At 34.3% G+C, this 72,089-nt stretch overlaps 1 protein-coding gene across 2 annotated transcripts; it reads left to right on the forward strand.

Annotated features, from left to right (window-relative positions):
• Positions 1-8,572: 8,572 nt before the first annotated feature.
• Positions 8,573-45,715, forward strand: LOC115449954 (troponin C). Of its 2 annotated transcripts, none has more exons than XM_030177856.2 (6): positions 8,573-8,677; positions 8,863-8,899; positions 23,264-23,407; positions 33,520-33,636; positions 44,518-44,649; positions 45,620-45,715. In XM_030177856.2, exons 1-6 carry the CDS (start codon positions 8,675-8,677, stop codon positions 45,646-45,648), a joined length of 462 nt encoding a protein of 153 aa, XP_030033716.1. In that variant the 5' UTR covers positions 8,573-8,674; the 3' UTR covers positions 45,649-45,715. The 2 variants fall into 2 exon arrangements, with proteins under 2 accessions (XP_030033716.1, XP_030033715.1); XM_030177855.2 differs by having other exon boundaries at positions 8,575-8,783.
• The last annotated feature ends 26,374 nt before the right edge of the window (positions 45,716-72,089 follow it).

Below are 72,089 nucleotides of genomic sequence, written 5' to 3' on the forward strand. Positions count from 1 at the left end.
GCATATAACTGTTATATAACATTTTTGATAATTTCCAAAACAGCATTATCATTTTTTACAAGTACTCTAGCATTGCAAAGGGACATCCAACCCGAGAACTTGGACAATCGCTTTTTTACCATTGAATTCGATCAATATTTTTATAACCACCATAACGAGCCAAGCTTTATGCACGATTGGTGAAGTCACGACTCTCCAGACAATAGTAACAAAACTTTTAATTACAAAGTACTACATTACTCTGCACCTTGACTACATGTTAAGTATAATAATTAAAAGTACTCCTCACTAATAACACTGTACTTTTAAAAGGTCGTATGCAAACGAACTTCAAACAGTTCAACCCCAAAGGTCAACTGAGACGATCTAAATGTGCTAAAACTTTGTAAACTCGGTCTATCCTGGTTCAACAGAGGATCTGTGGACGACTCCTTGCATAAATTAAGCGGATTTCACGAGATCCTCTCCCTTATCAGTTTTACAGTAATTTGAATACAATATTGATTGAGATAGCCGATGTAAATGGTGAAGCTTATGTCGCTAATATAAGTGTTTTATTTGAAACTTACTAACTAGTTTCCAACTAGGTTCAAATCCCAAGGGCACACACCTCTGACTTTTCTAAAATCATGTGTGTATTCTTTGTGAATTATCGTTCGGTTTAACGGTGAAGGAAAACATCGTGAGGGAAACCTGCACATCTGAGAAGTTGTCTATAGGAATTTCGAGGGTGTGTGAAGTCTACCAATCCGCACTAGGCCAGCGTGGTGGACTAAGGCCTAATCCCTCTCAGTAGTAGAGGAGGCCCGTGCCCAGCAGTGGGACAGTAAATAATACAGGGCTGATATTATTATATTATTATATAACTAGTTTCCTTATGCACTATGAAAGGAAATGCAACAATTGGAATTGCCTATAAACGTAATAATTAGGAAAAAGTAACAGTAACTTTGACTGTAACAGATAATGAACGAAGGCCGTGAATTATGACTTATGAATATTCAAATGTTAACTATGACTTTTTATGTTATAAATGGTGGCTAGAACTTTATACTTTCATTTTCAATGTGCATCGAATAAGTGGTGAGAACGCAACATCGCGTGTAGCACGAGAAGGTAAAATATATAAAAAAACAAATGAGAAATCACAAATTAAGTCAGTCTTAACACCTGGTCACCAGGGTGATGTTTTAATAGCAGATGCTCGGCAGCAGTAAAAACTAAACCATTTTCTGCAACACGCTTGAAAGTTGTTACACGAAACCCATACTTCGGAGCAGGATGAACGCAAATGGTACAAGAACTAAAAACTACCATGAACTAATAAATTGACATTTGAAAAAAAAAATGGAATAAAAAGAGCAAGGAATAATTAATATACAATCTACATCTAGCAATAATACTAAAGATAGTATACTTTTTGATAACTAAACATCTTGATAAAGTTTGTTACATTTGCACAAAAAATCTTGATATGCTAGATTTAAAATCGATCTCTCAACTAATAGCTTCAATATCTTCATTTAAATCGTCATTAATATTCCCGAGCCGAGAGCAATGTGGGATATTTGTCATCTCACAGTAATCGCTGCGGCGGATGTTACTCGTGAATCAAAACGATTGATCAGTTTCATTGCAGTTTACTAGATAGATGATGAGTTATAGACGAAATCAAATTCGTTATAATCAACATTTACGGATATAACTGATAAGTGCTGTCTTTGAGCTTTTTTCAGATGCAGTAAAGACAGTTTTCAGAGCTATGATAAAAAAATGCATACTATATTTTAATTGGAAAGGATGGAAGGATGTTTATTAAAATTACATTTTTATTAGGTACTACAAAATTTTGGAACCAATTGCTAACAGCATTGCTAATAGCAGCATTGCCGACACGACCTGGTGATCTTTGAAAAAAAAGCCCACCTAATAAGCCTAAGGTGCAGCTTCTCAATGCTCCCTGGTATTGCAGATGTTTATTGGCGGTGATCACTTACCTCTTGAACCGTATGCTCGTTCACCCCCTATCATAAATTATAATGACGCACTATAATGAACATGTTTATAGCTTCAATATCTAAGGCGGGCATGTCTAATAAAATCCATATTATGCATGACGTTTGTATCCTCTAAGGCGCAGTTAGAGGCAAAGAACGCCATGCAACCATCAATGAAATTATTTCCATCCCAAAGCTTGATCGGAACAAATGCCCTATCAACAATAAAACTCCACTGGTGGTAGGTTTCTCATATGTGAGAGTCCGTCTGGGTAGGTACCAACGCAACGTCTATTTCTGCCACCAAGCAGCAGTGTGTAGTCACTGGTGTATTTCGGTTTAAAGGAAATTGTAGCGGGTGTAACTACTGAACATAATAAAATTTAACATCTTATGTCTCAGGATGGCGAGCGCCGTGAAATACCAAACAATAATTTGTAATTCAAAATGTTGGATGGTGTTTTTACTGTTTATGGACGATCGTCTGACTTACCATCAGGCAATGAATTCAAAGCAATTGTAATGCGTTCAAAGTAATAAACTAAAAGACAATGTTATTTTGGTTGTACAAAAATTAAATGGTATAAAGAAATGCTCTAATGAAGAATATCCTGTCAGCCCAAAGAAGATACCCCTGGACAAAATCCGGGTAAAACTAATGAATCCTGTCATAGCCTGGACAGTATCCGGGAAAAAGCTAATATAAAAGGTCATAATTCATCTAGTTTAGTTGTACACGATCCAGTCTCGTTGATGTATGGCCCTACCGCGAGGTCTCACTTTGATTATACTTTATAGCATTATATAAGGATATATTTCTTGAACATGATGTTGTACACGGAAATTTATTATATGGTCTCATAATTCATATTGAGTTTTAAGGAAATAAGTTATTGTTATAGACATCGAAATTAGGTACACTGAGGTATTAAAATGTCTGCATAACTTGAATTAGAACTTAGCAGACTAACTGAAGTTTGGCTAGCTTTAGATACAACATATTTGTTCTTATCCTAAAGCCTACTTCTTCATTTAGAATTCACTTCAAATAATTTAAGCTTTTTTTTTTCTTTCTATTCCATCTACCATCGGCTTTCTTAGCCATAATTATATGTGATCTCGATGGGGTATTGTATTTAGGTAATTCTCCATTAAGAGTCACCTTCAAGTATTATCATAGACCCACAGGTCAAATATGAGCCATCTTTTTAGTCTAGTTACATTTTCATGTGTATTCAGAAGCTTTTTAGCTAGTTCATTTGTATGTTCAATAAGTCTCCTTATAGTGTTTACTGACCTTGTTAAAGAATTTAGGTAACATAAAAAAATGTTGAATTCGTTTTTTTATTTCCTTAGTAGGCAGACGAGGAAGCGGTCCGCCTGATATTAAGCAGCATCCGCTGCTCATGAATAAAACAGTGCCAGAAGCATAGCCAAGCAGTTGTCTACGGATAAGTATCCATGGGTGTAATTTTTTTTTTTGGAAATTGTCATTAATGTTATTATTTTGCCTTCTAAATCTCTTTAATGTATTATTTTATCACTACATGTGACACTTCAAAATGGTTATTTATTAGCGTCTTCTCTCCAGATATTGTTATCACTCATTTATTATTAGCGTCTCCTTCCAATGTTTTATATCGTAAATGATTTGATGATAATTCATAATCATAATACATATTCACTTTCCGAGTTGGAAGAGTTACAAAAATCAGTAGGCGCATAATTTACGTTTATATCTGTAACGAAATGTGCTATTATCTGTCTAACTTTTTATATTATCAGAGGCGTCTTGTTAAAATATTTTGTGTTTCGTTTCTAATTTTATAATAGCTTATTCTAATGTTTTGTGTGATTATTTTTTTGTTGCTTAAAATTATGACGAGCTTGCCGTTCGCCTGATGGTAAGCGATACGGCCGCCCATAAACAGTAAAAAGAAAAACACCATTCAACACCTTGAATTATCAAGTATTGTTTGGTATCCCACTGCGCTCGCCATCTTAACATGAGATGTTAAGTCTTATTATGTCCAGGAGTTACATAGCTATAATATCCTTCAAACCGGAACACATCATTGACTACACACTGCTGCTTGGCGGCAGACATAGACATTGCGGTGGTGCCTACCCAGGCGGATTCTCACATATGAGAGACCTACCACCAGTGAATAAAAATATAGGATAATGATCATGTCTATTATGTGTTTTGTGATTTTTAATTTTCATATTTCTTTTTTCGTGCAGTTTCTATACCAATGTTTAATTATCTGTTTTTTTCCTGTAACGTTTTTGTTAAGTATGCTGAATGTATTTTCCTCTTTAATTAGTTCTTCTTGCGGTGTTTTAATTATTATTGGTTATATTTATTTTGTTTTAAGCTTATATTTTGTTATAAAGTGCTGTTATCAATGGAAACTGTGACCTCAAACAAGGTATATTTATATGATTTGTCAATTTTTTCATAATTCGTTAGTGTAAGTTACTTCCAACTATTACTGGCTGTCCATAATAATAAACAATTATTGATTAATAATTGCCCACGTTCTGTTACTTTTTGATAGCGAGTAAACGATCTGTCGTAAAACTATGAGTCGACAATTTTCTGTATTTGCTTAGAACATAAAATGTGACACGCATGCGCCACTTGAAGAAATATTTACGAGATTTCCGCATGAGTGGCACCGCCTTCGCCGTAGATATTAGTCATATTATCTAAACTCATATTATAAATTATTACGTTACTTAACACTATGCCTAGAACTCATCTTCATATTATAATTTCGAAAATATATACACGGTGGTAGCATAATCAGTCTCTTTCTTAGTTTAGTGGACTGGGAGGTCTTTTGTTCGGTACGAGCAATTCTTGAAATTTTTGCATGTGCTCGGAATCTGATCTTACAGAGACTTTTAGTATCAACTAGGTAGCTCGTTAGCAAGACTAAGTCAAAACACACACACCTTTGCCCTATGGGTCAGATACAGGCATACTGTCCTCACCTTCCGCCGCGTGTACTCCGTCCTATAGTGCGATAGGGGGCGTGCCTATCGCTATATTGAGCACAAATTTTAAAGCAGGAAATATAATATCATTTGGTCCAGCCCTGGTTCCGAACCCGTGATCTTAAAGCAATAGTCGTCCGCACGCAATACAAACTATGTCATTAAAGCAGTCTAAACCAAATCAATTCTGTAATATGATCCGTCGAGCTTACATTAGAATAGGACAAAGGTGGAAGAAAAAACTGCCGAAATTTAAAGTGCCTACGCTCTGATCGCAAAAAAATCTCAAAAATGGGGTAATCATCTCTCGTCGGTCGACTTCTATTGGACCCCACCCCACTCACCATCAGGTGCACGGTGCCACTTTTACGTGCCTGTATATAAAAAAAATACACACTGAGTAGACATAATCACTACATGGTATGAAACAAAGTCACTTTCTCTGTCCCTATGTCCTTGTATGCTTAAATCTTTAAAACTACGCAACGGATTTTATGCGGTTTTTTTTTTAATAGACAGAGTGATTCAAGAGAAAGGTTTATATGTATGATAACATCCATTAAATAGTGGAGAAATACTGTTACTTTGTTATGTTATACCCGTGCGAAGCCAGAGCGGGCCGCTATGTTTTTATATACAACGTTCAGTTTTTCTGTAGTGTATTTAGTATCAGCATTGCACCCGTGTGAAGCCGGGGCGGGTCGCTAGTTTAAAATATAAAGCAAAAGAAACCTCTAACACAAATTATAAACTATTAAGTAAGATAAATGGAGGACGAGCAAAAATTTAGAACGAATATTTTTTATCTAACTGCCTCTTGAAGAAACGGCTCAGACGAGGCAAAAAATAATGTATAACACAAATGTATTGAGTGAATCATAATGCCAACTGTAATGTGTAAATCTTGTAGTAAATATATTATAGCTGCGGGATATTATTTAATATAATTTCTTATATTATGTCTACGGATACCGTAGATACAGCTGAGCAGTTTGAAAATCTACAAATCTCTTACAATCCACTAAAAGTAATTTGTGAGAGGCTGACATCATAAGTCGTCGAGTAGTTTTACGAATTATTAATTACATAATATTGTTTATTTCACTTAATATTTGCGACGATTTGCGACGAAATCCTGCTTTAGAGCCGCCACTATTTAGTTTTAAAGTTAACGTCGTAAGTAAAAGAAATTACTTCCATAACTTACCACGTAATCGTAGAGATTTTTATTTTACTGGATAGGTTATACTTATAAGCTTTTTAGGCTATTACTAACTATCCATTGGCTTCCTTGCTTCCTTTAATAATAAAATTTAAATTTTAGATCCCATCTTAAATTCAGAAAACAGTGTAAAACTACCTTAGCGATGTTAACCGAAGAGAAAGCTATAAAATATATTTGTAGAGTAATAAAATAAAAACCAAATGAAATATTATTTACAATCATAATTTATAATTGTAATAAAACGCAACACGATGATGCAGTGAATACGAAACTTATCCAGATTAATATAAATACACATAAATTGTGTTGATAAATTTATATCATAATGTAGCTATCTATTATATTTAGATCATTTATTAAAGCATATTTTAGAGACAAATCGCTTGCTCACTATATCAAGGTTGTATGTTATATTTTTTGCACAAATTATATTATACTAGTTGACCTGACAGACGTTGTCTTAACTATGAATTTGCAGCGCGCATTCTGTCAATCGCTGACAGTTATTTCAAACAATTGACAGTTATATAAAATTAATATTTTCGTTAAGTTTTCTTAATTTTTTTAATTTTCCGCGCAATTTTTTTGATTTTTTTCTTTCATAAGAACCTTCTCCTGACCATAATAAACACAACAAAAATAAAATGTGACATCGGTCCAGCCACTCACGCGTGTTGGCGTGACCAAAGGAAATAGGGATTCATTTTTATATATATAGATAGATAACTGTTTTTTTAGTTAAAAAATCCAATAATTCCAGATGATAAAAAATAATCATGATTTATTGTGTTTTCTAAGTTTTACCAACATTAAAATTTTATTGAAATTTAAATCTATTTTTTCGGGATGGGACGCGAATGGGACCATCCATGTCCCCCCTGTGACCACGAAGGCTGCAGTCTTCGAAACGTCGGGAGAAAATTATAATATAACCCTGATTAAATCAAAAAAATAATTTCAATTCAATGTCTAACAGTCTCGTAAACATAAGAAATGAAATGAAAATTTTAAATCTCATTTTCCAATATTAATAAGAATTATCATAGAATCTTGTAATAGTGAGCCGGGTAAATATTTTTATTGTTTCTAATTGAAACTTCTTTATAAGAATACTAATAAGGGAAACTATGTCATTAATAGCAAGCATTGCTAGGAATGTATTTACAAGTTTAGCCAAAAAAGGATTAGAAAGGTGATATTTTTAGGGTACCATGCCTCAAAAGGGACCCCTATTAGATCACTTTCTTGTCCGTCTGTCCGTTTATTCGCCTGACTATCTGTCGAGATTTTTATTGTCAGTATCATGTAGAGTTAACAAATTGAAATTTATGGTAAATACTTGGCCCATAGTGCCTATAAACGGAAGCGTTCCTTGACTTCAAGGCGAACCGCTACTCCTTCGGTCCGAGTGTTGAATATGTGTACATTCCACGACTTCGCGGTCCCTCAGAAAACTCACAAATAGCAATTACTGTGTTTTTTTTATATGTGCACGGCATATTGACCCCACTGCACCTGATGGTAAGTGGAGTGGGGTCCAATAGAATGACAGCCAATAAGAGGTACCCCTCGGCAGTCGGCATAATTATGCCGGCCTGTTGGGGCCGGATATACACAGCTGATCCCGGAACGCGACACACTTACGTGGGCCACTATGACGCTTTTAACACCTTGTGTGTGGTGGTCGCTATCCAGGCGGATATAAAATATATCCTACCACCAGTAAACATGGTGGTGAGTTTACTGATCATGTAGATTACTGAAAATCATTTATATTTAGTTCTATATACCGTAAAATAAGTACGCACAAGCCGTACGAAATGGTCCAAATTTCGCCTTTTGTTGCCTGTCCTATAATGCCGACCGACAAAACCACAATGAAAGGATTACTTGTAATCTTATAAAAGGATTTGTTTGGGCACAATGCGCTTATGCCGTCCTTTTTAATTATATTTTTATGTTTGCCCAACTACCGTGAACTGGGATTTGTAAACTGCTAGGGGAATAACAAATACTGTTTTTGTTGATATTTAATTCGCAGAATCTAATTACTATGGATAACTTTTACTGTTGTGTAATCTAAAGAATTAGAGGAAATTAGAGCAGTATTAATGTTTTAGAAGAAGAAAAAATTTACCTTCTTTTTTTTAAACTTGTTTAATTGAATATCGTTACGTGAAGTGATATTGATTTTTTTAACTAAGAAACGTCTTTGCTTTTTAAATTTATTTATTAAAACATGTTTTCAGTATCTATAAATTCAAGTCCGCCTTAGCAAATTCACATCTTACGGAATTATAATGACTGTAATATTGGATCAGCTCGATAGCCACATTCCAACGGCTAAGCCGCCGTGAATTTTTCATAGGTGTTCAGTGTCGTCCGTGGGCACAGCGCGTGCGCTTCTTCCCGCCCTTTTTAATTGTCAATTCCACATTTGAATTTGAAAATGGTGTGTTCCATTTAACTTTTAGTAGCCAGTATTGTAGTTGTTTTAATAAACCTCTAGCCAGTATTTTTGTAGTTACGTGATTAATAAAATAACAATGTCTGTTAAGGTAGGTGGATGTTGTTTAATTTTAATGTATCTATAATAATATTTTACGTAATTATATAAATGTGGATTTGTTGTTGCAGAACCGAAAAGACCAGCAAGATGACGAACAGATCGTAAGTAAGTAAAAAAAAACATTTTTATATCTTATTTAAGTAATGTTTAATGACGTCAATATTAAATCTCAATAAATTCCATAAAAATATTATTCCCAGCGGATAGTACTTACAAAAAGATTGTACTAGGGTAGTTAAACGAATTAATTTAACAGTAGGTATGATTTTGATTAAAACTTTATGCAATAGTCACTTTAAAAAAGTGAAATTAATACTATAAAAAGTTTCAAGAATTTAAAAAATAAATCTACCAAACATTCATAAAATACGCATTCAATAAGTAATAAAACCGTGTAAAACCAATTTATCTCAAAAACTTTGTAATCCGCAAAAACGTTGAAATATGCATCAAAGCTGGAAATTTAAATTGAAAACTGGCATTTGCGCACTGCACGGACCACAAGGCTGTGCAATTAACATATTATTTATACGCTAGGAAAACGTTGGAAATTATACGACAGGCAAGTTGCGCCAGGAGTCCTCTGCATGCATAATTGCGTGAATAAGTATTTAAAACTTTCAAGTGACTTTTTTGTATTGAAATAGGTGCTTGCTCTTTCAACTTATTTTATTTGATTTTTTATTATTTTTCGAATAAGAAATTATGGATTATAATTATTAAGGTTTCTTGGTATTGTGAAAAGTAGGGTAAATCGGTAAAGTACAAGATTTGATTCGCAACTTTTACTATTAAAATTAGTATGGGTTTTTTACGGACGATACGTTGTTTGACACAAGACTTTATAAGCAAAGGACCATTGCAACACATTTCACTTTAAAAGACAGAAGCTTAGAAACCTACATGAATTATTACTAATTACCGCATATAGGATAAAAAATTTGAATGACGAGACGAAATTGCCGTTCGCCTGATGGCAAGTGATACGACCGCCCATGAACAGCGGAAACACCATCCAACTCCTTGAATTACAAAGGATTGTTTGGTATTCCACGGCGCTCGCCATCCTGAGACATGAGATGTTAAGTCTCATTATGTCCAGTAGTCACACTGTTTAATAAGTTTGTAATTTTTACAGTTGAATTAGTTCATCTATAAAACCTAAATAAACTGTTCGAAAACTACTAACGAACTAGTAATAAAGATGTAGCCCGAGTCAATATTGAGCTGCGGGTAACATAAAAATTATAATGCTCGTAAACCCGACCGTGCGTTAATAAGTGAAAGCAATTTAATTCAGACGTATTATTAGTATCGGCATTAAAATGTACTAGAATAGAACAGATAATTATAAATAGACTTCGTTTTTTTATTACTTGCCTCAGTCTAATATTGTTATTAAATTGTACTAGAACGGAAATTATGAATTGGCGTCTTTTTTTACATCCCTCAATTTGATAAGCCCGCATAAGTCCGGCGTGTCTATATTTCGCTAAATTCTTTGGTCTATAGCGTATTTGGACAGTTTTATTTACCTATACTATATTTGCCAGGCTTACTTTAATATATATGAGGTGTTACGTTACAGATGTACTATACTTACCTAGTATAACTTTACCTCGGAGCGAGCTACGTATCAAATAGCGGAAATTCGTAATTCGCCCCCCATTATCCAATTTGCGAATTAATGTCTAGTATAATGTAAGCCATACACGATACGGTCTACCGGAGAGGTCATCTGTGGAGGTATGCCTGCGCAGGTATCAATTGAAAGAATTGATTTTTGATTCTGCGCCGGTCGCCTGCACAGGCTCAAAAATCTGCACAGGTCTATTCTCACACACATTGCGGTCTATCGGCGCAGGCATACCTGCACCGGTGGACCTTTCCGATGGACCCTAGCATGTATGACAGCCATTAGATTGTCCGGATTTTGACACACATGTTGACTTTGTAAATCAATAAATATATAAATATAAATACTTTACTTTGTCACACGGAAAAAATCATCCAAATATCACAGTAATATAAAATCACAGAATTAAGGATATAAAAACATATTTTATCTCCTTCATCTTCACACTAAACCAATTAATTCAAATATCACAGTAATATAAATTCACAGAAATAAGGATATAAAAACATATTTTATCTCCTTCATCTTCACACTAAACCAATTAATTCAAATATCACAGTAATATAAATTCACAGAAATAAGGATATAAAAACATATTTTATCTCCTTCATCTTCACACTAAACCAATTAATTCAAATATCACAGTAATATAAATTCACAGAAATAAGGATATAAAAACATATTTTATCTCCTTAAATTTCACACTAAACCAATCAATTCAAATACCAAACAATTCCAATTCCTATCTTCAAATCGATAGCAAAAAAGGATTATTTATTTATTTATTTATTAGCACTGCCACATTGTACATATAATAACAGTTACACATAGTTACACTAGTTTTAAACAATAATTATAGTCACTGATATGTACAACAAGTACGGCGTACATAACATTCGCCACAGTACTCGGCGAGTAGCATATTTTTATGGGGCCTCAAAACGGTACACATAATATTAATAATAATGAACAATTTTTCTAACTACAGATAAAATATAAAAAAAAAACAAAGTTAGTTTAATCAAAATAAAGTTTGTTTGACATGCTTACGGACTTATTTCTATTGGCTTGTATTTCAAATTGATCTGAAGTTTCGGATGGAAATCATATAATTTAAACGAAGTGTTGATTATAATTATCAAACCTGGGCTGGTAAACTACGTAAATTCATAGCAAATATACCAAAAATACCTGTCAAAATGTTAATCGGAAGATATATCACAGCGGAAGGAGTAACCGCTCGTTAACTTATGTGTAAAATATCTGCCGTACTGACCTAGAAAAGGCAACCACAAAACCACTTGCACGAAAAGCCAGGCTACTCTGTATCCAAAAATTTTATTCTACCCACAATATTGGAAATGTGGTGTGAATATAAAATAGAAAACGAAGTCAGTCCGAAAAGAGCATGAATGCGTGCCCAAAATAGTAAAGGAGTTTTAAAGGGTTACAGAATTGAATGCTACGGATTAGAGTTGGGGTACATGGGCTGTGTATTTGTGGATAAGGAGGTCTTGAGTTCCAATCCCAGGTCGGATAAAATCGTTTAAATTTACCTAAAACGACATTCATAATTTGGGAATGGATCTCCAAGATATGTGTAAGATTATGTAAGCGTCCAATTAGATAAGCAAATTTGAAACACAAACACACTTACTAGTGGTAGGTCTCTTATATGCCAGCATCCGTCTGGGTAGGTACAACCGCAATGTCTATTTATGCCGCCAAGCCGCAGTGCTTGGTCACTGTTGTGTTCCGGTTTGAAGAACATGGTAGCCAGTGTAACTACTGGACATAATAAGACTTAACACCTCATGTCTCAGGATGGCGAGCGTAATGGTATACCAAATAATACTTTGTAATTCAAGGTGTTGGATGGTGTTTTTATTGTTTATGGGCAGTCGCATCGCTTACCGTCAGGCGAACGGCAAGCGCGTCTCGTCATTCAAAGCAATAACAAAACATTTCCTTTATCAAACAAATTCACAAAGATCTCTGCAAGCGGGACATTACACGATTACTCTGACGTCATTTCCATCAATGACCTTGGCATGATTACGATTAGATTAATCGTGTAATGTATGACTATGAATCGGATCTTAAAATATTGGAATTAAAACCTTGATACAAGGCCAAAAGGTCTTAAAACAGTTATCACTTTAAAATATTTCTTGCAAATTAATTCCATACGCTCGCACATAAATCAATCTATCGCATTGCTCGAGTGTTTTGTGACGTCACTTGCACTATCATGACGTCACAGGTTAACCTTTAATTAGTTTTAAAACGCATTAGCGAATGCATTAACGGCAGAGATAACATTAATAGTTCACGATAACTGTTCATACTGGATAGTGTCCAATTTTTTGCCTTGTAATATATCCATTACACTGATACTAGTTATTTTTGGGGAATTTATTTCCGAAACAATATTTCTTGACTAAAACTTCACGTAGATTTTGTTTCAATTAGATTATTAAGTAGTACATTTACATTGGGTAAAAGCACTGATAGATATGTACTACGTACTAGATTTGGCGTTCCGAACATTCACTGTGTTCAACTGAATTGAACCGTCATCCATTCAAACTGATTTTAGTATGGTATCAATATTGATGCTTGTAGTTGTGTACGGATTGGCACTCATAATATAAAAACGCGAGTCTAACTGCAAACTCTGATGTGAATAAAAAATATTAGTCAAATAAGTACCTAAAATTATTTGTTTATCAAGTGAATAAATATAGTGACGTTTTGGTTGCCATTTTAGTTCAGATGTTGAACAATATGGACGTTCCTGTCTATAGAATATACGTCAATGGGTAAAAGGATAAATTTAACTTCCGTTACTCAGTAATGGGTATCGTTAGGGAGTAAATTAGGAGTATCGATCTGACGAAATGTATCAAATCTCCTTAAGGTCTGGGGATTCGAATATTAAGCTTACCTGATAATAAATTTATCGGATATTTTATCCGCATAAAATATTAATGGGGAAAAGATGCCAGGATGTCTATTTTGGATCCCAAGGCTGTTTTTGGTCCGTAGGAACTGCTTCATCTACATGTAGTATATGAATAGCATAGTGTCCTATCAACCCACACTGTTAAAAAAGGTATTATAGCCTTGGGTAATTTTTTTATCTTTTCTAGAAACTTCAATAATCTTTATTGATTAACAAAGGTTTACAATATTTGCAAAATTTTCGTATTTCTGTTTTTACACTTAGGATGTCGGGAGAGGGGCAAGGTTGCGCTATATTTTTATACGTGCCCCCCCAACCGATACTACAATATTGTTACTTATTAAAACTAAACGAAGTCATAAAAAAATTTAAGAATAATACTAGACTAAGATAATACTAGACCTGTTTTATATACTGCCCATTGATGAGCATGGGCCTCTTCTACTACTAAGAGGGTTTAGGTCTTAATCCACCACACTAGCTTACAGATTGGCAGACTTGACATATTATTATAGAGAATTCTCAGGTATGTTTCCTCACGATAATTTTCATCACTCTTCAACCTAACTATAATTGATTAACAATACACGCGTCATAATTATGTCGACTGGCGAGAGGTAACTATCTCTTGTCTGTCAAAATTATCTTGATCCCACTCCGCTTACCATACGGTGTAATGCACTTTGCCATGTCTGTATAAACATAATTTTCTTGAATAAAAAAACCGCGATAGTCTGGTTGGTCGTCGGTTGGGGGTGCCGAGACGAATGTCCGCAGGTTTAAAACTCAAGGACACGCACCTCTGACTTTTCTAAAAAATCACGTGTGTATTCTTTGTGAATTTATCGTTCGCTTTAACGGTGAAGGAAAACATCGTGAAGAAACCTGCATACCTGAGAAATTCTCTATTGGAATTTCGAAGGTGTGTGAAAGCTACCAATTCGCACTTGCCCAGCGTGGTGGACTAAGGCCTTATCCCTCTCAGTAGTAGAGGAGACCCGTGCCCAACAGTGCGACAGTATATAACACAGGGCTGATATTATTATTATTATACTTCAATAAGACAGAGTTGAATGCATCACCCTAAATAATTTTAATACAGCACATTTTATTAATTATATTAATATCAAGAAATGCCAGATACTTCTCACAACATGCTGACAAATATTTCTAATCAGACTCAGAATAATCAAGCACTTAGATCACAAAACATATCTCCGCTAAGTCACAAAGGCACTCAAGATACAATTCATAAAAGAACGTATAAAGTTCATCCACTTCAACGTAAGAGTGTAGAAAGTCTACATTATCGCGAAAATCATCAAAGATGCATCTTTTAAGATGATGCTAAAGACGTTCTTAAGTGATTGTCTTTTAAGACTGGAGAAGAACAAAAGAATTCAAGTGCTTCATCAGACAATACCAACTTGTTTTAGACTTTTTTGATACACATTGAATAGATAATGAAACTATGTTAGGGTAAGCTTGTGTTGAGAGGTTCAGAAGTTGTGTGAGCATCATCTTGCTTCGTTTTGAAGGACATTGCTGCCAATGTAGTAGGTATTTGTTGAGTCATATACTCTTAATGCGGCGATAGCCTAGTTGGATGTGGAACGGACTGCCAAGACGAATGTCAGCAGGTTGAAATCCCAAGGGCACACACCTCTGACTTTTCTAAAAAATCATGTATGCTTTGTGAATTTATCGTTCGCTTTAACGGTAAACGAAAACATCGTGAGGAAACCTGCACATCTGAGAAGTTCTCTATAGGAATTTCGAAGGTGTGTGAAGTCTACCAACCCGCACTAGGCCAGCGTGGTAGACTAAAGCCTAATCCCTCTCAGTAGTAGAGGAGGCCCGTGCTCAGCAGTGGGCAAGTATATAATACAGAGCTGATATAATTGTTATTATATTATTGAAACAATTTTATCAAAACACCGTTCCAATAACCATCTTTACAAATAATAGCTCAAAAACTTACAGGAGACTTTCTTCTAGCATACCCATGATTTATAACCATATTTTTTCAAGTTCCAAACTCGTAAGTAGGTTAATGTATACAGATAAAGAAATAAAATGGGGTCAAACCATGGATTGTGTCGCGGCCCGTTTTCTCACAATAGCCGTACCTTCGCGCGGATATAATCCGATTAGAATCACACGAATCCCGTAATCTAAGGATCAGTTGTTTTCGGATATTTATTGTTTTGTTTAGACAATATAAATTGTTTAGGATAATTTGCTACGTTTTGTTTTGAAAGCTTAGAATGGGAATGGATTATGAATTCTAGTTTATGAATCTTTCTTCTGTGGACAGTAGTGGCGAAGCGTCCATACAAGCCGATTCCTACCGGGTTACCTTTTGTAAATTAATTAAAAATAATAAAAGAAAACCTAATAATATAACTAGAATAAAAATAGTATATTTAAACAAGTATTCTTATACTGATTCAATTAAATCAATACTTCAAGGAATATTGTTATCGGTAGTTCATATAAATTGGAAGTGAACTTGAAATATTTCCTCGGGTTACCTTTTGAAAATTATCACCCTTCGCCACTGGTGGACAGTTATTACTAAGGTAGCTAGTGAAATAGTTTTTACCTTCCAACCCGAGCTAGGTTTTCAGTTTTCAATAAGTATATGAAATCGTGATTTTCTTTTTTCTTTTAAGGATTTTATTTTATTAATACGAAGGCATCTGAGCAACATGCTACTCAGTATTTCGTAAATTTTGGATGGTATTTCTAAATTGATGACGGTATCGCTGAACAGGCAAGCGGCTTCATCGTTCCATCATATTTTTGCGTTCGGTGGAGTAGTTTATAACGTGTGCGGTACGACGACCGGTCTGAGGTCCGGGGTTCAAACTCCGGGTCAGGCAAAGTGATAGTGAAATTAAAAAAAAGTCTGGAATTTGTGGCCGATATATCAATAGACTCGCTCTTATCACATTATAAAAGGTTACACTAGTAGCATCTGTCTAGCGCTTAAATAATGAATGGTTCGCAGTGTGTTTAAAATAAAATTAAACACAACATCGTTTTTTTCTGGTGGGAGGATATATTTTATGTCCGCCCAGATTACGACCACCATACACAAGGTGTCAAACTCGCCATAGTGGTCCACGTAATTGTCGCGTTCCAAGATCTGCCTGAGTATATCCAGTTCCAACAGGCCGGCATAATTTTGCCGACTGCTAAGGGGTAATCATCTCTCCTCATTCGACATTCTATTGCCCACTTCACATACGAGGTTCATTAGGGTCACTTTGCCGTGCACGTATACAAAAAGTTCGTTAAGCCTTGTAATATAATTTTAAAGAGAAAAGCAAGCCCGTCTAGGGCTAATTGCTGCGTAATCTGGCCGGGACGTGGCTAATTGTTAACGCTAATAGCGCAGACGTGCAATGTTTATAACTTTCATTTTAAATGGGACTGTACGGACATAGCTTTACTGTTTATTTTCCCATGATGGAACTACATAGACTACAGAGCTCACGCCTCATTTACAAGGGGTGGGTAGTAGTATCGTAGTTTATTTTCCCATGATGGGACTACAGAGACTACAGAGCTCAAACCTTATTTACAAGGGGTGGGTAGTAGTATCGTAGTTTATTTTCCCATGATGGGACTACAGAGACTAGAGCTCAAACCTTATTTACAAGGGGTGGGTAGTAGTATCGTAATTTAATTTCCCATGATGGGACTACAGAGACTAGAGTCAAACCTTATTTACAAGGGTGGGTAGTAGTATCGTAGTTTATTTTCCCATGATGGGACTACAGAGACTAGAGCTCAAACCTTATTTACAAGGGGTGGGTAGTAGTATCGTAGATTAATTTCCCATGATGGGACTACAGAGACTAGAGCTCAAACCTTATTTACAAGGGCTGGGTAGTAGTATCGTAGATCAATTTCCCATGATGGGACTACAGAGATTAGAGCTCAAACCTTATTTACAAGGGCTGTGTAATAGTATCGTAGTTTATTTTCCCATGATGGGATTACAGAGACTACAGAGCTCAAACCTTATTTACAAGGGGTAGAAGTATATTAGTTTATTTTCCCATAATAGGACTACAAAGATAATGTGCAGAACTCAGGCCTTATGAAATTAGTAGTATAGAAAGTATAGGCCCATGTCCCCCATCTCTTCATTACTAGGGAGAGAAAGCCAACGGAATCACCAGGTACCTAACTAATATTATGAAAATGAGTTTGTTTGTAACGCCTTCACGTTTTTACTACTCACCGATGAACATGGAATTTTGTATAAACGTTAGTATTATACCTTTATTTATACTAGTACCTTTCATCCAGAAGAAGTACTGTTCCCGAGGAATAGAAATTGATTTTGTCAATCAATCAAACGGCGAGCCTTGTACTTTAAAAACCAATGATGTGGTTTGGTAGTGTTAGAAGTACTAGAAATCTGGCGGTAGATTATAATTAATGTTATCATTGCGAAGCTGGGGCAGATCGCTAGTTTCGAATTATATAAAATGATATAATAATAATAATAAAGCTTTATTTAATTCCATACAACATACGATAAATTCTGATTATTAAATAGAATAAATAACATTATTTTTTAATTTTTAGCATTGATGATAAGATTATAATATCAACTGATTCTCATTTTATTATTTTGTCACGACTTGTATGGACCCCCTTCGAATAAAAGCCTCCTCCAAGGACTTCCATCGCTCTTTGTGACTAGCCAAGGATATCCAGTTCTCTCCTGCTACCTTTACCAGTTCGTCTGTCCATCACCACATGGGCGACCTTTCATTCTACGGCCTCGAGGTTCCATTTCGAACTATATAAAATAAACACAAATTGCGTACATATATACCAAAACACTAATGGGTTGCTCCATTAACCCATAAAATCGAGATAAGGGACCTAATGCGACTCAATCATGGACCCTTTACTTCCTGTTCCGATCCCATTACGGAATCAATTAAGCGCTTGTTGCCGCTGATGCTTAATTAATTGACAAGTTATAAAAATGTGAAGAGTCCAAGAATTATAAAATATGGCGTACTTTAAACCAACAATAAAATTATAGTATTATTTGAACAGCGCACTCTTAATAAAATAATCATCTATTTCTAAATTGTTAATTTGTGGCAGTCGTCGGAAAACTAATTTTTGTATGCTACCTTTTTTTTGAAGTTATAAAATTGAGCTAGCATGAAAAAAAGGGAAAAAACTAAAAGGTCGCAAACAGAAATTGGTTGTTTGACGATTCCCACAAATTGGCAATTTTGGAATGGGTCATTATTTTATTAAGAGTGCGAAGTATGCAGTCAGTAGTAACTATATACTCTTCTAAAGAGTATGTTTTGATGATGCAAACCAGATGCAGAAGGTAGTACCGCCGGACACGGTTTGCATTGCGAAGAGATTCGTCACTTTGAATCCCTACCTACCGGTGATTTGAGTCTTGAGCCTTGCTATTAGAAGATTATTAATATTTCTTATTTTTATATGCATTGATATTGAGAGACTGTCTCGATTGTTTAGTTGTATTACGATACGATTGCACTGTTGAGGTCTCGGGTGCGATGTCCAGGTTGGGAAAAGTGATATTAGGTTTTTCTACCCAATATCAGCCCGGAGTTTAGAATTTGTGCTCTTTATGGTGATCGGCCCGCGCGCTATCACATCATGGGCCAGAATACACATGAGTGAAAGTTGGTACACTAATTGCGCCACAGGGTACCCCTTTGGGATAAAAGGAATGGATGTGGGTGTGTAAAATTATTACCAAAATTTAGGAATTGTGATAGTAAGTATCTAATAAATACAATAAAATATAAATTAATAATAATAATAATAATATCAGCCCTGTATTATATACTTGCCCACTGCTGAGCACGGGCCTCCTCTACTACTGAGAAGGATTAGGCCTTAGTCCACCACGCTGGCCTAGTGCGGATTGGTAGACTTCACTCACCTTCGAAATTCCTATAGAGTACTTCTCAGATGTGCAGGTTTCCTCACGATGTTTTCCTTCACCGTTAAAGCGAACGATAAATTCACAAAGAATACACACATGATTTTTTTAGAAAAGTCAGAGGTGTGTGCCCTTTGGATTTTAACCTGCGGACATTCGTCTTCGCAGTCCGTACCACACCCAACTAGGCTATCGCCGCTTTTTTTTACAACTTTTTTAAATATAAATTACTCTATCATAATACAACCCAACATTGAAAAGAGATCTACTCTTATATACAACATAATGGTTTGAATACTTCTTCACGATTCGATAAATTCATATAAATTGGGACAAAATGGAAGGGTTAAAGGTTTTACCGCGTTGTAAACGAATTGAATGTGCGACCGAGCGCTGGGTATCGATTTTGAGTACCCAAGCCGATATAACCGCACACTCTGTGCAATGCTAGCCACAAAGCTTGCCAGTTTTATTTTATATTGTTTTTTATATTAAATGTAAACAATTTATGAACAAAATAAATGAATTAGACAAAAGATTAGCTGGTAAGTGGAAACAGCTCGTCATCGACTCCGACAAGACGTTTCAAGTCGGACACGACCTTCAGTGATGAAGAATATAATCAAGAAGAAGAGTTCACAAGACGACGAAAGTTCGTTAAGAACAAATCATATTTCAATTCCCATCAATTCATCGGAGCATAGTTTAAAGTGCACATAAAACAAACTACGCTATGAAAACTGCAATGAGCGTTTTTCTTTATGGACCAAATTCCAAGGTGCATTACAGATATATTTTATTTACCAATTAGATGGGTAAAGGGTATGGAGCTGCTCCAATTATAATCATTTTACCTGTGTTTTGCGATTATGAATTATAAATGAATGCATAGATGTTACGTACATTATATTATCTTCATCTTTTATAGAAACATTGGTTTGTAGTCGATTTATGTTTTTTTATGCGGGCACGCCAATATGTCCCTACTGCACCTGATGGTAAATGAAGTGGGGTCTAATAGTAATATGTCGACTGACGAGAGATGATTACCCCTCAACAGTTACCACAATTATGCCGGCCTCTTGGAACCGGATGTACACAGGCTGATTCCGGAACGCAACACATTTACGTAGGCCACTATGGCGGGTTTTAACACCTTGTGTACGGTGGTCGCTATCCGGGCTGATATAAAATATGTCCTATGACCAGCAATATAATCTATATATATAAAAATGAATCCCTATTTCCCTTGGTCACGCCATCACGCGAGAACAGCTGGGCCGATTTCCCTATTTTTTTTTTGTTGTGTTTGTTATTGTCAGGAGAAGGTTCTTATGCAAGAAAAAATTCAAAAAATTGCGCGGAAAATTTGAAAATTTAAGAAAACTTAACAACAATATTAATTTTACATAACTGTCAGCGATCGACAGAATGCGCGCGTGCATACTATAGTTAAGACAGGACAACGTCAGGTCAGCTAGTATGTATTATAAAAATGTATTCAAATTATCGTTAATATAAAGATATTATATTAATGATAATTTAGACATATTTTTGGTTTGATTTCGAATATATTCGACACATAGTTCTCTTTCCAATGGCCGCAACTATATCTTGACAATCCAGTCCAAATTGTTTCGGCTTAACAATACGAAGCCGAACGAGAAACTTCGTCCGAACGAGAGCCGCAACTGACAGCGGATATGGAGAGGAATTTAAAAGCCATTCGAATGAGTTCGGATATATCCGCAGTTTCCATTGTTCATGTCGGATATAAACGGTCCAGTTAACGTTTTGTAAATGTACTGAAAATTTTGAATATATTATTGAGACTGCAAACTATTGCGTCAGTAATATTGCTGTACCAAAATTATATTATTAATCAGTCAAGTCTAGAGATTTCTGCATCAGGTAGTGGTGGGATATATTTTATATCCGCCCGAATAGCGACCACCTTACAAGGTGTTAAACCCGCCATAATGGCCCACGTAACTATGTCGCATTCCGGGATCACCCTGTGTATATCCGGCTCAAACAGGCCGGCATAATTGTATCGACTGTCAAGGGGTAATCATCTCTCGTCAGTCGACCTTCAATTGGACCCTACTCCTCTTACCATCAGCTGCAGTGGGATAAACAAGCCGGGCCATTATAAAAAAAATATGTGGATAAATAAAAATACTCAGCAGTCTAGATTGAACATAGATATTTAATCTATATTTCCTTGCGTAGATACAAGCGGGAATAACCAAACATTTCATTTTCGGTATTTGTTAAAATCCATTAATATTATTATGTCCAAAAGTAGACACCGGCCAAAACTGTTGACTTCTGGTTTCAATTCCTGGCTCCCATCCAAGGAACAGCGTAGCCGTTGATAGCCTATATCGGTTGGGGCCGTAAGCCTCTGGTTTTAATCCCTGGCCAACATCCAACCAGGATCACGGGAATGACTATATTTTATTCAATCAAAGCTAGGCTATTCCTTTATAATCTAGTAATTAATGCGGGTCTTCCCGCTTGATCCTTTCCCGTTATAAATGTTGTATTTATTTAAGATTGAATGTAGTTTTCATTTTAATGAAGAATTGGTCCATTTTCGGGCTTAAAATTTAAATACACCAACCGGTACGTGTATATACTAAGGAATATCTATAAAAAATACAAACACATCACGCATTTATCCCCGAAGGGGTATGCAGAGGAGCAACCAGGGCATCCACTTTGCGCCAAGTATGTGCCGTCCCATATGATAGGGGGCGAGCCTATTTCCATATAAGGCATAAATTCCAGACTCAGGCCTGATATCGCCAAAAACCAAATATCGCTTTGCCCGACACGGGATACGAACGCAAGACCTCAGAGCGCTACCATACCGCGCATGCATACAACTACGCCACCAAGGTAGTCTAACTAACACAAACTTATACCGTTTGTAATATAGAAGCAAAGAAAGTAAACTTTCAAACTAAATGATCGAAGAACCAGCCGCTTGATCAAAAATACATTTATCAATCAACAATATATATTTTACCATTTATAATGTAAGAACTAAGTAGGCTTTCAAATTAAATGATAGAAGAACCAGCCGCTTGATTAAAAATACATTTATCAATTCACAATAGTCATACTAACTAGAAAGACAAAATTATGGATGACGTTCCACTGAGTGGCACTTGCCGTCACGATGTCTTAGCTCGATAAATTAGTCTCCCATACAAAGACAAAGGGAATCCATTTTGAGACTACAGTATCCTTTGTGATAGAGATATATGTGATGGTATATTATTTATGGGTGACATAGTTTATTTCATGTAATGGTGAATTTAAAGTGCCCTTAAACTAAATAAAGTTTTCTCGTGATTTCTTTCCTGAGTAACTCTGAAAATGAATTTATGCCACGAAAAGATTTTTATGAAATATTGTTGCAAAATTTCCTGTCTCACCTTTTTTCTGTTTGTCTTATTACATTCACTCTATGAATTATTTTGAGAAATTCTCTACTTATTTGTTCAATAAAAGCTAACCAGGCAATATGTTTATATTTATGTTGGTTTTTCGGATATATTTTTAAACAGCTAAACCGATTTTGACGGAAATTTTGTTAACGATATCTATTATTCTAATTATAATCCAGATTACAATCCAAAAAAGGGCATTTCAAACCGCTATTTTTCCTTTTTGCATTATAATATACTTAGTATTTTTTAAACTACCTTCGAATGCTTTAAATATTTGTTTTGTTATGTAATACAGATAGGGAACTAGAGGTCTATAACATGACATTTCTCACCAATGTTATCATGTTTGTTGTATGACTGTTTGTTCCTTAATAAATAATAAAAATAAATATATATCTATACTGTATTTTTAAATAAATTAATATATTGTTTTGTCCGGCAGTGCTTCGGCGTGCGTTCAGCATGTTCGACTCTCAGAAACAGGGCAAGATCGAGAAGGACAAGATTCGGACGATACTCAACACGATGGTGCACAACTACGATGACCTGGAACTCGACAGGATGCTAGACAGCGAAGACGCTGATGGTAAGTAAAACATTTTTTTATTGCTTTGAATGATGAGACGAGCTTGCCGTTCGCCTGATGGTAAGCGATACGACCGCCCATAGACAGTAGAAACACCATCCAAAACCTTGAATTACAAAGTAGTGTTTAATAGCCATCCTGAGACATGAGATGTTAAGTCTTATTATGTCTAGTAGGTACACTGGCTACAATGTCCTTTAAACCGGAACACAATAGTGACTACGCACTGCTGATTGGCGGCAGAAATAGACATTGCGATGGTATATTCCCAGGCGGACTCTCACGTATGAGAGAACCAACAGATTGTTCTGATCTCACACATATTAGTAAATTCTTCTTTCATGTCATTAAGATTACTAAGTCGAATAGCGAACTCGTTTGGACTTTCAAAGCAAAAAAATCTATCAATGGTTTTTAAGTTGTTTTTTTTAACACGACCTTTTTATTTGAAATTATTAAACTACCAGTTATAATTATTTTTAAACATAACGTACTTAATGTCAATATGTATCACCTTAATGAAGATTTCATGTCTAAAGACCGAGATTAAGTCGAAGACGTTCATAAACTAACCTTTAAAGTGGCCATTCAAAAATAAACACTAGTTAATCTTGAATTAACGTCGCGTTTACGACTGGAATAGCTTCTGTTTGATGTTGGGTGTCTGTCTCGTCTTGGAATGTTTTTCTTGTAATCTATGCTAATAGATGTAAAGGTTGTTTGTTTGTATCTTTAAAACTATTGAATTGATTTTCAATTTAGACTGATTTTTCAATAGAAGTTATTCCTCGAAATTGTAACTTAACTGAATTTAAAAATGAAAATATTAAACTTGATTGAAATAATTGATGACAATATGTTCATGTTGTATTTAATCCCACGTAAACTTTTTTTTGGCGATTAACCAATCAGCTCTAAAAGACATGTACATTGCTTAAGTAAGATGAGATACATTCAATTTAATATAATTTTTAATTTGAGAAGACTGCAGACGGAGCCGCGTTAAGAAGCTATAATGAGAACGTTTCTCGCCTTTGCTAAAACTGATTAACTTATCTACCCATATAATAAAATTGTAATAGGCTGCTGTCTGTACATTATAGATACTGAAGATAAATTAATATGGAAGTCTTTATTAGAGCAACAGAAGTCAAAACAACAGTTTTTAGAATTTTTGTCTCATGTTTGTAGACGCATCACACAAAAACTGCATGGAATTAAATGTAGTTTTCGTCGATGTATGACTAAAGATCTAATTTAAAATATAGACTTAACTTTTTTATACCCCAGTAAAATATAAAGCAAGATTTTTATCACGAAAAATAATTTTACTCGGGTGGATTCGCTAGCAAAAGCTAGTAATTAATCGATTAACAACTTATGACATCAACGTCCTAGGAACATTCTATAAGAATCGAATCCAGGATCACCTCGTCTAGGATGTACACAAATCCTTTGTTAAAAGACAATGAAAACAATTGAAAGTCCGCTTAAATACGTAAGCCATAAAGCTTAAATATTAAACCCTCCATGAAGGATATACTTGGTAGCTCTTGGCTGATCTGGATTCTCTCCAGAAGAGTTAAGCCGTCAGTGGCGGTTGTTAAGTTGTCGCAGAGGTTGTAGTGACAACTTTAGCTGTAACATCAATTACTTGTTATAAAGCTGATGTTATTCTCGTAGGGGAAGCAGACGTAGTGCATCGCGGTTTTGCGAGATAATGTATCGTAGCAGAAGTTTATAATTTTGTCGAGTACAAATACGTCTTGTTTATTTTTCAAAATTGGCTCGGCAATGTGTCCGTTCTGCATCTGGCGACTATAGACTGACAAGAGATGATCAACCCTCGACAGTCAGTCCGCAGGTTCAAATCCCAAGGGCACACACCTCTGACTTTTCTAAAAAATAATGTGTTTATTCTTTGTGAATTTATCGTTCGCTTTAACGGTGAAGGAAAACATCGTGAGGAAACCTGCACATCTGAGAAGTTCTCTATAGGAATGTGAAGTCTACCAATCCGCACTAGGCCAGCGTGGTGGACTAAGGCCTAATCCCTCTCAGTAGTAGAGGAGGCCCGTGCTCAGCAGTGGGCAAGTATAATAAGCTGATATTATTATTATACGCAGGCTGATCCAAGAAAGCGACTTACGTGGGCCGTCGTCGGTTTTATACCTTATGTGCGAATGAGACATAAATTATTTGAAATATTAATCAGCTTTGGTTTATAACAGCCTCCGTGCCATATGTTGATAGCCCTCCACTCAACGGCTTAAAGACACCTACGACAACAGACTTACATAACTAATAGCAAGCAATTTACACCATTGAAGCGATATATAAATGAATCCCTATTTCCCTTGGTCACGTCATCACGCGTGAACGGCTGGACCGATTTCACAATTTTATTTTTTTTTGTTTGTTATTGTCAGGAGAAGGTTCTTATGAAAGAATAAATTCAAAAAATTGCGCGGAAAATTAGAAAATTTAAGAAAACTTAACGAAAATATGAATTTGATATAACTGTCAATTGTTTGAAATAACTGTCAGCGATTGACAGTATGCGCGCTGCAAATTCATAGTTAAGGCGGGACGTCTGTCGGGTCAGCTAGTAAAATATAAAACACAAACAAAAATATACTAACTAACCTTCAAATTTTAAGTGCAACTATAAAATACCACGGTGTGACACGTTGTCAAACATGTGTCAGAAGTTGTCAGTAAATACATGTATTTTATTACTGAATAGCTTTTGTGTGTCATAAATTTTCTTTTGACGATGTGATGATTGTTAAATGCCCTGACAACGAGGTTTTAAGAATGTGATACCGATAAATTGCTACAAATATGTCATGACATCATAAAAATCGTTGTAATTATTGTATTTTAATACGCTATTTTGATGGCAGTTATAGAGAAGACTAGCTTTTGTTACCGATCCCGCTTGCGTGGAAATGTTTCTTTACATAAATGGACTATACAGTATTTTTTTTATAGTATTTGTACATTGTGAGAATTCAAGTTGGGAAGAATTTAATAAATTTTTGAATGTGACTACTACATCCATGATACTGAAAAAAAAATCTTTACGTTGCCTTTCCGTAAAATGATGTTTAAACGTCTTACCCTTAAATTAAGATTAACGACATTTCAAAAATCGAACACAATTTTTAATATTCGATCCGACCCTTATAAGCCAATCAAAATAATTCATTTGCATATATGTCAAAAAAAAACTAATTGGTCCATTTTCACACAAAAGGCATTTGGATTGTTTATTGAAAACGGCGGTTAGAGTATTTTTGAAAATAAATGACTAAATGGCTGTTGCAAAATATTATTGCGATTTTTTCCGTTGCATCTGCTTTCTTTTAATTTGTCTTAATACTTCCATTGTATATATGATTAGATAGAACGAATGCATTCCTCGTTCCCTGAGACTCGGCAAGATTCACCGCTCGGTGTCATAAAACGAATGCCTCTGATCCTGGCTTGCATGTATTGCAGTGGCGGGTGTGAGGTCGGAATAGTTAATCCTTAATAATTTCGTGGTAATAAAATTTAAATGAATTTTTGCAGATTTTTCTTTCATAACACCTCTCATAATTAACGCTATAATTCTTTCATATATAATTTAAAACGCAAACGCGTTTTACACGAGTTCATTTTGAGGCTGGGGACGGGCTATTATTCAGTCAGAGATAATTGGTTCTTTGTAAGCGTCAGAGCGTGAACCGAGTCATGTATGCAATATATTCTCCATTTTTTAAATCATTGGATAAATTTATTTATTTAGTACTTCATGTCAGAGCGTGAACTGAGTCATGTATGCAATATATTCTCCATTTTTTAAATCATTGGATAAATTTATTTATTTAGTACTTCATGTCAGAGCGTGAACTGAGTCATGTATGCAATATATTCTCCATTTTTTAAATCATTGGATAAATTTATTTATTTAGTACTTCATGTGCAAATGTATACAGGCGTCCTTGATGCCATAGGCATTCTCTACCAGTCAATCTTAGGGTAGTTCTGAGATAATTATAAATTAATTACCTTACTAAATATAAGCGGCGATAGCCTAGTTGGGTGTGGAACGGACTGCCAAGACGAATGTCCGCAGGTTCAAATCCCAAGGGCACACACCTCTGACTTTTCTAAAATCATGTGTGTATTCTTTGTGAATTTATCGTTCGCTTTAACGGTGAAGGAAAACATCGTGAGGAAACCTGCACATCAGAGAAGTTCTCTACAGAAATTTCGAAGGTGTGTGAAGTCTACCAATCCGCACTAGGCCAGCGTGATGGACTAAGGCCTAATCCCTCTTAAACAATACTTTGTAATTCAAGGTGTTGGATGGTGTTTCTACTGTCTATGGGCGGTCGTATCGCTTACCATCAGGCGAACGGCAAGCTCGTCTCATCATTTAAAGCAATAAAAAAAATACACAATGGGATATAAATTCTTGGAAATTATACACAGGTAACACCGCTGGTAACACTTAGTCTACGAATTAATGCGGCTGTCAATAACAGCGTCATGCTAATTAACTGCGCAGCTGAGTTCTTAATCAGCTGTCAACTCAGATAATGTACTCCTAAAATGACCTCATTAACTTGATTTAGATACTTATTGGTTTAGATATATCGTGCATTTTCCAAGGAGATATTGGAATACGAAATCATTTTAACAAAGTACCTACATACTAAGTAAATCCCTTACACAATACTCTGACGAATCATTTGGTTTAGATATATGGTGCATTTTGCAAGGAGATATTTGAATACGAAATCATTTAACAATTTTGTTTCAGGTTAAATACGTGAAAATTAAACATTATTATTTATGTTATGCAAAAGTTTGGATGTTGGAAGCACACGCAAACTCTGAAACGGATTTAAACGAAACTTTGCATTGAAGTAGACGTCCTGTATCAGTATATATAAATATATACTACTATTTATCTCTGTACTCAATGAGGCTTTTATTCCAGAAATCTCTATTACACGGGCAGAGTTTCGGTCTAAAACTAGTTACTTGTTTACTAAAACATGTCTAAATTAACCTTAAACCGTCTGTAAATAAGTAAAGAAATAAATCACATTCAAATTAGGGCCGCCCTTTCGCGTGCGTCACGAACCTACCTCGTTAAATCTAAACGCGCATTTATATGAAGTTGGTTCAAAACTGGCCAGCTGCGAATCGAATGCTGGTGGTAGGATATATTTTATATCCGCTAAGACATCGACCACCGTACACGAGGTGTTAAAACCCGCCATAGTAGTCCACGTAAGTGTGTCGCGTTCCGGGATCAGTTTGTGTATATCCGGCTGAAACAAGCCGGCATAATTGTATCGACTTTAGAGGGTAATCATCTCTCGTCAGTCGACATTCTATTGGACCCTACTACACTTACTAACATAACACCACATTAGGATCTTATGTCTCATTTTAGTCTCTCGACAGTCGACATTCCCCCACTTCACTTACCATCCATAAAGATGTTATTTCTCATTTAAGAACAAGCAGAGCAAAAATAATTCTTCTGACACGGACGATGGGAATCACTTTACACTAACCCAGGTTATAAAACTGCAACGTAACCTCACAAATATGGCTCATAATTCTACGACAGCTATAAGTGAACTTAATACAGAGAATAACTAGTATGTTAACTTGATATGTGGTGAAACATTTCAACTGACACACAGCAATTAGGAAAGTAATTAGAGAGAGAGCCAGATGTGAGTTTACGATGGACGGCGTCACACTGCGAGCGAGAATAAAAAGGAGCTATTAATGAATAGACGACGTCCCACTGCGAGCGATTTAAAATAGGAGCACTAATAAATCTATCATCCATTCTTAGTTAATAAACTTGTAATTGAATTATAATATTTTTTCAAATTACCAAGTCTGCCAAAAAGTTGGGATGTATAATGATTTCTTATGTTTACGCGAATGTTAGACATTAAAATAAAATGATTTTACGGATCTTATCGCGGTTTTTTATATTATAATTTTTTCTCAACGTTTCGAATACTTTGCAGCCTTCGTGGTCACGGGGAGGACTGAATTGTAGGTAATACGTCCGTTTTAAATACGTCGGAAGAAAATTATATTATAAAATACCGCCATAAAATCCGTAAAATACTTTTATTTTAAAGTTGGGTTGTTTTATAATTAAATTTCGGTTTATTTTTTGCGAAATATTGTACCACCTCATATGATTACAAGGCATGAATTGACCAATTGCATGTCTACCTAGCCTTTAAATTCTTAGAATTCAACTCACTAAAAAGTTAAATTTCAGAATCGCTAGTATGTAAAGATTTCGTGTGCAAACATCCTTAAAGTTAATAACTTACTAAGTAAACGTTTATACACGGCCACGGTAAAGGAACCCCTCTACATTTGATGGTAAGTGGAGTGGGGACCAATGGAATGTTGACTGAAGAGAGATAATTACCCTTCGACAGTCGATACAACTATGCCGGCCTGTTTAAACCGAATATACACAAGCTGATCCCGGAACGCGACACACTTACGTAGGTCACTATGGCGGTTTTTAATACCTTGTTTAAGGTAATCGCTATGCGGGTAGATATAAAATATATCCTACCACCAGCAATCCTTCCAAAAGAACATTAATAATTTTAAATCTCGAAAGATTAAAAATATCGCTTGCAGTAAGACCACACCCATCGCCTTCACCACATCGGCATAAAGACATTCTCTAGTGTTTGTCCAAGTACATTCTAAGTTGCTGTTGCATACCTCAATGGCAACAGAATGCTAATTAAAGTAAATATGCTGTAACGTAATATTTTGGGTCTAGTAGCTAAAGTTTACAATATGGAACTTTTACGCCTATGCGATAATTTGATTGGATGCTTAGCACGACGAACTAGTACCTACTTTCACACACACTCATGCCTTTAATCCCCAAATATAGGCACAGATATAACTGGTGCACATTTTTTACCGTGTGTATTCCATCTCATGATGAAATAGGGAGCGAGCCTATCACCATATCAGGCACAAATTTCAGACTCTGGGCTGATAGTGAGAAAACTCATCACCTTGCCCGACCCGGGGATCAAACCCGAGACTGACAGACTCAGTACTGCAGTCGTACCGTTATACAACTACGCCACCGAGTTGGCCACGTACCTACTTTTGGCTAAACGTAGCGTAGCACTCGCGTTTAATGACTCCTCATTATTTAGTTGTAGGTATATATAATATTTCATAACTAATGTCACCACATATCAAATTAACTAGATAAAAATCGCTAAAAATAACTTTTTACAACTTTGAATACAATTTATTTATCATAATCATATTATGATGGTAGAAAAACAATGGTTGACGAACATTATATCTATATAAATCAGCTCTGTATTATATACTCTCCTACTGATGGTCTCTATTGTCTACTACTGCGAGAGTTGAGGCCTTAGTCAACCACGTTGACCTAGAACGGGTTGGCAATCGTAACACCTCTTCTAAGTTACAAATATATATTACAATATACAAGAACCATAAGAGCCTAATCGCTGCAACTGAGACCACACCCCACCTTTCAACAACGTCTCAGTTCAAAGACGCAGTGCAACTATAACCATTTCAACTTGAGCTGCACAGTCGAACATTACCGAGCCCGCATGTTAGTTTGTTTGCGTACTTAGCTATAGATAAGTAGGAAGTTTGCTTGGGTATTAAGTATTATATATTTGTATAGTTATATTAAGAGGTGAAGTTTTTGAGTTAGTAAAAGTATTCTGGAACGGAATTGATATTGAAAAAAATCTATCTTACTAATATAAATGCGAAAGTTTATGAGAATGTTTAGATGTTTGTTATAAGTAAACACAACAACAGCGGATTCGGATTGAAGATTGAGATTAAGATCGCTTATTGAAAACGGAGCTTAATCGGTGGCCACATCGATTCCAACAATAAACAAATTAATGTTAATAGTATGTGAATAAACTTTATCCTAATTGGTTAATTTCCGCAATCAATAGATTCAGAACATTTGTTTTAGAGCGTAAAATAAAAAATAAATCTGAAACACAGACCGCTGCACAGAAGAGTTATCAGAATAATATCCCTTTGTTCCCGAAATGACCAAAACATCCCTAGTTAAGCTAAGTTAACGCTTTCCTAACTGCTGATGTAAGGGACCGACCCTTGGCGATAAACTGCACCTAAAACCGAGATTTAGCGATAAAAGAGATTTACTTGTGTAACGCTGTAAAGCGCTTTTTTATTTATGTTGAACGTTTATTATATTTTTAAATTTAGAATCTTGTTTTTTTTAGACCGTTAATGACCGACATTTTTAAATATCTATCTCAAAAATGGACCAATCAGAGCAGAGCCTTTTGACATGCTTGAAAATGAGTTATTTTGATTGGTTCATTCTCAGAAACAGATTAAAGATTGAGATTGGGATCGTTTATTGAAAACGGCTGTAAGTTATCTGTTTTTATACATTTTATGATTTTATCTTCCTGTCTGTTTGATATTTAAATATCTGTATTGTTTAGCCGTAAGGAGTAGCTGAAACTTACGACCATAAAGTCATATATTTAGTTCCCGGATTAGGTAATATCGTAGGTACAGTCAGCCAAAAAAGTAGCTAAACAAATTCAAAATTGTTCAATTACATTTGTGGCTGACTATACATTTGTGACTGTTTTAATAATTAAGGCACTTTTATAAACGTTTAACATTCAAAACCAGTATTCAAACCTAGGACTTATTTACAACAATCCTTGTAACCTCATGTAATATATTACTCCATTAAAGGTAGTTCTACACTAACTGGAGACTTAAGCACGATGCAATAAGCCACGGCTTAAGGCTTAATGAGCATTACAGTTGTTAAGCTATAACTGTATAGAGTGGTTAGAGCTATTACGCTGATCTCTAAGGCTTAAATTGTTAAAGAGCCAAGTAATTGTCTTTCTCTATCAGCTTTAAATTCATCGACTTTAGGAATAAAATTGCTTGTTTTTATGTCTTTGAATATAGGTTTTGTTTTGTTTTGATACAATACATTATATGATGATTGGTTTGAAAATAATGTACTAATATATTATCAAAACGTAGACTCGAAATTTCTTATAATTTGTGAATTTTTCATCTAATATATGCAAATAAGGGGTGTTCCTATCGCCGAATCAATAGTAAGGGGCTCCCGAGCTCTAGGGGTTCTTCTTAGCCCATACCTACATTAAACTAAGTGGGCGTCTAAAAATACGCACTGCGCTGACGGCCCCTAATAAGTTTTATATAGGACCCCTCTATGGCAATTTATACCATTGGGACACATAAAATAGGTCTTTCGACTTTTGTTATAAATTGAGTAAATTTTAAACGCATCTGTTACTTAACACATCGAGTACTTACTCGATAACTGATATGTCAACCTTATTGCACTGCAATTCTGTTTTTCTGTTTATATATCGTCGTTGTAGGTGGAGAACTAAATAACTCGGATTTTGGCCATTTTGGCCAATAACTATACGAGTTATTTAGTTTATTTCAGCAAACTTACAAAACATTGTTGTGGCAGAATTAAATAAGAAGTTTTTTTTTTTTTATATTTTTATTCTTCAGGTCAGAGTTTTTTTTGTTAATGCATAATATAATAAATAATAAGACCCAAGATATATAAAAATACCGACGGTAAAATTATTTATAGTTTTTTAGTAATGCTTAAAAATAACGAAAAAAAAACAGTTAATCGCGTTTATCTCGAAACTAGAAATTTTGAGTTATTTAGTTCTCCACCTATAACGACGATATAGGCATTACCATCAGACGACCATTTCTCATTTAATAGTTGTAAAAAACTATGAAAAAGGTGATTGATAATCGTAATAAAATATATTCTTATTATATTACTCTAAAATAATTATTATATTTTTTTGAGTAATATAATAATAATAGTACTACAAATGTACATGACAAAAAAGGTATACAATAAAATGGTCACATACCGCTGCGCTCAAGTGTCGCAAATTCCTAATTAAACACATTAATAAACAGATAACTGTGATATTTCTATTAATATTGTTCTAATAACACTGCTGTTTCAGGTAGTGGAAAGCTAAACTTCGACTCGTACGTTCGGGTTGCGCTACACTTCCTGGACGAGGACGACGAGGCGCTCCAGAAGGAGTTGAAGGAAGCCTTCAGACTGTATGATAAAGAAGGTAAGATTCCTTCAATTGGCACTATACAATGTCTTGGTATTGCAGAACAAGTCAATAGAATTTATCAGTTAATAAGTACCTACTGAGGTGTATTTCGCCTACTCCTGAAAAATATGACAACTACCACTATACCAAAAGTGTAACAATCAAGATGAACCTATTCAAAGATTGTAATTTTACTACAATAAAAATATCTTAAGTAAAATTTAAAAATGTAAAAAAATATTTTATGCGTGGTAGTTACAACTTTAGTATCTATAATATATAAAGCTAAAGAATTTGAACGCGCTAATCTCAGAAAATAGTACACTGATTAATCTTTTTGTCACTAATATGAAGTTACATCATTCCTAAGTGCTCCATATTATCCCAGAAAAATATTTATCCCGGAAAAACTACTTCACCCAGGCAGAGTCGCGAAGAAAATCTAGTAATTTATAAAAAGCACGCTTCACACGCTTAAAAATACATTATAATAGTATCAAACATTCAAATAAATCGTTTCTTTATAGTCTTTGAAATTATCGCAAAGACTCCCGACACTCATAAAGAAAAATTAAACGTTTTTTTCGGGGTACGCAACATTTTTTCGTGAGCTTGTAACGTAATCTAATGTGTCATTGTTGACAACCCATGACTAAGGTTTCCAGTGCGGAATTGTGACGTTTAAAAAATGTTAGCATCATTCATTGTTAACTGATTTTTCGTCATCCATCGCCCGCTGTTTTGTTCAAAGTTTTTAGATATTTTATTGTCTACATAGAATCTATTTGGAAGGAATGTTAGATCATAATATTTAAATATCACAAATTCCTTGATATATTTTTTTTTAAGTTTAGACAAAGTTTTTATAGTTTTTCAGCCTATGTTGAATCTAGGCCATCAGCTTAACTCAACTCACAAAATGTATATTTATGATTAGAAATAAAGCATCTTTGAAAATGCTATTCGAGATGAACATTGGGTATAAAAAAATATTGTCATATCGACTTCAAAATAATTTTACCACAATATAAACTGTTTTTATACATTTACAAAGAAACAAAAGAAAATAATAACATACTACGAATTATATATTAAAATATACATTAATGCATCTAATGCGTAGTTGTATTACAATACGAGTGCAGTGCTGAGGTCTAGGGTTCGATCCCCAAGTCGGGCAGTTATTTTCGGTTTTTCGACTCAGTATCAGACAGGAGTCTGGAATTTTTGCCTGATATGGCATAGGCTCGCCCCCTATCACATGAGACGGAAAACACGGCGGAAAGCGGCTGCGCCAGTTACGCCTCTGCCTACCCTTACGAAGATAAACGTTAGTGTGAATGTGTGATATAAATGTAACTTTCAATTTCGAATTATTTCAAAATATATTTTTATCGTGCGTAGGGTTGGCACGCAACGGAGTTATTAATTATAAAACTCATAAAACAATAGTGCGGTATATTTTTTTTCACCTCGTTAAGCCGAGGCCGTCACGTTTTTAAGAACAGATGTTCACGCATTAAATTATTTGTAATTATTTTTGGAGGGAGCTAAAAATTCTTATTCACCTCACCTGTTATTTACGTAAGTAACAGTCTAATATTGCAGTTGACTATTTTAGTATTAATTATATGATATTGTGTGACATTACTGAATTTATTGTTGAAATAAAATAATGAAAATATCTTAATCACTTATTTTTCTACTCAAAAAAAATATCCTGTGGTTTTAAAAAAATATCTCGTTGGCTGTTACAATATGCAGAAAAACTACTTGTATTATGTAAACAATAATAAAAAAAAATTAAAATAAATTATAAAATATTTTGAACATAAACAAAATTGATCACAGCAACCAGACAGACAAACAGAACAGTAAAACAATTTAAAAACGTTTAGTGTCAAAACAATTTGTCTTTAGCCTGAAATTTATTTGTGTTGACAACATGACACATGGTTCCAGCGGGCGCCGGTTTTAAAAATTCTCATAATATGTTATGTATTTTCAACTGCAAAAAAATGGCGAATTAAATAAATTGGAGTTAAAAAAAATTAAAAAGAAATTGTAGCAGAATCTTGCTCTTCGGGAAAAGATCAAGATGTCTAGTGGATTAGTAGCTGTACTCTGAATGTAATAAATTATATATAATAGTTAAGTTGGATTCAGTGTACATAACATATTCTATATTAGCAAACGAACAAACACGACTCAAATATGATCATTTATTGAAATAAAACTAATTTGCCTATTTTTTCGCGGACTGCACGCTGTGACCACGAAAGTCACAGTCTTCGAAACATCAGAAAAAATGATGATACAAAAATCCGCAAAATAATCTAATAGTTTCATTTCAATGTCTAACATTCGCGTAAATGTAAGAAATAATTATATAACCATTTATTATATTAAAAATCAAAAGAAAAGAAACGTAGGGTTTCGACTAAGATTTGCATCGGCTTCTAAATTGCATTCATTAACTAGAATGTACTATAGCTTAATAATAATTATATGGGACTATTTTACTTATTATTGTAAGCGGTATTACATCTGGCATTAGGGCAAGGTCCCACAGAATGTGCAACGGTTGGTCACCTTAAGCGTACAGCCCCGATTCGGGAATGATTCACTGACGTTCACATGAACTGTACCTGCCATCAGATAAAGCAAGCAACGCGTGCGACCGAACAAATATACGATTCCCTAAACTATAGTAAAAATACAACATTAATGATTGAACATGACGCAAAAATTCGTTTGGACTGTACCTCTCAGTAGTACTGAAATTATCATCACTACCCGTCATGCTAAACAAGGAACGCTTCCAAACGCGAACAAACAAGGATGACGAACGAATGCGACTGACTGAAAGCGAGCGAGCATACGGTACCGAAAACTATACGCAGACACGCTCGCGATGGTTCTGTTGTTCTCTACCGGCTATTATAGTCACTTGTATTCTTCTTAAACTCACAGACGGGTAATAACCGGATGAAACTAGTTCCAAACTCGTGGACCGAAACAAACAGTTGTTTTGTATGATAATTGAGTTAAAAAGTTTCCAAGAGGCTGCAGTGTATTGTGCAATAAGGGGTTGTACAAAGCGATGTTTTCTTTTCGGAATTCTTGTTAAATTGTATTCGAATTCTTGTGATGTTGAAATTTAAAGCGAGAAACATATTATAGACATATTTGAAAAAAAACAAGCGTCTTTAAGTGTGGTAACCAATGACTTTTAAAATCTTTCAACATTCTTTCAATCATATATCGTCCTCGTTCTAGGAAAGAATCTGAAAGTGAACATATTCCTTTTAAAGAAACTTTTTTTTAGTTATCAATTGATAGAACAAAACAATTTGTTTACCTTCAATCTCCTTACTGTATTAATATTAATTGGTCGTACAATATCAAATACGTAAAATATTTCCCAAAATGTCTTTGTGACAACCCTATACCTCAGCTTTTCCAGCTGATTGTGTAAACCGCGCAATAATTCCAGTTTATCTGGCGACGATCTCGCGTTATGGCTTGTCGGGACTCGGCTTTGGCCCGCACATTTGCGCTACATACAATCTCTGTTATGTTCAGTGAATATTTGGTGTTGTCTACTATGTCTGTGTTTGTATGTATTTAATCGAGATTGTTCTAAACAATTACTTGTGTTGGTATTCCTGTATAAAAAGCGGCGAAAGCCTAGTTGGTTGTGGGAACGGACTGCCGAGACGAATGTCCGCAGGTTCGAAATACAAGAGCACACACCTCTGACTTTTCTAAAAAAAATATGTGTGTATTCTTTGTGAATTATCGCTTGCTTTAACGGTGAAGACATGCTCTATAGGAATTTTCGAGGGTGTGTGAAGTCTACCAGTCCGCACCAGGCCAGCTGGTGAACTAAGGCCTAATGCCTCACAGTAGTAGAGGAGGCCCGTGCCCAACAGTGGGACAGTATATAATACAGGGCTAATATTATTATTATTGTTCCTGTATAAAATCGTAAAGGCGTGTTTAAACTATAAAAAATTTAATATTATGTAGTCTTAGCTCTTTTTACAACTTCCATTTTTATTTTTTATATATCCTAAGTGACTGAAATGATGGTCGACCGGTGCTTTAGACTATGTCAAATGCTGCCTACATTCGCTCTAAAACATATTTGATGATTCCTTCCTAACCGAATTTCCGCTACGGCGGCCAATCGCGACGGAGATCAGCCAAATATGCAAGACATATACAAGTGTGTGCAAAACACAGGTGCACTCTCTGTTCCTTCACTCTCATAGTCCGGTAAGACAGCAATCCGACTTGACTGGAGAGGCAGGCGTAGTACCAATGGCTTTACGTGTTTTCCGAGGCATATATTACACCGCCAACTTCCTGACTCCTAGTTACGACTGACTAATGTTTTAAGATGGAAAAACCCAAATTTAATTATTTTCGCCCGACCCGACATTCGAACCCAGGACCTCAGCGCGGTGTTTGTACTTGTACAATTACAACTACGACACCAAGGCAGTCCATAAAATAAGCCAAATACAGAATGACGATTTTTTATTAATATCCTCCATACATAAATTATTTTAATCGATAGTAATATTGGTTAATTGAAAACCGTTTTTACCATAACAACCGTTCAACCAATACAAAATGATTTAGTTTCAACAAATGCAGTCCGTTCCGCAATTACAAATATAAACAGCAAGTAAATTTCACACGATGATAGGTTTTCGTATACAAATGTACTGAATTTTCAATTTATTATCGTAATAACACACCATTACTGCCGATATTGTATGAGAACAAGGGAAACAATCGATTCATTGGCTGTGTGCCAAACTTTGCCCCTACCGTTGTTTTTAGACTCGTGTTGCAGTGAGTATTTGGTGAGTACTTTTCCATCCATGTTGTAATATGGCAATTATGGTCTTAGAGAGGTAGCTAATGCTTTCTATAATCGGTTACACAATATTTCTATTGAAAACGAAAATATTTATGGAAATAACATATGGTGATACGTTTGTCGCTTAAATATGTTATTTGTATTTTTTTTCTGGCGTTAACGATTGTACAAAGGCGCTCTGCTATAACCTCTGATTTAGGAGTGAGTTCCAAATGAGAACTTATATAAAAATTGTAACTAATTTTGGCCTCTTTATATTGTTTTAAATAAATAAAATACTTAATATGTCACGTAGGCGAACAAAGTTGCACTTATGATACGTCAAAACAAAGCATAAGAATAATTATTATTATTTCTAAACAACGTTTGAAATTACTTATACACTATGGACATTTTAAATTAGGAATAAAATTTAAAATGAAAACAAGGTACAAACCGAAGTAACCAATACGGGTCGGCAGGTAAGGGGAAATAGAAGGATAACGCGTCGCGATCCTTACCGGCGAGGACATGAGCCCTAACCTAGCTAACCTACCAGCCTTTCACTAGATGTTCATGCTAATTTAAAAGTACATGACTTTACTTCTTAATTTTTACCGTTAGTAAGTAGGTTTTGGTTGATATGTGCCTAAAGGTCGAATGCTCCGTGATTTTGAACAATTACATAAGTATTACTGAAATTTTACATTCAACAATATAATGGCGTGATAATAAATAATTTAAAACATCAAGACTTGAAATATCGAAATACAATCTCTTTATTTCATTAGTAGTCTTAATAAGGTTAAGCAATGTCATGAAAGTCAGAAGTAGTAAATAATTCATGCTAATAGTGTTATTACAACAACAATAAAGTTTTATGATTACGTAAAATTGTATTCTTACATAGCTCCTAAACACTGTTATTAGGGTCAACTACTTTCCTAATTTTTCCTTCAATTTTACTACTATAACGTAGTGCTATGAGTACAACACTAGTGAAGTTGTCTTCGTGGCATTGATCTATAAATAAAGAAATAAAAAAATCTCCTTTTAATAATAACAAAAATATTAATTGAAAATCTTTTTATAAAAAAATATCATCGACTTTAAATATTATATAGAATACTACAGCGTCTCTTATTATTTTTAAAATTGTATCTCACTCGACCATGATTTTGATTATTTCTTAAAAGGGTTCAATACCTTGAGAATACTTAAAACAAGATATTCAAAAATATTCAAAATTGTCTCTGACACGGCCATGATTTTCATTATTTCTAAAAAAGGATTCAATACCTTTAGACTACAATAAAAGATGATATTCAAATATATAAATAAAATATCTCTTTTTTAATACTTTATTTCCATACATTACAGCCCCACTGCATGATAAAAGATTCAACACTCTCTCACAAAGAATTAAACTAAAGTACACTGCTGTGACTGTCAACGTATTTGTGAAAGTAGCAAAACACAGGTGTTTCGTGTTTGAACAAAGGCTAAGTAAGCAAACACAAGTAACTTTGCGTCAAGTCTAATTAGATGATGCATTGTAATTAATATTATTTTTGTAAAGTGTCGAATTTGTGAACAGCTTTGTATATAGACGATACGTTGTTTTTGATTTATGATTAATCTATGATTGCATTATTATTATTCGAACGTCAAACAATAAATACCAATTACTGATTACGCAAAGGAAAGTTTTAATAAATAACCACAACGTTACAGTTTTGGTGTTTTCAAGTATTTACGGAATGTTTTTGAATGTTTCTGAATGTTAAATGATTAGATTAGGAGACTGGGGATTGTGATGGTATGATGGTACTTTATGTAATCTGAATAAGGACTTATACTGACAAGTTAAAAGAAATCTAGTTTTGTTAACCGACTTCAAAAAAGGCGGTGGTTCTCAATTCGACTTTAATCTGTATCATTAAAGGATAGTCATGTCGTTTAGTACAAAGTGTGCCATTTGCTTATAAAATTATTGAAAAGTTATAACATGGGACAAACTTCTGACCACATTACGAAGTTAGCTGTTGGTTCTCATAATATAGTAATTTGAAGTTTAATTTTCACGTACGAGTATTACTCACAAAACCATAATTTAACATCGAGATGATTTCGAGAAATGATAGTAGTGGATATATGGAAAATACGTACGCTGTATTCACTGCAGGCGAGTCAAATTGTTTGCAGGTGCGAGTTCACTCTAACACCGCTTTCATTCTGAACTTGGCTCTCAAAGTTTGTTTATTTGCCACACATATATCTATAAATTTATATTTCAATAAATTTAAGTAAGATTTCTTTAATATCTATTTATAATATAACAATATCAGCCCTGTATACTGTCCCACTGCTGAACACGTGTCTCCTGTACTACTGAGAGGGATTAGACCTTAGTCTGCAACGGCTTAGTTAGGATAGGCGACTCCACACACCCACAAAACTCCTATAGAGAACTTCTCAGGTTGGAGGTTTCCCCCCGTTTTCCTTCACCGTTAAACCAAGCAATAACTCACAAAGAATACGCACATTTTTTTTAGAAAAGTCAAAGGTGTATGCCGTTGGATTTTGAACCTGCGGACATGTGTCTCGGCAGTCCGTTCCTCTCTCAACTAGGCTATCGCCGCTTTTTAAAAAGATGAATACATAGTTAAATTTGAGAACCGCTATCCATTTGATTGGTAGACATCACCTGTGGACACCCACGTAGCCACAGAGCACACTGTCAGTAAATCTTGATAGCTACGGATTATTCCTGGCATGTTTACAACGATCATTGACATCTAACACAACTTCTGCCAAAATATTTCGGTAGTAAAGAATGTATCAAGTGATACTGCATAAATTGATAGAGGCTTATAAAAAGAAATACACGATACGGCGTGGATTTTTTTATTGCTTTAAATGAGATGAGCTTGCCTTTCGCCTGATGGTATGCGATATGACCGCCCATAAACAGTAGAAACACCATGAAACATCTAACGAGGACTGTAAAGAAATAAGAAATACATGCAACGCCTACTTGAATCTCGAAATTGATTTTGAATTTTGTGAATTTAACAGAACTTTATAATTGATGTAAATTGTATAGTGCAGGTAAAGGGCAAATGGAAAATTAATCTCACTTATATAAAGGAAAAGTTTGCGAAAATATATGAATGTCTATGGGTTTGAATGTTTGATAGAAGTAAACGCAGAAACAGCTGAACGGATTTGAATGAAATTTATCACACTGGTAGACCATGTCCTCTCTTCTAACATGGGCTTTTATTTCGGTAATTTGTTCCCATGGAGAATATTGAAATTTTTGAATCAGATTTTTAAATAAATGGCACAGTTGTCTTACAGATGATGCCATAAATAGTGTTTTAGGGAATTTTGTTGCAAGGAAGTCTTTTCATGCGGGCGAAACCGCGAGTTACACCTAGTGGTATTGTGGTAAAACTTTACATAAAAATCGATACATTAAACAAAAATATGAAAAGTTCAAATTTAATAACCAATTCGAGTATTAAATTAATGTTAACTTTAACACATGATGCAACATCTAGAAGCAAAGTTTAAGACGAAATAGAACTAATAATAGCATAGAATTCAAAAACGATTATTTAAGAACCTTAGCAACCGAGCAAGCGACAGTTGATAAACAAGGAATTTTACCTTCAAAAACAGTATCTTTCAAAACGGAAATTGTTAAGTCCAATGAGGTGGAAAATAATCGGCCGACCCTTCTTTATCAATGGCAAAGTTTAGATTGAAACGTTCAGGTTTAAATGTTTGAGAAAATTATACGGAAAAGATAAATGACAATTTAAAAACAGATGATTTGTAAACGAATGAGGAAGAGTAATCTTAAAATGGGTCGATAGAGTCTAAAATTGATTGAGATTTGTAAATAGACGTATAGATAACTCATTGAATTATTTTTTGCTGAAAATGTTCAGTTGCTTCTGCGTTTACCTCTAACAAACATTCAAACAACAGATATTCAAAACTTTCACATTTATATAAATTATAGTAAGATATTATGTACATATCGAAATAAGATTCTTGAATACCTTATAAGTAGCATGGACTTTATGTATGGAGGAATGAAGACATTTGTGACTTGAATCAAAATAAAACTTTGACAAAAATACAAGCGAGGAAGTACACACTTTAAAACATCAAACGAAATAAACGGATCTATAGTATGACTTAGTATATATTACTCTGAATATTTTAGAAGGCAGAGGTTTGTGAATGGCTCAAATCAATTAAATTATATGAATATTGAAAAGCCATTGTATTCTAAACCAGCATTGAATAATACAGTGATACAATTTCTTGACCATTGTTCTAATAATACTCCTTTTCCTATAGTGATAATATTAAAATGAACCTAAAAACTTAGAGAGTTCAGTAGTTTTTGCATTGAGTATTGTGTTTTCTGTATTACAAAAGCTAAAGGCAATCTCTATGTATTTATATACGAGGAATAATTGGAATGTAATTAGTTCTAGTTTTGGTCGATATAATTATTTTAATTGTTAGAACTGTATTGTGAAAGTTATATCAAATTTATAAAATATACAGGCGCGGTATTCTTAACATTTCGAGATTAATATTTTATCCATTATTTGATATATTAATACAAACATTTCTAGATTCCTTTAATTATCACGATTATTTACTAGGCAATACGTTACTTCCTAAATAGTTCTGCACAACAATATCTCCAAAACTATCAATTACGCATCGAATATCTAGAAAACAGTTTCATGTGCACATAATCCATTTAATACCAATTATATTCGGAGTTCATTGTCCTATCTGACAAGAATACGATCGGAAATTTAGTCCAAAGCCTTTTTGGGTCCATTTCCTAACATTCAAATTCAAATGAGTCGACCGAATATCCTTTTCTGACGAGGCGTATAGACGTAACAATAGTGTTCGATATGTTATAGTCATCGTAGTAATCTCTTACATATTGTACTCATTATTAAGGGCCTTAATATAAACTAGTGGTAGGTCTCTCATATGTGGGAGTCCATTTGGGTAGGTAACACCGCAATGTCTATTTTTGCCGCCAAGCAGCAGTGTGTAGTCACTGTTGTGTTCCGGTTTGAAGGACATTGTAGCCAGTGTAACTACTGGACATAGTAAGGCTTAACATCTCATGTCTTAGGATGGCGAGCGCAGTGAAATACTACGCAATACTTTGTAATTCAAGGTGTTGGATGGTGTTTCTACTGTTTATGGGCGGTCGTATCGCTTATCATCAGGTGAACGGAAAGCTCGTCTCGTCATTCAAAGTAATAAAAAAATGGATCTGTATAAATAAAAACAGTAGGGCATCAATTGATCTTCATCTATCTAATACTTTAGTTAAGCAGTTTTTGTTAAGCAAAACTGAATGAGGAAATATCATAGAAAAAGTTACGAAGACAGTCTCCAATTTTTCATTCAAGTCTTCAGAGGTTTAGTATTTTATGAAACTGCATTTCCTAGAATTTAAACTTAGGTACCGATAGCAACTTCGTCGATAAGTTTTGTCCCGTCATGTGCCCACATAATAGACATTTTATCGATAATATGACAAATGGGAACCCCAAATACATGCCGACATTAACTAGTTTATGATTTATTAATATTCCGCTCAGAAATTAACTTCTATCTAGAATTGTATTTGTCGTTCCTCAAACAATATTCTGTATTTAAAGTTTTACAAAATGTTATGTAATTTGGAATTATATTTTAAAACACTATCCGTTCTTGAGCCTTAGTGTTCTTTCTAAAAATTGCTGCCTCGTTTTATCTAAGAGTCACCTCAAAACTGTTCAATGTCAATGTATTCTTAAATATCATCATCACCTAATTTTAATGCATGTTCAAATTAAAGCATTCTCTGACTCAGAGATAGTACATCATGACATGTTCAAAATGTACCTTGAACTCCAGAAAAGTAGGTGAGTATCAACACGACCAAACTTCTACTATAACCCACAAAATTCCGCAAATTCCAGGTAACGGCTACATCCCCACATCGAGTCTGCGCGAGATCCTGGCCGCCCTTGATGACCAGCTCACTCCAGACCAGCTGAACGAGATGATCGCTGAGATCGACACTGACGCCTCTGGCACCGTGGACTTTGATGGTTGGTTAATAAATAATAATACTATGATGGTTTTGACTGCCTTGGTAATGTAACTGTATTGCACATGTAATGCGACTACCGTTTTTGGGGGTCAGTTCGATACTCAGGTCGGCCAGTGATATTTAACTTCTTGCTCAATATCAGCCCAGAATCTGGGATTATGCTCGGTAAATGGCGATATGCTTGAAATTATGACGCAAAATATTCTATAACCTATACGATGATGCGGGTAATCTAGCAAGAGACCTTGAACCATATTTGAGGACATATAAATAGGTAGCCAAAATGAAGACAAAGATATAGGAATGAAAAGAAAAGAAAAACATTTTTGACATTATAAAAAAAGCGTTTCCCTAACTTTTCTACGTCGGTCTTTTATCTTCTAACATTCTTCTTGTTCTATTTTCCCATGTCGTGTACACTAGCAAAGCACGAGTACACTTCTTTTGAAAAACTGACAAATTTCAACACATTGATAAGTACGGAGCTATTCAGTGTGGGTGTCAAAGGCATTCCGGCGCCGTTCGGCATGCGGAACACCTCGGCAGCGAGGTTGCATCCAATTCTCACAGCTCCAACTTTTAAATTCTTATTTTAGATTATTAAGCTAGATACGAATTTTATGGACCAAATTCACTTTGCTAATGTAATGTTCTAATTTCTTATATACCTATATGAGAAATTAGAAATAAAGTTACAGATTGATTTGCTAACAACCCTTATAAATGATAATAAAGTGATCGAGAAATCTAAGCCGCTAACCGAAATGGTTGATATAAAGATAAAAAAACGAGGACACAGTAAAAATAATATAACAAAATAGCTTTTAGGGTCAATATAAGATGTTCTATAATAGCATTATGTAAATAACGAAAAAAAGGTATAATAAATGATAAGAAATTAAAATAACGGGATCGTAGAACAATCACAAAAGCTATAGTTTATAACATGATATTTCCTTTAATTTCAGAGTTTATGGAGATGATGACTGGCGATTAAGAATAGAAGACATATACAACGAAAGTAAGCGAAATGCTCTAGTCAATATAATAAACATTCTTTTTGACGATCTTGTTTTATTTATATCAAGAAGAGAAAATAAGTAAGTTGTGATTTTCAGCGACTATTCATTGTTATTCGACGCTTATATAACATCGATTGTATAGTGCTAACGGCTATTTGATTTACGCTTATTTATTTATTTGCACTTCATATACAATAATATTTGTTCATAGGCGGACTTAATGCCATACGTATTCTCTCCCAGTCAACCTTACGGTGGAGCAGAGATGAACAAGCTAATGTTCTACTTTATACGCCTTACCAACTGCTTTTAGTGTTCATTTTTTTGCAAACTATCTTTAGACGTAGAACTTGGTGTCTTATTTAAAAGACGTGACATACTTCCTAAAATCTTTACAGTAAGACTCGGTGTACCATTCCGTAAGAATTACGAATTGAACGTGCCTTCAAAATCTAGACTCAGACGAAATTTCAACACAGACCGTGTAGAGAAATTCGAACAACTTTTATATTTGATATGTGGATTATATTAAAGCTTTAGGAAGAATATATGCAAGATGCGGACATTACGCCGCATACACGTGACTGACAGAAGAAGTTCTAAGTACATGAATGTATCGAAAATTCTTGTTTTTAATTTGTGTGTGATATTCGCTATCAGTCATCCTATCTTGTTCTACAGCTCGTTATGTATTACGGATATTAGTATTGTTATCTAAATATAAGATCAATCAACATCATTCCTCCGTGGTTAGAAGTATAATACCTCTCGACCTGGAAGTACAGCGTGTTTGGAACGGTCTGATCGCAACAAGCTTCTAAGACAGTGTTATAATTGTGTAGCCTGTTACTCCAGGGGTGTCTTGTATGCGCTGAAGAAATGCAGTGCAGGTTTTGGTTGGTATGTCGATGTACAGTTCACATAGGCTTAGGCACTCGGCCCGATGCTCGCTGGAATAATGGTATACTCCCAAGTGTCAACATTGAGCCGTAAGACCGGTGAAACCAACATAATGGTGCCACTCAACCCTAGCGATAGCACGTTTTTCCGCAAAAAAGGGCATAACAATACAAAGTACAAAATAATTTTATTTGTAACCAACTAAATGTATACAGTTATAGGTTTTGGCGTCTCCTTTTGAGTAAAGTAATACTTGTATAAGGAGATACTGCTCTTCCATATCTATTACTTAAAATTTAGGCAGTTCCACAGACAACAGCACGCATTTATCCCAGAGGGTATGCAGAGGCGCAACTAGGGCACCCACTTTTCGCCAAGTGTGTTCCATCCCATAATGTGATAGGGGGCGAGCCTATCGCCATATCGGGGACAAATTTCGAATTCCGAGCTGATAATAAGCAGAAATACCCAAGTATCACTTTGCCCGACCTGGGATTAGAACCTAGGAGCTCAGAGCGATGCTGTACCGTGCATGCAGTACAACTACGCCACCGAGGCAGTACATGTAAGATTGAAAGGACATTTCCCTTTTGTATGGGCACTAGTTCTTTCTGATAATAACGACCACCATAGGTCTAACGATAATTAAAACTAATTCCGTGGTTACAAAGACTACTCTTGAGTAAGGTCGCCACTATCCAGCTGGGTACACGTTAATAAAATTTGAACCAAAATCCATGTCTTGTCAACAAAGTCAATTAGATGCAGACTTAGCAAACAAAGATTCATTTCAAAGACAAAGCCGTGGACAGCTTAATTAACACATGAACAGCTCCCATTCCTTTGTAAAGAAGTGTAAACTGCTTTTGGGCCGCGTCTAAGGACTGCTTAGGGTTGACACTTTTGGAGAAGAGCCATCGAACTGTTAGGATCACCGATCATTGCCACTAGTAAATATTAAAATTATATAAACAATGGTAGCATACTGGTTAATATAAATTTACGGTATGATTTATTAATCATATTTCCATAATAGACATACCATTAAATTTGTTACGAACAATTTTTGCCATTGCTTTCTTCTCCCCGTAATTAATCTAAAGTCAAAAAATTTGGATATATTTAGTTTAGAGTAACTACCTTCCGTAGGCCACCCGTATCCCGCTATTTTACTTCGCTAACGTTTTAACAAATTGTAATCGATTTGAAATTCTTGAATGACATATATTATAAATTATAATATACTAGCGACCCGCCCCGGCTTCGCACGGGTGCAATATTTCTCACTATTTAATGGATGTTATTATACATTTAAACCTTCCTCTTAAATCACTCTATCTATTAAAAAAACCGCATCAAAATCCGTTGCGTAGTTTTAAAGATTTAAGCACACATAGGGACAGAGAAAGCGACTTTGTTTTATACTATGTGGTGACGTACAATCTGGTATAAGTTTGAAAATAATAATATCTCCATAGTTGATAATAATATTTAACTTATCTATAAACAAGATTAACGGAAAATATTATGGAACACATTACTGCCAACCCTAAGTGCTATATTGACAAAACTAAGGAAAAGAGGGCATGAGCCTCAGGCTTCGTCGACACAAGTACCAAATGATTTTTCCCACCTCCGCCACCCCTACTCTTTTGATTCTCTTTGACACAACATCGCTAGTACGTATAGTACTTTAATGAAGATATCACTTCGGTTCTACCGTAATATGATACTTGTGTTCATTTTGTTTTGTAGCATTTATATGTGATGAAATCAATTTGTAATCTTTAGTTCTATTTTTTTTTAACTTTAATATATTGTAATGAATGTCTTTAAGCTTGTCATATTCAGTATTAAGAGGTGCTTCATTAAGATTTTAATCTTTTTCTTGGTCTGCTGATAGTAAGTGTCCAATAGAATTTCGACTGAAGAGAAATCATTACCTATCGTCAGTTGCCACAATTATGCCGGTCTGTTGGAAGATGAAGAGGCTGATACCGGAACGCGACACACTTATGTACTTGAGCCACTATGTGTACTATGGTCGCTTTCCGGGCGAAAATAAAATATATCCTACCACCAGCAAATCTCCATTAATTACATTTAAGTTTCATGGAAATTCAATCTGGGTGACAGGGGACGACGTAATTTTATAATATGAACATTGACTGACAACATATTGACAGCATCGAAGCTCCAGTTACACCCATAGCAGCGTTCATATAAAATGTACGCTTCAATATTTCATTTGACGTCAACTGTGCGGAATCACATAATGTTGACTTTGTAAAACTGCTAATAATATAAAATCCAGCGATGACTATTCGATTATCGATAGCGATTGCATTCTTTTTAACAATATTGTAATTTACTAGTAATAAAATTCTTTATGGATTTACACCTCAACTCTTACTTTCATTATTTTGAAACAGATCACTATCCTAAACAATCGGTAATAGTCCTAAATAAACTAATCTAATGCAAACGCATTTGGCCCTGTACATACTACATCCTTTGATTACTGAGGACTTGTTCATTTGAGACCACAATAAAGTAAATCTCAACATCCATTATCAGGATAAATAAGGCGTTAAATACTGCGATAATCAAAACTTAATAACCTAATGATGACTCGCATAGGACAGGTTTAGACTAGTGTGGGAGTCATTATTAACTATTATAACTTTCTAAAATGTTCTTTTGGTAAATATATGTCATTCATTCATTCATTCATTTTTGTTATTGGTGGATTTCCATAAAGCCATTAAAGACACAAAACTTACGTATAGGAAATCTTGTAGTGAAATAATCAACGAGTCCAAATATTAGAATAAATCGAACCAAGGGCAGAATGTAGCAAAATCATCGTATCCCAAAACTATTCAACATAAAATTTAAAACAATTTTGATCCATCATCTGATACCAAAGGTGACCCACCCAACCACAGTATCAAAGGTAATATCAACAAAATCAAAAGACACATCTAAACACAGAAAGATAACTGTTCGTGAATAGTATTCAACATGAAATTTAAAACAATTTTGATCCATCATCTGATACGAAAGGTGACCCACCCAACCACAGCAGCGAAGGTAATATTAACAAAATCAAAAGGCACGTATAAAGCAGAAAGATAAGATAATCTAGCCAATAGCGAGCTACGTCTGTCGCAGACGGTTTTATGTAAGCGTCCTTTGACCTACAAACCCAGTTCACGCTGTGGATTTCTGGGGAATGGACGGCCGAAACTTTAATTACAACTAATTGGATGGAAGTTGGCGAAGTTACGTTCTGATTGTGGTGACGCGATGTTTAAATGGGTTCATTGGGGTTGATGATTTCGAAGATTGTGGTTCTGGGCCTGCGATTAATTGCTGTGTAAGCATTATGGACAACTGCTGCAACTGTGTTAAGATATAGGCCAACGCGTATTACTTCAATTTACATACTATAACTTTTAAGGATATTTTTTTGTTAATAGAATTAGAATTTTGCTATATTATTCATATTTTTTCTAAAATTTAAAATAAAATAATAAAAATAATAAAAATATTTATTAAACCTTTTCTAAATCCATAATACTTGGTATCTCTCGAACGTATGTTCAGTGCAATTTCTGAGCCACCAATTTAACACTGAGTTTTATTAAGCGATTTTCGACTCTGTTGAACTGTCAACATACGTACTTCTCTGCATTCCTATTTGGTTCCTATTGTACGTCAATAAAGACTAATGAAAATTGCTGACGAGTTTGTCAATAAAGCGTTTAGGACGACGCATTTGTTGTGTTCACTAAGTCAGCATTTACGTAGTATTCATTTACACGACACGATTTTTGTCGTCCGATCGTTTTGTAAAATGACCTGGTAAATTTTAAATATTAAATGTAACGTGGTGGGCCCAATTTTGTGGTCAATTAGGAAAAATCACCACATACGAGCAGCAGTAATCGATGATGCCGAGTCAATAATAGATATTCTCGCATTATCAATTTGAACTCCTATTACCCTTTGATGTATATTTCGGCTGCTGTATGTTTCGAATAGTATTTTAAACGACAATGTTCAAGTACTGAACAATTCTTAAAAGATGTATCTAATCTAATAGTTATATGATATTTAAATATTAAAAGTCTTCAAATTGAAACTTCTTTGTTTGATCATGACAATTGTGTAGGTCTGTAGATTTTTTCTGTTCAGTAAATTCTGTTTACTTACTCACATCTTCATCGTTGTTTTAATGATGATCTACTATGATAGCAGCTGATATTCGTCGATCACTTACCATCGATGATCTCTACGGCAGATGATGATGCATCTACGGCTACAAAACGCTCAATGATTTCATGACAAAACCAATATTTGGCAGAGATTTTTGTTGTTGGTCAAACATTTGTATCCATTTGACCTTCAATATTCTTATTTAATCCTTTGAAGATGATATAATTTATTTGAATCTAGTCTTTAAAGATTCGATTATTATATCAGTAAATACTCAAGTATTGCCAGTGTGTAAAAAAACACAATACTTGTTAATATAAGACTTGAAGTGGTCTCCAAGAGAGGTTCAGTTGTGTTCGTGCAGATATTGGAAGCGACATAAGCAACAGAAATCAATGCCGTCCAATAACAATCAAACAAACAATCGAATGATGTACAGGCGTGATAAAGCATACGTTACTGTCATTACCTGACTTACACTCCTAAAGCTACTGGTGCTAGCGCTCCGAGCCTGCAAGAAGAAACATTCGTTCCTATACACTAGCACACACAGCTTTTTGTAGCTGCCGCAGCCTTTTGGTATGCAAATCAGCCTTTTTAGGCTAGCCTTTCACAAGCAATGCTAAACATAAAGCAACAAACCTTCCATTTTCAAAAATATTTAAAAACAGTCAAGAAGGGCAGTGTGCAAAGAAAGTGAAGGATTATATATTTGAAAATTTGAATTGTTCTGAAAAGACGGCTAGCCGTTTCGTGCTATAGACATTTACTAAAAGGCTACGACATATAGACGACCAAGAAGATTGACATGCTATTACAAAACCTTTTAGAAGTGAAACGATCGTTGATTAAGATCTTTGTATTGAAATGCCTGAAGCTTGTTAGGTATTTCTGTTTTATTTAGCCCTTGTCTATCTTTAATAGATTTTTTTTATTATTTTTTAATCTTTTCTTGGTTACATACCAAGATTTTATTTGTTTTTTTTTTATTTATAAATCAACTATTTAAATTTCTTTATCTTATTGAAAGTATAATAATAGACTATAAAGTAAAATAACAATAAACTAAAAAAATATTTTTTTGCATAATACCTCTTTTGTATGAGGTAATATTAAATATTTTTTTATATTAGTAGTTTCATCGTTTCAAATCTAAACAGGAATAGTGCAGACAGCATGGAAGGAAGGAGAGACAGAATAAACGTGCATCATCTAATCTTGTTGGTCGGGTACACAAGAAACAGTTATTCATATGGTCGTCAGCACAGATAATTTGGAACCACTTTTGGAATGAAAACCGTAATCAATTTGAACTTTATTTCAAACACACGTAAGAAGTAATTTCCTCAAAATTTCGCAACAGATGTTTTCCTACACATCGAAGTTGAAATTAATAAATCTAAACTTTGACTCTCATTCCAAAAACAGCACAAACACGGAACAAATAATTCAATAATGCAAGCATTTCGTTTATATTGTTTGTGTAATAGGTTTAAAAACAGTGAGTAATCTCCATACATCGCCAGAGAGAAGCTAGATACGAAGGGTTGCAATCAACATTGTAAGCGTCTCTTTACAGTAAACTGACATACGTCAAAATGACAGCGTCACTTTGACAGTTCCGTCAATTTAAATCGAATTGTAGGCAATGCGTTGGTTCTTTATTCAAAAAGGTAAATCGACTTTATCGTAGAACAATGTCGCATTTGCAAAATTAAGAATCTTGAGAAGTATTCAAACATTTTGGCATATTTTTTTTAGTTTAATTACAGTCATAATTAATGTAAGCTGGCAACACCAAGAATTTCATTTAATATATCTTTTAATAAATGTTTTGCATATGCGACTTTGCTCTATATCGTCAATATATTTAAATAAAATTTTGTGTAAAGAGCACTTATTTTAACATTTAAAGCATTTGCCAAGACAATCAGCAACATCGATTTATTTACAACAAATAAATTATTGCATATATAAACATTTATGGCTGATGTCAGTGCTTTAGCGTTAAAAGTTTTTTGTGTAATAGAACCTTGTGGAAACCTGTAAGAAAATGTTTATCCAGGAAGTAGTAGGCTGTAAGAAACACACTGTAGAAGAAGAATATTATTTGCTGCAATTCCATATATTATTATATTTATTTTTCATTGTTAGTAGAGTATGGAAATAAAAAAAAATCTTGTTAACTTATATTTAAGTAAGTAATTATGTAAAAACAAAATGTTTCCAAAATTATTAAGCATATAAAAAAATAAACATCAATTATCTAGTGAAAATTATAATTATTTTTCCGATAGATGCCGCACGTTCAATTAATTAAATAAATTAATAGCAAAATTTTCCTTTAAAATAATTATTAAAGTAAAATTTAAATATTAATTCATTCATATTTTAAACTCCCTGAATTCTCTAAGTATAAATTTAATGGCAGACTAAAATTAGGTATAATACTGTAATAAAACGCCTAATATATTATGCACATTTATTACACCCACAAAAATTTCTCATCTTCTAAAAATATACGAAACTCAAGGCAATATATCAAATTCTAATATCAAGTATGTAAAGCCACTCTCATCCGTTTTTAAGTGGTGGATATCTCGGAAGAAATTCCTAAACGTCCATCTTAAAATTTTTGCGCCAAAATATATTTTTAATCTGTTCTGTTCGTGAAAAGAGTTCGTAAGTCGAAAATTCTTGGTTTCAAAGCATTCCGTAAACGTTATGTTAAAAACTTTTTTTCGCAGTATTTCGTTTTTTCTGTAAGACTAGTAGTTATTTAAAATTAAAATGTTTTATTCTTTATTGTTGAAAATTCTTTAAATAGTTCACTCCATAATATTGTGAAATAATAACAATATTGTAAAACCTTTTTAAAAGAAATATACATTTACTTCTTCCATCGTAACACTTTGTGCTTTGTAAAGAACATTTTTATAAACATTATATACACATAAACATAGAGATTTGATAGACCAGTTTTACAACTAATTTCTTGGGTTTAAAAATCAACAATTTAAAAAAAATATATTCGAATTAGGAATATAATCTTACAGCTACATTCAGTTTAAATAAACAAAACAAATGTAAATACCAATAACTAAGTAAATACTGGCCATTAAAAAAAAGTAGGTAGAGAAAAAAAAACAAAAATACGCAGTAATGTGACACAGTATCAGAGATTCGTTCGGAACCACGTGAATATGTAGAGCGTGAAACAGCAGTGAAATGTGCTAGCGGCAATCCGGGATCATTGTGCACACAATACCACAGTCGGGGAACGTGACATTTTCACACGTTGACAAAATGATCAAAAATGAATGATTTGAGAAAGAATTTAAAATCATTTAATTTCAACAAAGTTTTCTAAATTTGTTTACATGATTGTAAAGAACTTTTGAAAACCTAATAAATAGTCGTTTTGGATATGACGGCTAACCAACACACCGCAATTCATAATTTATTCTTAAAGACAGTGTAATAATGGACATTTTGAAACTAGTTTCTAATATCTCAGAATGAGAAGGTTAAGACAATGCTTGCTCATTTAATGTCCTGCATATTACTGTTTATAGATATCAAGTACATATCTACATCGCATCTCTCTCAGGTGAACGAATTACTAGCCTTTCCGATATTAAAAATAAACACCAACTATAATCCTCAAACATGGCATACGAAAAAACTTTTATTAATACTCTGAAAACGATGCACTACGTCGCTTTCAGATATAACCCCAACGGAGAGTATTTCCGAACTATGTTAACGAAACGCGAAACAGGAATGAATAAAGTTACCGAAATAATGCAATGCTCTCTATATATTATAATAATATTAACAACATAGATGTTGTTTAAGCCGATTTACATTTTGGAAAGCAAATATTCAACGTTATACTCAGAGTTTTTGAAAGAGTTGATGTCTAGAGAAAAACCGGAAAATTGAAAGTCGGACAAACACACTTAGGATTCCTACCTTCGCCTCTTTTAGATGTTTGTTAGAAGGACCACGTAAAACCACGAAGGACTTTCAAGAACACGACCTATAATAATAAAGAAAACGAACAAAAAGAAGAAGAAGTACACGCAGATACGATTAGACAGAATGGGATGAAATAATACACACGGATAGACCATGTCTTGGATTAACATATAAGCTACCTTCTTCCCTTAATTTGTTCCTATAGGATACAATATAATTTTTAAATATATGGCGCATAAGTTTAACAAATTATATTAATAGTATTTTAACTTTAATAATGGGAAAGTTTTTTCATGCGAGCCAAGCCGCGAGCAACACCTCTTATTTCATATTTATTATTATTAGTTATAAGAACATTATAACTAACATTATTTAAAAATTTTAACCAAATCCCCTCGCCTCTTACTATGATTCAAAAAACCTTTGAATTCTAACAGCAGCGAAACAGAGTGATCTTAGTAGTTGCCTGTTTATTACAAAACCCTAAATACTCTTTACCAACTAATGCTGGTATATGCCTTCTAGGAAAAAATACAAAAGAATCCCTAAACCGACCGCAGTGGATTCAAAATAGATATAACAGACCCACATTATTCATCCCAAAAGCCATCTGGGGCTGTAATCCGGGACTCGGTCGACTAAAGTGGGGATTCTTGTAAATAAATATAATTTGATATTTTATTGTATTTCGTTCGCGTTTCCAAACTACTAAATGTAAAGATAATAACTTTCCAACACAAAAATGAAAAAACACGCGAGATTTCGAGGATAGATTTTCTGATGATTGTAATGATGATGAACTGATTGGGCTGAGTGATGCTCGTACAGTACATACATGGTCGAAACAAGCATCAAACAAGCAATTTACTCGTCTTTCATTTGATTGAAAACCTCTAAAACTACTGTCTTCTACAGATCTAAATGTTACTACTGTTTGTGGATAGTGAACGGTGAGGCAAGCAACTATCTCGTTATTAATTAAAGTATAATCGATATAAATTGAGAACCTCCTAATTTTTTTGGATGTCGATGAAAACACTTTCCTATAACTACTTTAAACGAAGTGCCAGTAACTGGGTTGTCCTTAATCGGAAGTGCGGCGGCCCGCCGGATATTGAACGAAGGCCGGAACCGCTAATACGCGAACATGCAACCTAAACGAGGCTTCTTTGGTGAAGAAAAACTAGAACCGGATATAAACGGTTTTGATTGACAGGTAAATCGGTGTTGGAATGAAGTACTTTTGGGGAAATAAAGAAGTATCGGAAAAACAAGGTGAATAGATCTCGTGGAGATGAAAAAGAATGGATATGGACTGAAATTATTATTAGATAACGCAACTAACTAATACACGCATCTTATCCCCTAATAATTTTTAGGTCTTCTCTCTATGTGTATTTCGTCCCATAACGTGATAGAGTGCGGACCTATCACTATTTTAGACATAAATTCCAGATCCTAGGCGGATATTTCGCAAAAAACCCCAATAGCATTTTGCCCGACTAGGGATTCGCGCCCGAGACCTCATAGTGATAGTCTTACTGCGCATGCAATATAACTACGCCATCGCACAGATCATTTATGATCATACTATTAAGTACGTAATTTTAACGGTATCATAAGTTTCAGGATGACTCTCAAAAGTCTAATCTAAAACATTATTTGAATATACTGATAAAGCTCTAATATAGTCATAGAAATTATTCTACCTCAACTTAGTTTCTTTCGCATTGCCTCATATTTTTATAGCAAAATGTTCCTTTTTACTTTTTGTTAAGAATGATTCCTTAATTTAGCCTTTGCTCTTTAGTTCTTTCCACCTTTCCTTAAGATGATTGATTATATGCAATAATGACCGTAACACCATTTTATTCTTTAGTATCTTGATATTCTATAGACCTAATTATTACTGGTACATCATTACCATCACAATATTACTGCGTCATTACCATATCTACTAGATTCTGTGGTATCACAATCAATGCGTCCAGTGGCGAGTGCTAGTCCATTGTGCAAGCCTGTCGTACCGTGTCATCCCGATTGGAATTCATTCCCGCGTTCTGTGTGAAGCTAATTGCGAATTGTCATTACCATTATTTTCAACCATTGTCAATTCTGCTTTCACGAGATGCTTTTGTTTGTTTGATGTTTGTAATCATTTTTTTTCATTATCATTTTTAATTCAGCTTAGTGTTCTTTGAGAAACAATACATACTATTTCAACATAAAGTATTTACATTGTTGAGTGTTTCTCAAAATAAATGTACGATACAATATAGGTTTAAAGAAATGTTGCATTTATTTCTGTCAAATCTATGTTTTGGTCTTAATACATTAATTCCATATATTATTTGATAGAACGGTTTTATTAAGACAAACAAATATAAGGCAGATGAGACATAGAAAATCGTAACAATATTTCCTAAAAACTATTTCGTTGCGTACTTTTATTTTAAGAAGTACTCAAGCAGTGTTTTACGACTGTCTTCAAACGACCCCGATCTTAATCTTTGATCCGATCCCGAGAATAAATCAAATTGAAATACGTGATTTGTATAATATCAAAAACCTTGTTCTGATTGGTCCATTTTCACGATGGATTGAAAACGGATTGAGATCGTTTATTGAAAATGGCGGGTCATATCAAAATCCCGATTACTTGAACATAATCTAGATCATTGATTCCCAAATTGGTCCAGATGGACTCCAGGGATTCACGGAAGACTCGACGAGGGTCTACGTTGGCGTGACCAAAAATTGGGGGCTCACAATTCGTAAGCGGTCTACGATTTATCTGGTTTGATAATAAAGTACTAAAATGTTGACTTGACTTCAACTATCAATGCAGATAATATTGATAGGAGTCATAAGACACGGTGACCCCAATATGCATAGTGCAGAGGACCCTCGCGAGGGCTAGCAGGTAATTGTAATGTATTGTCTCCGCTAAAGAAAAACAAAAAACAAACGTCCATCGGAACCAGCAAAACTTTGAAAGTAGTTCATCAGAAAAAAAAATAGAAACCTCTGATCTAGATGAACACAATTATCCGTCTATTGCCAAAACATAACCACTAGGACTAAATCCTTTAATACGACATAAGCCTCTTTTATTGCTTCTGACAGCTTAGTTTCTCATTACCATCGTTATAGTGACCAAAATGATTAAAACTTCAATTTGTTTTCAAGTTTCGATTCCAGTATACCAAGATAAATTCAAACACCATTAAAACTTAAAGTTAAAACTCGTTAAAGTTCGTAATGATCTTTTGATTCGCGATAGAAAATTGAAAGGTAGTTGGAGTTAGTTTACACCGTAGCGTATTGAGAGGCTGAGATTAAGATATTTTTTCCATAAGAAAATAGTTACACTTAACATACCTTTAGTAGTAGACAGATTATTGTTTAGCGCCTCATAATTATCTTACTAATATAAATATAAGTATTGTTTTACTAACCCAAATTAGTCTATGTTACTTACTTGATTAATAATAATAAATAAATAAATAACACTCCACACTACGCTCTGCATGTATCGTAGTTTCTTATGTAAGTGTAACATTATAGATAGTGTTTAGAACACTAACAAAGACAGTGGAAGGGAAGACTAATACAATTATTTTAAAGATTTTCCCTACCTACGCTTATCTCACTTGAATAAGCGTGGGCGAAACATACTTTAAATCTTTTAGAATTTAATTTGATATAGATTTTGCTCTGTCTGTAACGTCACTCTCGGGAATAGTGTTGGACAAATCATTTTACAACCCACACAAAATATTGTCCAATCTAAATAATTGCCTCTGATTCGAACACTAGACTGGTTCACAACTAATTTAACTACTAGACCAAAGAAAGCGACTAATAATTTAAAACATCAGGGATCTTAACTTTTTCATATTTCTGAAACCACGATAAAAAATTTTAACTTTCCGATACTACTCCCCATAAACAGTAACGGCATCATACAAAACGTTTAATGAGGCCTAATACTACTCTTCAAACCAGAAATATAATAATATTAAATTAACCTAATTATGCGTGGACTTTTCAATGCATGACGTCAAGGGTAACCTACGAATACCCACAAACTTCAAACAGAAACCCGCAAGAATAATGGACCTAAAGAAATCTTTTCAAAAATATTGATAGCAGAAAGATGTTTTGAAAACGAAAATTCTTTTACACTGAACCGCGACCTATTTAGCTGACTTCGACGTGGCCTAATGAGCAATTTCCGAACGAAGCAAACTAATGAACTATTCTGTAAGCTTCGACGATGAAAATAATTGCAACGTTTAAATATGCAGCTCGGAAAAACTGGTTTTAAACGGTTAGCGAGAGAATATAACTCTCCGACTAAAAAATACTTGCGGATTAACTTCGAATGCTTTGTAGGTTTTAAAGTTTGTTGAATAATGTTTACGGTTGCATGGGAATGATTCTTTGCTTCTTGCGAAGCTAAAAAAATTTAAAAGTATGATTATGATTCCTTCTGAACTGAATTTCGGCAACAGCGGGTAATTTTAACGGAGGGCAGCCAAGTATGCAGGAGATATACTACACAAGTACGTTTCTTCACTCTCATAGTTCGGTGAGATGGCAATCCGACATGACCGGAAAGAGATCAGGACCAACGACTTTACGTGCTTTGAAAGAAAAAAGTATGTATATATTTGGCTGTAAAGGGACTAATTTAGTTTAAATATAACTGGCGGCAAGAGGTTAGAAATAGCTGGCTCAATAAATAAAAAAAAACTTGCTTTACATTCTAAATATTATCAGGTGCAAATTCTAAGATTTTATGTTTTTTGTACTGAACGTTGCACTCCTATTTTCTTCAAACATTAACTTCTCTCACAAAAGCACAAAATGTCACGAATTTCTACTTTTTTTAAGTTAGCATATTTTATGACAGGTTTTAAAATATTATTGCAGCTTGTAAAAAAGTATGCGGTAAAAATATTATAATAAATTGTCTAGCCATCTTGAATAATGGCCGGCATTAAAATACCTCTGGGTTATATTATTAAAACGTCAATTTATTTGTGATTTGATAATAAATAGTTTTTCTAGAAGATAAATTATATTTTGAATAAAAAAAAAGAAACCTTTATTCTTTTAAAGACAATTTTATGCGCAACTGAATATCTTTTTTCATCTTAATTTATTATTGTGTATCAAACTGCATAATAAGATTATCATGCATTTATTATTTATTATAATTACCTAAAATTTTATATACTAATAAACTGTTACATTAACACGCGCTTGATTTAACGTTTCCGATCATACGCTCATGATCCGAAATTGGCACTTATCAATTTTCCAAAAACGACCTAAAATTGATTTACAAAACTAATGCAGTACCTTGCTTCTATTCCTGGGGTCTCTGAAGTCTTCCTTCGAAGCCTTCCGCCTCTTGTCCTTGAGTATCATTCGAGCGGCTGCAAACGCCATTTTGATGCTGAGCAGGGGTCTTCTCGCGTCGTGTGCCACTTCTATTACACCCTCAAGTTCTCGTTCACGCTATTCCTATCACTTAGGAGTCTAATCACAGCTGATTTAGGCGCTTATAACCATTAATAGAACGTAATCACAGATTTAAATTTGGAATTGACTAATTAATTGCTTTGATTATCTACTGCTAATCGACTTAAACATTCACTTTATTCGATATTTAAAATTATTGCCCACTTCGTTGTTAATAATTACTATATAATGTATAGCACTTTTATAATTGATGATTTTTAATCTGAAAAAACGATTTTATCCTGGTTTACGATTTTGTTTCCAATATACTTGCCCACAGTTTAACCCATATTGATCACAGCATATCTTGTAATTTGTAATTGACAATTCTCGGCGGATCTATTGTGTTATAAATATTGAATTTGCCTTTGTCTAGTAAATTCTCATTTCGCTTGAAGTGTTAAATTATTCAAGCGGATTCGTACCACGTCAGCCCTCAATACGATTACAATAAATCTTCTCCTATCTATCAATTTATTTGAGAAAAGGTATCGAGTAAATCTTTTTAATGACGAATATTATTATCATTGAAGTTATAAACATGGTACTCTGACTTATTTACAGGTTATGTATTATAAATATTAGTAGAAATGATTGTGTTAATATAAAATCAGCCGTATATTATATACCGTCCTTGCTTTGCACGGGCCTCCTCTACTACTGAGAGGGATTAGACCTTAGTCCACCACGCTGGCCTAGTGCAGATTGTAGGACTATACACACCCTCAAAATTCCTATAAAGAACTTCTCAGGTACGCAGGTTTCCCCACGATGTTTTCCTTCACTATAAAAGCAACGGATAATTCACAAAGAATACACTCATAATTTTATAGTAAAGTCAGAGGTGTATGCTTGGGATTCGAACTTGCGGACATTCGTCTCGGCAGTCCATTCCACACCGAACTAGGCAACGGTGATCTATCTATTCGTAACGACGTAAAAATATGTTTTTCGTTCGTTATTTAGAGTTTCATTTACCAGAACTAAGTGATTCCTTGTTACCGCATGTCTCCTGAACGACGACTTCCTGTATACGTTAAAGTACTTTAGGTACAATACTAGACGAACTAAGTTTGACTGCAGTTCCATTCCGAGACGGACTGCAACTGCACAAGTCGCGGCTGTTATATATGAATAAGATTGATGTCTCGCTAATCTTATTTTAGTACAGATTCTATTGAGGCAGCGCTCTGCGGTCCGCGTCACCTCTTGTGCTGCAGTCAGCCGCAGCCGAACTCTGCAATGTACCGTTACTCGGAATCATTTTCATAGAATCTCATAAAAATCAGTAATGTCGCTTGCAGCTTGCAGTCTGCGGTTGCAGTCTGCAGTTCGTTCCGGACTTGTACCTTTATACTCTCTGAAATTCTCTATTACTTCGTTCAGATAAAACTTCATCATGAGTGAATTACTTTCATAAAAACAAGGTACTAAAGTGTTAACTACAACGAACAATTGCTTTAACAAGTGTACCAACTCTCTGATGCATTTCCGTCATTGAAATATCATCTTAATACTGATGAAAATAAAGTTAACAATAGCTTATCTGATATTTTAATTTATTTTAACTATTATTTGAAAAGCGATCTTAATACATGAGAAATAGAGTTAGCAATTGGTTGTACGATACGATCTGTAGAATTCAATTCGCATCCTCCCGTCCGGCACATAGGAAGTGATTTTATTCGTCGCAAATCTTATTTTCCGCTTTACTATTACATTGTCAGACCTTTTTCATATAAATATGGCAAAGAAATCATATTTTTATGCCACAAAATTCATTCCCTGAAAGCATTATTTGGGATTTGTAAGGAGTAGTTATTGGTCGCTTTGAGATATTTTAAAATGTTTGTAATTTTATTAGATTAATAAATTCACTGGTGATAAGGTCTCTCATATGTGAGGGTCCATCTGGTTAGGTACTACCGCAATGTCTATTTCTGACGTCAAGCAGCAGTGTGTAGTCACTGTAGTTTTCCGGTTTGAGGAACATTGTAGCCAGTGTAACTACTGGCCATAATAAGACTTAACATCTCATGCCTCAGGATGGCAAGCGTAGTGGAATACCTAACTATACTTTGTAATTCAAGGTGTTGGATGGTGTTTCTATTTTTTATGGGCAGTCGTATTGCTTACCACCCGACGACCGGTAAGCTCGTCTCGTCATTCAAAGAAATAAAAAAAAACAATTTCTATATTTAATCCTGGCATGGAAATCAATATACAAGAACGAACAAAAGGCAAAATATAGCCAAGCCTACAACTGCATATAAATGGATTTCGGATCCATTTTATTAAAACGCAACGAAGCGTAAAAATCAAAGCCCAAACGAATTGTACTGATTGGTACAATTTATGAAAACGGTATAGTCTGCTGCATTTCTATGCCACATGTATTGAGGTAAGCCGCGTTAGAAAGCAATGGAATGTAAAAATACGCTTGGAGAAATGTGCTTCGCCAGTTCGTCTTGCACAAAATGTGTTATAGATTTTCTCCACATCGGCTGAGGCTTGAATACTTGATGTAGACCACATTGCTGGTTAGACAGAAACTAACGTAGATCTTGGACCTAGATGTTTCTTCTACCACCAGCTAGTATATCCTGTAGACCAAGCCTCTTCAATACAGGATCTATCACCATTTCACCAAATCAATTAAATAAATTTTCTTATCCCTCGTTCTTTTAATACATTCGAAATTCAAATGTTGACATTTTACGGCAATGGTGACCCTACTGTGTCTAATGGTACCTAAGTGAAATAGGGTGCAAGGACAGTGTTAAGTGATAAGATGCGATTACCCCTCACCAGTCGGCATTATTATGCCGGCCTGTTTGCAACCGTATATACGTACACAGGCTGATCCCGAAACACTACCCAAGTAGGTCATTATGGCGGTTTTCACCCCTTGTGTACAAATTCTATCAGAAAAATAACTCTAAAACTATTTTAATCCATTAATACCTTGGTCTAACCCACCATGACTCAGCTAATTAAATTTCTCAACCTCAATCCACTTGAAAATACATAGCCCGCTAATGAAATCGCATTCGTTCCAGTAGTTAGTAACACCTGCATCCTACAAATTCATTTTTTACGTAGAAAATCCATTTATTTTTATTCACTTTTTTTTTCATTGGCTCTTTAATTGCAATCATTTACCAGTTTATAGCAAGTTATTTTTCCCTTTACTGGGGCAATGAAGTAATGAAATATAACGTGATATTTTGCATAAAGTTAGTTTGTTGGACAAAAAGCTATCTTACGACATATAATAGGACGCGGCCTAACCTTTACTTTTCGACAAAGAACAAGACCATATATAAGGTCATTTTGACATTAAGTTACTAAATGAAACCGCATACTTGTCTTCACCATTGCTGACGTTGTGCCAAAAATCATAAATTAATAACGAATATTTTAAAGAAAAATCCTGGTTATAGTTTTCTGATTTTTTGAGCATTTTGTAGTTTAATGGCAATTTGGCGTGTGTGTGAGCGTATTTCTGACTGAAAGTATGATGTTGCTGCTGCAACAAATTCTCTTAGAGTAGTAGTAGTGGGTTTAGGGCGCGTAAACTTCAAATTACTTTTTATTAATATTTATTTTGTTCGAAACTTACACTTTTTTACTTCACATCTATGTCTCATGTAACTTATTATAAAGTGTTATTTCCAAGTAGATAAGTATGTAGTTATATTTAGTTACGCGATGTCAAAATGACCCTGTATATACCTACTCATGACCATATCATGCACACTTGTTTTTTAATATTTTTTAAGGAACTTGATCGTAATTTCAAGACCAATGCGCTCTGTCCGCTTCCACGTATAATCACTCTCTTTTCACTATGTTAAAATATTTTATATTAAAACCCTACCCTGAACCTAACCTAAACCGAAAAAAAATATTTATGATGCCTACACTGAAACCAATTATGAGGTATAATAATTGTTTTATTTGGCAGATCAGTGTGCAGAAACAAATGTGTTTTAGATTTATTTATGTATCCATTCATAACGACAAGAAACTATACGTTGTGTGTTGCATTTTTTTCGTAGTACCCGCACACACTCACGCTCACGCATTACGGCGTCAACTCCGAAGGGGTGCAACAACGCACCGTCTGTGTCCCATGATGTGATAGGGGGAGAGCCTATCGCTGTACCGGCCACAAATTCCAGACTCCGGGCTAGTACTGAGCAGAAACACCTAATATAATTTTGCCCTATCTGAGATTCGAACCCAGGTCCTCAGAACAATAGCTTACATACGCGACGGTAGACAAGCACGCCAAGGTAGGCTGTGTAGTAATTGCAATGATAGTGACAGATTTTTTTAGAACGGGAAAGAAGAAAACTGACGACGCGTTTCTAAATGGTGTAAGAGTGCTTATTACTTTTACCCTAAAAAATCCTCTAACATTTCTAGAATAAGAATACAAGTGGGTGAATAATGTTTAAAGTTATAACTTAATAATATAAGCCTTTATTCAGATAAAGAGTTATAAATTAATTTTACAGCTTATACTAACTACTCTCGCGAGTCGGTGACACCGATACCAAGATCTATTTGACCAACTTTGGCAAAGGGCTCTCCCATATCATTCCACACTGTTCTATTCAGCGCTTCTCTAGTCAACGTTTTCCCCGCTACGATCTTTATTTCATCTCATACTCTGTTATAATAATAATAATAATATCAGACCTGTATTATATACTTGCCCACTGCTGAGCACGGGCCTCCTCTACTACTGAGAGGGATACTCTGTTGGAGGGATAGATCATACTCTGTTGCTACTTCTAAATTATACAGTCTTAATTATAAAAATTTCGCGAAGAACACAAATTTACTCGATCAGCTGTAAGTCAAAACCCGCTATCTTGCCTCTTAATAAAGTTTAAACTAGGAAACTGATGATGTTTTTGACAGCTATTTAAGCAATTCTTAACCACCACTTGACGCAAAAACAAAGTTTATAAGACTGATAATGTATATTGTATTTTATATGTTATATTAAGTGTATTTAGTATGCAACGCCTTCATGAGACTTTATTATACTTATAAACAATGAAAACTTCTCACTAAAGGACATTAATTCCAAATTGTGTTAATAAAGTTAATGATAAAGTTTTATAATTCCAAATTTCATACTACTCATATTATGTATGAGAAAGTTAGTAAATATGTTTCAATGTTTGTTAGTTTAAAATGTAGAAACCGCTGTGTGGATATACATAAAATTTGGCAGACAGAACAAGTTTTGAATTAACATAAAAAAGAGTATCTAAAAAGTATTTTATCTCGGAGATGTGCACACACTCCCTTACTTTTTTACTTCTATTACTTTCATGCATGCGAAACCGCGAGCATTATTTATTTATTAGGTATAGTGCCAAACTACACTCAACCAATATAAGTTGTATGTTTAAATTTAAAAGCTAAATAAGTCTGAAGCAATAATAAATTTTTTTTCGCGCTCTAAAACGCGTAACACTATTATCATTTGGGAGGTCTCGTTTTCTCAACCGCTGTAATACAGTTTCACGAACGTTCAGTTACAACTAGAAAAATATTAAGTGTTCCCTCTAGAGCTCGGCGAGCAAAAGGCTCAAATTCGAAACACCCACCTTCAAAAGCCTCACAAAAATGAATTCAATATTAATTTTTCACCTCGTAATATAAGCGCCTCTTCATTTTCCATTACAGAGGACTTAGATAAAGTCCTACATTTTCATAATATAATTCAGGATTTTGTTATAAAGCTGTTTGTAATTTGATGCGTTTTATAATTTGTTCTTGTGCGTTCTCGGAGTTCGTTGGGAATTATTTTTGTTTTAAATATGTAAATATTAAGTGGTTTCGTGTGAAATGTGAGCTGTGAAGTATATATCACTAGGTGCTTTTCGTGGCTTCAACCTCGTAGAATATCTTTACCGGAATAAAAAACCTACTTTTCTGAGATAGTGGCCTTTATGTTAATCTGGGTCATACTGTAACAGAATACCAAATATCATCCAAATCTATTTAATGTTTTTTGCGTTCACTTCTATAGCGGTAAGACCGCCATTTGTACTTCCTATGTGTTCATATTCTCCATTGTATATATACTTTTCGATAAGACTTGATGTACAATAAAGAGTTAAATAATAAAGCGTCCAAACCCAAAAAGCCCAAAAATAGATGAAAGCTGGTCGTTACTAATCATTACTAAAGTTGTACTGCACATCGTCTATCATTAGTTGTGACTGTTCTAGTGGCGTAGTTACGTGCGCGGTACGACTGCTCATAGGTACGAGGTTCGAAGCACAAGTTGGTAAAAGTACTCTTAGTTATTTCTGCTCAGTATCAGCCTGTTTAGAATTTGAGTCTTATGGAGAGATAGGCTCACCCCCTATGTCTTAGCATAAAGTAGGTAGGTGATATATATAATAAAATAGCTTTCGCCCATTTGAAGATAAAGTTATGTGCAGTGGCGAATCATACAACCGGATTCCTGCCGGCTTACCTTTCACAATTTATGAAAATACTAATTATCTTTAAAATAATCTATATATATAAAAATGAATCCCTATTTCCCTTGGTCATGCCATCCGCGTGAACGGCTGGACCGATTTCACTATTTTTTGTTGTTGTGTTTGTTATTCTCAGAAGAATCTTATAAAAGAAAAAATTCAAAAAATTGCGCGAAAAATTAGAAAATTTAAGAAAACTTAACGAAAATATTAATTTTATATAACTGTCAATTGTTTGAAATAACTGTCAGCGATTGACAGAATGCGCGCTGCAAATTCATAGTTAAGACGGGACAACGTCTGTCGGGTCAACTAGTTTATAATATAAATAGGGAATTCGCGAGCGCATTAATGCATATTATTACTATCGTATTGTGTTCCTTTTCGAAAAATTTCAACCTACGCCGCAGGTGATGTGTGTCTGTTTTTGTATGTAAAAACCTCATCAATCCCTGTGAGCTGTTAGGAAGAATTGCCCCATTCATAGTTCGTTAGGCAGAGGTGCATTGGCAACGACCCAGAGACGTCGCAGGACCATTTACTGGCGAGTAATGAGGTTACCACGACTCCAACTCGTAAAAACTAGGTCACTTTAGGTAATTGCGTTGTTGCGTAGTGTTATATATTTTTTGCTTTTGTACGCATAGTCACGCTTTTTATCTTCAAATGGGTAGGCAGAGGTGCAACTGGTGTACCTTTCCACCGTGTGTATCACAGGATGTGATAGGTGGTGAGCCTGTAGCTATATCGGGGACAAATTTCAGACTCCATGCTGATTATAATATCAGCCCTGTATTATATACTGTCCCACTCTTGGGCACTGGTCGCCTCTCCTACTGAGAAGGATATCCATGCTGATAGTGAGTAGAAAAACCCAATTTCATTTCGCCAGACTGTTGATCGAACCCGATATCTCAGTACTTCAGGCGTACCGTAATACAACTACGTCAAAGTGGCAGTTTGTTTTTTTGTATGTTAAAATTTAGTAGTAAATAAAAATCGACTTTGCCTTCGTAACTGTCCATGGGATATAGATTAAAAAAGGATTTCCGTTAACAATCTTGGGTACTCAAACTAACAAACAAAAGATTTGGCAGTTGCGACCCTCAGAATATAAAAATATTAAATACTAATACATCATAATATCAATTGTATATTAATGAGAGGTGAGACAGCAAATTATAATTTGAAAAGCAACTGTCCATTAAATTCATAATATTATACATATTAATTTTCATTTGTTAGATACTAAATAAATAAAAAAATAACAGAAAATTTTAGTAAAATTTATGATAACGCTATCAGGCACTGCGCATTTTTATTTTGTAACCACAACAAAATTTATAAAATTGCGCTCATAAATTTTCGTAGAAATAAAAATGACCGAACAATAACATTGTAGTTTTTAAAATTAATAATAATTTTACTTTAATAAACTATCATAATAATGTGAACTTCCATAAACACAAAACTCTAAAGCTTATTTTTTCTTTATTTAAAAATATTTTGTCACAAATCTTACAACAGTTCGTCTAAAACAGTGATTCCCAAAGTGGTCTATATCGACCCCTAGGGGTTTAGACCCCTAGGGGTCGATATAGACCACGTAGACCCCTTGCAGGTTGTCCTATGACAAGTCTGTATGTCTACGTCAGCGAAAAAAAATTTGGGGGTCCATAAAATGAAAATGGGGGTCCACGATAGTGGATCTCAACACATACACTGATAGTACCTATTTACTTACATAATACTATCTTATAATATCAAAACATATATATTATTTATAAAAGTACCTATGAAGTAAAAAAAATATTATATGTTTATAAAATTGTGTAAACTAAGTTGTAGGATGTTTGTATTCGCTTTGTGGTCGCAATACATTTTGAACTTGTAAAAACCTGAGAGTCGCAGTCTCAGAGCTTCGCTAACTTGCACTGACTTGTTCAATTCGTCACTATTACCAATCTCCTAACGAAAAAAAGAAACAAACTGGACAAAATTAGCCGAGGAGATTTAAGATTAACCCTTACAAAATTGACGCCAAATGTTGATAATTTATTATTAAAGCATCAGGTTCATCCTTCTCACTAAAAATATTGACTTATTGCTTATGTTATTTTATTTATAGTTTATTTTATGTTTATTTAATGTAACGTATATTTTACATAACAGATACAAAAAAATATTTTGAGTAGTTTTAATTTAAATTCAATTAATAAATGTATAAATTAACATGTGTTTTTACCTTAAGTTCTTAACACTAAACTTCACTACAGTTAGAAATTTACAGGAAATCAATATCAGGTAAGTAGGGGGTCTACCCAACACGGAAAAACGTGGCAAGGGGTGTACGACACAAAAAAGTTTGGGGAACTCTGGTCTAAAATAATAAAAATACAATTTGCGTAACTTTTAATTGTTAAAAACTTACAAAAATAAGAATCGAGTTTCTCGTAGTATTGCTGAAACATAAAGAGAGCTTCCAGAGCTTCGTTTAATAACGCTCCAAGATTGTTACACATGTACGCCACTCACAACGGATTCTTGTAATGTCGCGTTTGCTCGAGTATGTTAGGATACATACGAGCGATTTTTAGTCGGACGACTATTTGTCGCATAAAATATGTGGAATAAGTTGTTCGTAAAAATTTAATGGGTATTAGGTATAAAGTTATAAAAAGAAATAATTTGATTAGTTAATTTTATTTCTAATGGTGAACTATATTTTTTTAACTTATGGAGATAGTTTTTTGTCAATATAATAATTATAAAATAATAAGACATTGATTGCACTCATTCATTATCGCGTTGAATATGTTTTAAGGTTTGGTTATGACGATTTTGTACCAAATTCCTTTAACCTAATTAGATTGATAAAAAAAAACTCTTTTTCATTTTTTAATTAAAAAATAATAATAATTAAAACGGTCCATATATTCTACTACAAATTAAACTATTTTTTGTAATTAGCCATTAAATTGTCTATTGCTTAAATTTTTTCCTATTATGCGACAAAAAGTCGACCAATCACCAATTCGTGTACATCCGAATATGTTCCCTATCTCCGACTCAAGGGCTCTTTGTCGTACCACAGAGACGAAGACGTACGCTGAAAAACAAACTTTAAACTCCTAAAAATAGAAATGAAATTTACGTTGAAGTTAGATTACAATAAAATTACGCTCTTCGCAAAACGCTGTTAGGGAATTATTACAAAGGTTAATTTGAGATTCGTGGTGTTGCTCCCGGCAATAACCGGGTAAATTATTGAGGTAAATTAAGCTAATTTTGAAGGCAATTAGTTAACATTTCAAAATTTCTGAGATAAATCTTCTAATTCTAGTATACGAGAGGTTTAAGATAAAATTAATGGAACGGTTAGACGTGACGCGAATATTGAGTGAGTATCGGATTTCGATTCAAGTTAACAACGAAATTATTGTTTCTGAATTTTAATGCGTTGAACAAATATCGCTGGAAACTGTAAAAGGAATAGCAAATCTTTTGGATTTTCGTAATGTAACTGAGCGAAAGGCATAGCAATAGAAACCCTTATTAAACAAGCACAGTGTCAAATTCTACAGAGAATAAACACAAAAATACCAATTATCAATGAAACCGCGTAAACGAATTATTGAACATTTTCGTCAAACAATAATCCATCTACTTTTATAATAACTATTGAGCGAATCTTTTTGAGAAATAAAGTTTCATCTGCACATACGATACGCTATATCCTTACAGGATTATTACTTTAAATAAAACATGATACTATTAAATACAGTATACAATACAGTTATTGTCTTCCTAATTGACGATTAAATTAAATTATTTGTGTGCGTATTATCTGAGTTATGAGCAAATATCTGCGCGTAAGACTTTAATATGTTTTATAGAAAAGTTGTCATTATCAGATGTAACGTTATTCTTCTAACGAGTTGAAGTTACTCGAGCCATAGCCGAGCCTCGAGCGGGTTTCGAAAACAATAAATATTTTTTTATTTTTTTATTTTATCCGAGCTGATTTTGCTGATTTTTTTATTTTATGCTACTACAACTCCAAGAAAATTTATCGCCGCACCAATATCAAACTTTCAGTCAAAAATATATTCAGGCATACTGAATATTCGATAAACTATAAATAATTAAAAAATCATGCAAGTAAAATATTTTTTGATGAAAATATTCTTTATTAATAAGTAATTTTTCGCACAATATTAACAGACATGACTTTTACACGAATATGCGGTTTATTTATGAAACCAATATCAAACTTACCTTGTATAATTATTAAAAAAAAGGTTTCGAATAACTAAGAAATATTTTATAATAAACAGACCTTAATTATACCAATATTTCAAATTTTCGGTATTTCGGACCCATCAATCAAATCTATCACCAGCTTAGATAGATTCGAAGCGTATCATTGAAATAAAGACTTAAATAAACAGCATAACGACTGGTTATTGCGTAAACAAGCCTCGTATAATAGTTTCATAGTCTTGAACTTGTTAATGACGATTCGTATCGATTGACTTTCAATGTTAAGTTCATAGCATGTAGTTTGAAAGTAAACATGAAGCGGAATGAATAGTGACTGGAAGTAATGACTGCTAAATCGAAATGATGTGACATTGCTGGTGGGAAGTTATTAATTTCCGTCAGGATAGCGACCACACCCAAGGTTTAAAACCGTCAAAAACCGTAATACGCCAACATAGGAGTGGCACGTTCCGGGATCAGCCTGGGTAAATTCGGTTTGGTTCAGCCTGGCATGGTTATGTTGACTGACAAGGGACAATGATCTCTCTTCAGTCGACCCTCTAATATCTGGACGCCAGTTCACTTACCACAAGGTGCAGTGGAAACACTTTTTCGTACCCATTTAAAAATATGTGATTAGAGATCATGAATTCTGAACCTAAAGTAATAAGCCTAAAGAAATCGTGGACGCATTCCAATATTCTATGAATGAAGAGGATATTGAGTTTTGACATTATCAAGAATTCAAGGAGGCTATTTCATAAATTAAAATCAGCATTTAAATTCCACCTAATTTCTGATTGTCTAAAATAATGGTAACTCTATCAAAGAAATTATTGTGCAGGCTTTTCTAACAATTTTACCACGTATATCAACCATTTTATGGTTCATTTATGCGGTTGACACCACTTCGTAAGTCCAGGGAAGGTCTTTGCCTACCTTAATATCATAAGTAAAAAAAGTAATAAAGATAACATTAACCAAAAAATTCCGCATATTTTGCC

Source organism: Manduca sexta, chromosome 14, assembly GCF_014839805.1.
Source record: "Manduca sexta isolate Smith_Timp_Sample1 chromosome 14, JHU_Msex_v1.0, whole genome shotgun sequence".
Classification (NCBI taxonomy): domain Eukaryota; kingdom Metazoa; phylum Arthropoda; class Insecta; order Lepidoptera; family Sphingidae; genus Manduca; species Manduca sexta.

Bases quoted from the DNA above. Each gene is read 5' to 3' on its own strand.
- LOC115449954 (XM_030177855.2), top strand. The intron at 23,408-33,519 runs GTAAGTAAAACA...CTGCTGTTTCAG, and splicing joins AGACAGCGAAGACGCTGATG to GTAGTGGAAAGCTAAACTTC. The intron at 33,637-44,517 runs GTAAGATTCCTT...CGCAAATTCCAG, and splicing joins CAGACTGTATGATAAAGAAG to GTAACGGCTACATCCCCACA.